This window comes from Euprymna scolopes, chromosome 14, assembly GCF_053919585.1.
Source record: "Euprymna scolopes isolate OS-2025 chromosome 14, ASM5391958v1, whole genome shotgun sequence".
Taxonomy (NCBI): Eukaryota; Metazoa; Mollusca; class Cephalopoda; order Sepiida; family Sepiolidae; genus Euprymna; species Euprymna scolopes.
In genome coordinates, this window is record NC_136495.1 from 47,300,655 (window position 1) to 47,372,743 (window position 72,089).

The window sequence follows — 72,089 nt, forward strand, 5'->3', positions numbered from 1 at the left end:
TCCTTTAGATTGTCTAGCCTTAATTTTAAAAAATGTCGCTTCCGGTTTGGCGGTGGTCGTAACAGCATAAACGTTAGGTTTTACCCCGTTCTTTTCCTCCTTTGCTGTACGGATTCGAGCCTGCCTTTCTACTACCACTTTTTTTTTTTTTGCTCAACATACACATCCAAACACCCGGGCAACGCCGGGCTGAAATGCTAGTATATATATATATATATATATATATATATATATATATAGTAAGGCATGAAAATATATTTATAACAATTAAGCTACACAGGCGTTTTCAGGTTAAAATGTATGAAATTTATGTTACCAGGTATTTTTATTTATATGTGGTGTTTAGTCTAGCTAAAATAACCAATTAGATTCATTGTTATTCCCTCCCACGGGTTAATGTTTCCATTAGCCGATGGCAAGCCTTCTTCCAAACAAAGGTTTGACTGACTTTTACTTTGTCTTCTTTTGTTTTGTTTTGTATTTCGCATTATAACCTTCTATATGAATGCATTAATAAAATCGAGTGAAATTGGAGATGATACGTTTAAAATAAAATAGGAAATGATACGTTTAAAAAATAGCGATATAGTGTATTAAAAAAAAAATTTTTTTAACGAAATATACTCTACTATATGTCTAAAATACCGATACGTATGATATCCCCTAGAGACTGACCACGTTCAAACCTAAGCTTGCAGAGAGAAGACTTCTTCAAGCAAACGTGAATAGTTTTCAAGATCTTCAGATGATAGGTCGAATGAGCATGACTCAAAATAGTGAATGAGTCAGTGCTAAAGTTCGTAGCACATGCCAGTCTTTAAGCAAATGTTCAGCTATATGGGAAGTTCTTAGAAAGAAACTTTGTTCATGTAAATTCTGTTTGATATTAGGCATATGGAGAAAGAAAGAAAAGCTTTTTTCAGTTATTTTTCTTGCACATACTTACTGTGAAAGTCAGAGACGCCATTCTTACCATGTTGAGGATTTGTTCTTCACAATCAGTCCGGTGGAGAGCGTGGGCCATAATAACAGACGATGGCCTTTCTACTGTCGAGCTGAGGTATAACTCTGGGTAGTCATCAGAAGCCCAACCCCGCGGGCTTTGCCTTCCCTCTTTGGGGAGGAGTTAGTTTATTGCTCAGTGCCTGAGGCTCTTTGACTAAGGAATACTGACGAGGTTGCACAGGTAATTTTTGTAGGGCCAGAATGCCCTATCTCTTGTACGCTAACCCAACAGATCCATTTTTCAACCTTTTGTCCCATCTTCCCGCAGTGGTAACAAGGTAAATACTCAACTATGTCAGTAAAACGAGTTCTTGCTGTGAATGTCTTGCAAGGAGGAATCAGAGATTTAAACTCAGTCAAATACCTTCTATGAAAATTTATTGGCATACATTCTGGGTTTGCTATATATTTATATATATACTAACAGGGAAGCAGGGAGACCCACATTGCCTGGGATTCCAATACTATTATTGTCAGTGGAATCGCCCATCTTACAATTAAATTGATTGATTGCCTGCTCTAGTTGGGGACCCACTACAGTGCAGTGGAAAGAAGCTTCACATACTTTCTCGCAGTGATTTAATCCACAATATATTGTAGTCTACATTGCACTGTAGTCTACATTGTAGAGAATCTAATGTTTATTGTATAAAATCATTTTTCTATAATGACTTCAATGAAAGTTTTAAATGCAAAAGTCAAGTATCATGGTTCAGTTGCGCTATAAACAGGAACATGTATTTCGAATGTGCCCCTGTTTTATCGAAGAAACTAATGTTGATTTTATATACTGGGCCCTTTTGCTTATGCAGTGATAAAACTTTTCAAATGCACTTGTGATGTTAGGCGGTATAACTTTGGTCAAAATCGGACTGTTTCTTTTTTAATCAGATTTTTCCGACTAGAAATTTTCGATATTTATTGGAGCCATTCCGATACAAAACCTACCTAAGAACACTCCCAGACACATGAAGTACATTTGTGTGAAATTTAAAAGAAAATAGACAGCTGTTTTGGAGTCCATAGGGAACGATCTCACAAACAGACAAACATACACGCAGAAGTGGCTTTTATAAGTGTGTGTGTGTGTGTGTGTGTGTGTGTGTGTGTGTGTGTGTGTGTGCGCGCGTATATATATATATATATATATATATATATATATATATATATATATATATATATATATATGATTAAATGATCTTTCTTATACTAGTGTTAACATAATTTTGACCCACTCTATATTACGTTTTAATCTAAACAAAAACACACTAATGTCAATGACACTGAGATGTATTGAAACTGGCCCCGAAGTAAATAGAGTTATCCCCCCTTGCAGAACTCATCCAACTTCCTTGACAACAGACGCGTTGTTGTCTGAACCACATTTGTTTTTGTTGTTCTTTATATATATCTATATATGTAAAGTACCTCTCAATTATTAGTGACAAATAAATGCGGATTTTTGCACAATATATGATTTTAGATAATTATTTTGTAAACTAAGTTTACCATGTCTATTCAAGACGATCTCGTGAAATCGGTGGCATCAAAAATGTAAGTAATTATTTAACTTTTAATTTTATTTATTTAAAAAAAGATATTTAAAAAAAAAATTTGTATATTGATTTTATTTGAATTTAAATTAACTTGATAAATTATCATTTTGAAGGATTTTTTTTTTTAATTTGTAAGATTTTAAACGTAATAATTCCAGCTTTTAAAGAATCTAAATTTAAAATTAGAAAAAAAAATGTCTATATAAGAAAATATATAAATGAAAAAGTTTGTTTGAGTAAGGGAGGGGTAATTTTTTTACCATTTGCCTCCATGTTGTGAACGAAAAAATAAAAAATGAGATTATTTATTGTCACGCTATTACATGTTAATATCTTGAAAATACCAAGGGAAAATACAGTTATTCCCTTTAGTTTGGCTAATGAAATAAATAACTCTCAAAATAATTCGGTATAATTAAAATCAAAGTAAAAAAAAAAAAAAAAATACAGGTTGAGTACAAAATTACTCCTTCATTTCTAACAGGTAATACGAGCAAGAACACCAGCCGTTGCCCAGGATGAAATAAGGAGCCTAGTGCCCTTTTGTGCCCAGTCCATAATATCATATTACCTTTTTTTTTTATTATTCCCATTTTGGTACTTATGCAGAATACGGGCCATGCTGAAATAATAACTTAGGGAAAACGTTTTACTATTCTGTACTTTCACCTAACAATTTAATAAATAAAAGTTACCGTAAAAATTGAATTTAACTTGAAAATACTATCTAAAATATAGCAAAGTTGGTATTTTTTTTTTTTTTTTTTTAACAATTTATAATATTTAATTTTGGGTGCTTATTTATATTGATCTACATGCAAAATATTACAGTTTCAAATAAAATAACAGCAAAACTTATAGAGATACTTACTTATGAGTGAAAAATATCAGTGTGCACCAAAAATTAAGGAAAATTATCGAGTAGAATTTTAATAAAATATAAAATGATTTTACTATTCAAAGTCAACAAAATTTAAGCAATAAGACCCCAAGTTCAGGGTTCAACCTAATTAAAAATTTCAGAAAATAGAATTAACTTACTATTCGAAGTCAACCAAGTCCGAATGACAAGACTGCGTGGAAGTTTATTAGAAGAAGGGAGATAATCTATGAGGCACTGGTAAGAAGTGAATGCTGTCCCAATGACTTTGTAAGCATTCTTTATTTAATACTTCCCTTTATTCGGGGGAGGGGGTCATGCGCATTTTTTAAATACGTTAATTAACATGCTTTTTAACATTTCTTTTTATTGTTTCAGGATTGCTTAAAATATTTCTTCATAAACATTTTTACTATTTACTTTCTGTTATGGGAGGGAGCAGATACACATTTTTTATATGTTGATTAACATGCTTTTTAACATTGCTTTTTATTGATGGGGACCTCAGTTGTTAACTTACCGACCACTTCATAGAACAAAATAAAACGAAATTAGCTCAGTCCACCATAATGTGGTAGATAATTAGTTTAATTTGTTTTTGAGGGGGTAGGGCTCTTTCAACGAATCTGTTCTGGCTTTGTTTCATCTTTCCACCTGGCAATGCCAATACACAAGTCATGCTAGTATGTATGTATATCTATATAAAATTATTTTTATGATTATGGGGGTAGGTCTATCTTCAAAACACTAGGAAGAGATCATAAACAGATAGGAACTAAAACTTTATATAGAGATTTATAAACTTGGAAAATATTAGATATTTTCGCTTTAACAATTTAAGCTATTGTCTACATGGGTATATTTCTCAAGTATGCGGTTGCTATTTTGTGTGATGGTTATCATGGGGAATTTTTATGAGCACATTAAGAAGAAAAAAGGCAATAAATAAGAAATAGTTTGAGTTATATATATATGTACATATTTTCTAACAGATATTTTGTCAAACAAACTTACAAGCTGTATACAAAACATAAAAGGCAGTATTCAACATGATATGCACAGGAAAGATTAAACTTAAGTACTATAGAGAGAATACATAATATTGCTAATACTATAGAAAGACATGCATGTTTTCAAGGTGGGATTGCATGTACAATGTATAAATAAATGTGACTTACATTTTGTTAATGGTGTCTTCTGAGAGCCTGAGCTTGCAACCAGAAGAGAGAATTACAGCGTTACCTATCCTTCTAAAAGAGGGGTTTCAGACCCAAATTATCTCCCCTTTTCATAATGAGAGGGCGCATGGATCCATGATAAAAAAAAGTGATACATGAAAAATTCAGTTTCTTTTTTATCCGGACTGGTTGCTGATAGCATCTCAACAGACTCTCTCTTTTTCCTTCAGTCTCACTGCTGTTGAAAACACTAACCAACATGTACATGCTCAGATACACACACTATATGGTATGTAAAACCTTCTTCTCAACTTACACACATCTACTTGCACACATCCTTCTCAGACCTTATTGTAGATATTCACATGGACACAATTTTGAAGTAAGCTCTATCAGGTTCATAAAGAATATATATATATATATATATATATATATATATATATATATATATATTAGTGTTGGGACGATTACCGGAATCGAGAATCAGAAAAATTGGAATATTTGAGGGTATCGGAATTGGTATTGGAATCGGTATTGGAATCGAAAAAATTTGTACCGATTTTCCGATCCCAAAATGATTCTTTTAATTATGTTTTTTTTATTTTATTTTGTTTAAAGCAAAATCTTTTATTACTGGTAATAATGATAAAATAATAAATATTTATTGATTTAAAATCACCAGTGAAACTAAAATTGATAGATTGCCCCCTACAACTATATTTTTACATTTAGGAAAATATTTACACATTTAACGTGTGTGTTTTTATGGTAATCAGAGAAAAAATACAACTGTATAGTTAAATATTTAGAGATTTATAAAGAATCTGTATCGGAATTGGTAATTGTAGTGGTATCGGGAATTTAGTATGGAATCGGTAATTGTATCGGAATTGGGAAAAATATTTGAATCGTCTCATCAATAATATATATATATATATATATATATATATATATATATATATATATATATATATATATATATATATATAATTATTACTATAATGGGTTTTATTTTTAATATCTACAGACTCTAATGTTTCATCCTTTCGGGAATCATCAGTACAGGGAGTCACAATTACCGCTGGTCAAAAAATGCAAACCCTGCCACAAAGCCATGTCTGACTCCATTGGCAAGGAACAACCCACTCAGCCAATGTTAACCATGGTGAAAAATGCAGTTGAAATTAACATTTATACAAATCGTAAATGTTATTCAAGAAGGCCAAGAGTGATCTTGTGATCTCAAGATCATGATCTGTGCACGTAGCTTAAGTAACCGACTTATTTTTTTTTCAACATGAAGTGTTCAACAATAACACCCAAGGTCTTAAACGGGCAGACATAATCATTACTATAATTATTTTTAATACCTACAGACCCTAGTGTTTCATCCTTTTGAGCATCATCAGTGCGGGGAGTCACGATTACTGCCGGTCAGGAGATTCGAATCCGGCCACAAAGCTGTCCCTGACCCCATTAGCAAGGAACAAACCACTCAACCAATGTTAACCGTGGTGAGAAATGTAGTTGAAATTAACATTTATATAAATCGTAAATGTCATTCAAGAAGGCTGAGAGCAATCTTTTAATTTTAACATCATGATCTGTGCATCTGCATATTAGTTGCATATTTCATTATTTCTGAGTTATTTTGTTTTCATTGGTAAATGCTGATATTTGAACATTATGTAAGGGAACTAGCACAGTTAAGTGTCAGACAAATTTTCTCAGAAGTTAAGATAGCTTCAACTAGAGATAGTGAAAGGCAAGTCAAGATGACAACCAATGGAACTGCATCCAATGTTTTTGAAAACTAAGCTGAAAAGATAGAGAACTGAAAGGAAAGAACACACAAAATGTCCTGTAGAGGCAAACACTCATGTGGGAAGAATTGGTTGTGTTCATTAAAGGAACTTAATTCTAAATTCCTTATGTAGGTAGAATTAGATTTGTTATTTTCAAAACAGGAAATAGCATCCTCTCATTGGCCAGTATAATTAATAAGGCTATGTAATTAATAGGGCTATGAAATTAATAGGGCTATGTAATTAATAGGGCTATGAAATTAATAGGGCTACGACTACAGCATATTTTTTTCCTTGTTTTGATTCTCAGGTCTATATCCATTGATATATTATATGGTTTTATGTAGCGTGATGTGATTCTTGGTTGATTAATTGTGTCTGTGTCGGATATATACTCGAGAGTCAAAACCATGAAAAGAATATGCTGTTGTCATATCCCTAGTAATTAAAAAGGATAACATGGATATACTCTAAGGGAGATAACTTTCATTTTGAAGTTAATAAATTCGGTAATGGTGAATAAAGGGAGACCCTAACTTTCAAACACACCGGAAGTTGGCATCCGCATCTCTCAATTGAAGTATGGAAGCACAGAATCGATACAATGTTCAATTATATTTTATGTTTATTTTTTTTCACGCCCTTCTAATAAAAATATATAAAATACGTAAACTTTTTTATCAATTTAAAAAATTTTTTTAACCGTATATCTTTTCAAATAACCATGTTTATTGAAGTTAATATGTTATATATTTCGTCAAACATTTAGATATTTTAAAAATATATTTATTTACAGAAACATGAAAAGAAAGCAATGAATGTGTCATATTTTTTACAGTTTTAACTATGTTTAATTAAGTTAATATGTTTATATATATATATATATATATATATATATATATATACATATATATACATATATATATATATATACATATATATATACATATATATATATATATGCAATTAAAAATAAAAAATAATTTATAAAAAAGTTTACATATTTTTATGTATTTTTATTATAATAGGGTGAAAAAAAATAAACATAAAATATATTTGAAAATTGTATCGATACTGTGTTTCGATACCTGAATTTAGAGACACGGGCGCCAACTTCCGGTGTGTTTGAAAGTTAGGGTCTCCCTTTATTCACCATAACCACAAATTCTTTTACAATGGTAACTACAGTTTACATTATGAAGGGATGTTTCTGCAATATATTTTTGAAATTGGATAAAAAATTGAATATGTTTTTTATCTGCTTATTAGAAATTTTTACATTGATGTGAAGCAAAGAGAAGATGGTTTCAATCTCAGTGGAAGTTCTTTAAGATATCGAAAGCCTTTGTACATTCCAGTAAGTAATTTTTTTTTTTTTATTAATCATTCACATTATTGAGTTTCTTTCATTCTATGACATAAAGGATTTCATGCAAAAATTAGAATTATAATAAAAATGAAGTAATACTCATATAATTACTTAATCATTCATTTTCATTGTTTAAATGACAGGTAAAGCATTCTTTTAGCCATATTTTTATGTCTACATTTTATTTGTGAATCAACTATGATCTATTATGTTTTTATTATTTATTTATCTATTTAGTATTATTAGATTGTTTATTATTATTTAACTATTATTAGAAAATATTTAATTATTATTGCGTTGGTTATTGTTTATTAATATAAAATATTGATTATTATTATAACATTGTATATTATTAGTTATTTATTATGGCATTTTATTTATTGTATTATGACGTTGTTTATTATTTATTTATTTATTATTACAGCATATTTATTATGGTATATTATTTTATTTTTTAATTTTTATTTATGCCTATATCATGACATTATTATCTATTTTATGAATTATTTTGGTATATCATTTAATTTTATTATTTATTTATTATAACATTGTTTATTATTATTATTTATTTATTTATCATAGCATTTTTTATTATTATTATTTATTTATTATGATGACATGTTATTAACTATGTTAACATTATTAGTATGGTATATTTATTTTATTTTTAAACTAAGACACTCTATTGCAGATTTAACTAAGATCATTGGAAACTATTATCATGTAATAATAAAAATGAAATATAAAAACTATTTGTTAGTGAAATGTGATGATAATTTAAGAGTTTGAGACTATTGAAGTATTCACTTCTAAAAATTGAACAATAAACAAAATAACGAAGCACTTTTTTCATGGGGATTGTATAAAAATGCAAGTGTTAAGTAGGCATATGAGTTATCATCAAGGTGACCCTATTTAATACTTTAATTCTTTAATTTATTTTAATGAATTAAAATTCATACCTCATACCTTCATTATGCATGTACAAGTGCTGTTTCCCTTCAAGAACTGAGAATAATTCCACGAGCTGGAAAAATAGTCATTGAGAACACATTTTTCTTTGATATAATTATTAAACAATTAATTTGAACCATGTTCTGAGAAGAATGAAGATTTGTTCAAACTTATAAGCATATGCTTTTCAGACTGATATGCAAATACGTATATCGCGCACACATACACACAAACATTCAGTGATAATGTAATGGTTATTTGCTCTTGTCATAATTTCCGATTTATCCGACAGGTGGCGTCTACTTCCTGTTTTGCATTCTTCTTCCCACTTCTGCTCTATCTATCTCGATCTCTTTCGCTCGAACCGCCAATGTAGTCAGATGTATATTCCTTTCGCCTTGGCAGGCAATATATTCGTTTTAATATAAAACGAAGGTACATCTTTTCCCAAAGTAAGACCACACACTTCTACAACAACATTAACGAACCTGTATGAACTCTCGATACACATGCAATGGTAATGAACTATTCAGTAACTTACCAGTTCGCCCGCATTTACATAAAATAAACTGAATCTTGATTTCCGCGTGGTATCATCGAAGAACTTATAAGAACTTACACACGTTTGTATGTCAATATATCGAGAATATATTGTCCGAATATTAATTTATTTGTTAAATAAATGTTTACTTTTATATCATATATCTCGGTTTTAACATCCTTCATTTTGATGTCTATCCTTTAAATGTATTTTCCTTAATGTTGTTGTTCCTTTTATCCGGAATCATATGAACATGTATGGTGTATACAAGATTGGTGACGAATATCTCTCTCCTTAACATGCTTACTGATCTTCCACAAACCGACTAACATCCTACGCTACAAACTTATGAGCGCCCAGTGACTCAAATGTCAAGGGGTAGGAAGAAAGAGAGAGACAGACAGAGTAACTTATATATTAAGCACATTGCTTTATAATTTTTTGTTTGTCGTATCTTTTTTAGTACATCTTATTTTTTTTTTATAAAGGAATCACCACTTATCAAGGCTCAGAGGCCACTCGAGGATAAGGGTTAAAGAGTGTACAGTGGTCAAAAGGACAATATCATAGTAATCGTTAGAAGTGTAAATTTTTGTCAATTGGATTACTTAAGGGGAACGGCTCATCAAGAACTTGTTTACATTGGACTTGAAAGCAGGTAAACGGAAGAGAGTTCCACAGGTGTGCAGTTCTAAGAAAGAAGCTTTGTTCATGGAATCTACCGTTTAAGTTTAGGCACAGATAAAAAGTGGGGGAAATTATTTATAGTGTTTACAGCCAAACGAGTGTTTCTCATGAATGTTTGGTGAGGGGGCACCATAGATTGGAGCTCAGACGAGCACTTGCCATAAAAATGATGATAAAACAGAGACAGGTTTGCAACGTCTCTTCTTTGGGAGAGAGGTTGCAGGGAAGAGAAAAGGGTATCCCCCACTAAGCTACAAAGTGTATTTTGAACTCTGTCCAGGCAGGATAAACTGCTCCTAGTAGCTCTTGCCCAGATGTGGCAACAGTACCCCATCATTGGCTGTACCTGACTTTTATATAGGTAGAGAATTGCATCAGCAGGTAGATATCTACTGGATTGATAGAAGGATCTCATCATTTTTCCAGCAACCTTGGCAACGGATTTGATGTATGTATTCCATTTTAGATCAGGACTAAAGGTTAAGCCCAGAAGCTTGTCAAAACATGGAGCCTCACCAAGATGAGAACCATTCATTTCAATTGATGGCAGATGGGCATCAGAATGTTGATGATTTAAAGATAGAAGCTTGGTTTTAGATGCATTAAAAGTAACCAGCCACTTTTTTCCCCATTGTACCACATGCTCAAGATCAGAGGAGAAAGAATCAGAGAGAACTTGGTCATTTACGGCCTTTTATGTGCCGCCATAGATGGTAGTGTCGTCAGAAAAAATGTCTACAAATGATCTAAGGATGTGATTTGGAGGATCATTAATATAGATCAGGAAGAGAGTTGGACCCAGAATGGACCCCTGAGAGACTCCAGCATTAATACTATGGGCTTCAAGACTAACAATCATTAAACCACTTCTCTCTCTCTCTCTCTCTCTCTCTCTCTCTCTCTCTCTCTCTCTCTCTCTCTCTCTCTCTCTCTAGATTATGTCAGACGTCACATCTGGATAAATGTTATTAACTTCCTTTTCTCACAATACAGCAGGGTCAGTCTTTTAAGCTCCTTTTTGTGACCCCTTGTCTGAAATGTTCCTTTTTTTCTTTTAACAGAACTGCTATTTCTCAACAAGAATAGGTACCAGTAAATGTAATGCCATCAATATTTAATGCCATTCTTTTTTGTTTAGAAACATTATAAATATATTCACGTTCACAAAATAATTTCCACTGTTAATAATTTTCTTGTAATTCAGGTTCCACCTCAAAGACCTCGACTTAATGGATCCAGTTCCATTAAAAGAAGTCGATTTTCAATATACAACACATTGCAAGAACCATCAAATATTTTAGGAAGAAGACGACAAAGGTCGGTCAATTTCAATCTTAATAAAAAATTAGTCAAAATACAAGGTGATCCCCTCCCCCTAAAAATCATTAATAAAATTCACAATCTTTTCTACAATCCAACGAATAAATAAACTTCACTCTCTTGTCCACCAAGTTTTAATAATGAATGTTCAACAGTCTTTATGTTATGTCCGTTCACTGATAAGCACACTTGAATCCGATGTGTAAAATTGTCAATAACTGTAACATGCTCTTCTCTTAACATGGCCCTTATTTGCACTGTGATGGCCCTATTAAGTTCAGGGTCAGTCTATGGATTGTTTTGATAGATATCATCTTTGAGATAATCCCACAGATAAAAATTTGGGGTGTTAAGGTCCAGTGAGTGTGAAGCCTACTCAGGATTATACCTTCTACTGATGAAATGATCAGCAATGTATCCCTGCTCTCATTCCAACAAGTCATTTGAATTGTGGGGAATTGTTCCATCCTTTTGAAACCATCATTCATCCCTTAAACTTAACAACCACAAAATAGTGCTCAATATTGATATGTATTAGCATATTAAAAAAACGATATACATTTAGAGCTTATTATTGAATGGTAATAAAACAAAGAGTTGGAAATTTATTATAGTTGGATTGCAATTTTATTAAGGATGGCATTATTATGAGTGGCATTTGGAAGAGAGGATTCATCCTATAATTGTTGCTGTGTTTAGATATATTTTTTAATGCAAATGACACTGGATTTCTGGAGCAGCTTTCTTCTATTTATTTAAAGTTACTTTTCCCATTGTTCAGATATTGCAAAAATTCACTCTGTAATTCATACAGTGCAGTGGGTCAGCTGTATCTAAATTCCACTCTGTACAGTCCTGACTGCTAAATTTCATATAGATCCATCTAATCACGGATTTGTAGTTGTGCTGCAGTCAGATCAGAAAGGGCTCGTTGAGGGCTTGACATTCACTACCATTTGATATGATGCTGTTAATACAGTTGCTATACAACTTAATCTGGATCTATTGATAAAAATTAATACTAAATATTATTTAATATATTCTCACACATATAATATCTTTAGGGGTTTATGTAAGATGCTAATCTTAGAGAGTAATGTACCTATTTACTATGCCTCCCCACGGGACAGAGTTAGACACCAGGGTCGTTTTTTAACGTGGAGAAAAGGTACAAAAATAAAAATTGTCTCAGTCGTGAAGGATTTCTCCTCCACCGAAAGAGAACAAGAAATGGAAGTGCAGCATCCGAAGAACAGATGGTGTTTATTTGCTCCCCCACTGAGCAAATTAGGCACAAGGCCGTTTTTAATGTGAGGTAAAAACCAGCTCCCCTAAAAGTAGGCAAAAAGGGGGCACTCTGGTTACCAAAAATAATAATTGTCCCAGTATAGAGGGTTTCCCCTCCATTGACTGGTACAAATTATCTTAAGTGCAGCATCTGCCGGAACAGATGGTATTTATTTGCTCCCCCACTGAGCAAATTAGGCACAAGGCCGTTTTTAATGTGAGGTAAAAACCAGCTCCCCTAAAAGTAGGCAAAAAGGGGGCACTCTGGTTACCAAAAATAATAATTGTCCCAGTATAGAGGGTTTCCCCTCCATTGGCTGGTACAAATTATCTTAAGTGCAGCATCTGTCGGAACAGATACTACACTTTGATCTTGACCAAAAGGCCAGAGAGTAAAGTAGCTAAAGATAAATATTAGATGTATCTATTTTCATATTTACCATGAAATGAAAATTGGATGTTTTTTTAAAAAAAATTGATATTAATCTTTTTTTTTTATATATAACTTTTGGAAATCTTAATCTATCTTGTATGAAAATATATTAATATGCCTACTAGGTAGTGTTCGGTATTGATTATAACCGATATTTAACATTGATTAAAAAAAATAACTATTTGACATTTATGACTGAAATTTGTTGGACAAGTTAGGCATAGATTAAATTACTAAAAATAGTTACTTTTGTACTGAACTTATTAATCATCCATGAAATCCGTATTTCTTTAAAACTTTAGAGTAAAGCAATTGAAATGGAAAATTTTACTGTAATCACGTGCCACTTTTTTACAATAGTTTTAAAGTTATTCTTTTGTAAAACCTCTTTATCAAGAGTAACTGTGAGTTCATCAGGCGAGAATAAAAACATGTCTACTTTCTTTGATAATGGACTGACAACTGTTTTATTTTTTTAAACCTTAAATATATGATCGCCACCAACGTGGATATATCAAAAGATTATGCAGCAAATGAAGGTTGCAAGCTAAAAAAAACGTAACTATAATCTATTTAGAGAAATGCTTATAAGGGCTATATCAGGCAACTACAAATACTATATAAATCCATGATTGGATTATTGTCAACAGTTAAAATGACAACTATAAAGATGAGGATAATAGTCCGCGAATAAATAAATAAAATATACAAATTACTCATCTCAAAAAAAAAAAAATTCCAATAATTAAAATGACGTTCTTCATGTCTCATTCCTGAGTTCCTCTTAGGCCACACTGCTGCTATTGTTTTATACATATATTTTTTTTTCATTTGCAATTTAATTTTATACAAATGGAGAATAAACTTATATTTTATTTGATTTTTGTATTTTTACCACCATTACTTCATATTATCTTCCACTGCTTCAAGAAAGACACAAACGATCAGCAAAATCAAGTTGAATGATGGTTCTAGAAAGTTCAAATCGGATGATACAAACCTTGCAGATGAAGAAGGAAGGGAGTGATGACAATTTCAATGACCAGATGTTTTTAGCAATTGTGGAATAAAACAAAAGCTTCACAACAAGAATGTATAGAGATGAGACAACGAAATGGAGTTTCATTCTATATTAATAAACAACTTTATTTGTCATTTTCGTTAGTAGCTTTGGTTGAAGAGAGAAACGGGTTAGTAGGTTGAAGTGTTCTTGTGTAAAGATAGAATTAATACATTGCCGGTTTGTTGAGAAGAGAACAGTTCAATTCTGTTTACATGTGTTTATAGCTAGTAGCCGGTCAGTACAAAGGAAACCAATTAAAGGAAAAAGAAAGGGAAAGGTATTCAGTGTGTTTGCGTGTTGTTGTGCGTGAGTGTGAGTTGTATGTTCTTTAGCATGACAAAGAATGTTCGTTTGGGTACAGCATGTCAAAATAAATGTGAGTTTCAAGAGTGCCATAGCTAGCTCGTAGTACTCATGTTCAGCATGGGGATTTTACCCCAGACTAATGTCTGCTGCCTGGCAGGGTCAGAATCAAAGAGGATTGAGAGTTTCAGATTTCACCTTGTCACGTGATTGAGAGCTGGCTTGTGATTGCACAAGCCAGGAGGAAATGGATTTCAAATCTCGAATTGTGAGAATTAGCTTCTGCCTGTTTGTAGCGAGTGTCGGTTGCTACAAATGTTATTCAGAGATTTCAATGTGAACTATTCAATCATTGTTCATCTGAAAAAGCTCAGAAAAGTATGGAAATTGACTGAGCAACTTACAAACTCTCCAATAGCAACAAAACCGTATATGTTAAAACTTTTACCAAATTTATGAAAATTTGGTGAAAAAATAACCAGCAGTAATAATGTACCATAATTTATTGAATAAGTTTCTGGTTGTGCAACTGCATTTAAAGTCAGCATTCCCCTCTTAACCATTGTTTCATAGAGAAAAATCCAAATCACACATGAGTACTACACAATTTCTTTTTTGAACTCATTACTCATAAAAAAAAATACTAAAAACCCGATTTTTATAAATAAAAACTTAAAGGAATTTAAACAAAAATTAAAATCTATCACCTTGCATACTGGTTGTACTTAGATAATAATGATAAACATAAAGTAGTCTGAGCTTGTGCATCTACCACTAGTCTCTCCCTTTTAGACAGGGTCCAAAAATGATCTTGAATCCAATAGGCCCTGTACTATCGACCAAGCTTCAACCTCTGTCACATCACTGCAGTGTTGTATCTCTTTGCTTGTTTTACAAGTATTTTAATAGAATGTTCTCTGGTAAACGCATATCACTTATACCTCTTTGACGTACATACTCCCAACTAACCCAACAAGCAACAAAATCCCACCTCTTCACTGTTGAGGTCCTTAGATGCTGGAAAGCCGTCCACTCTAACAGTTTCTTCACTTGTACTGCTAGACTTTGGAGTACCATCCCTATTTCCTGTTTCCTGCTTCCCTAACTGTACTAGCCTATAAAAGTTTAATTGTAATATGAACAGACATCTTGCTGCTCAACTCTATACAGTCCTGTTAGACACGATCCCAAATAGTAGCCCTTATGTCCTTGTTTGAGGTGAAAAAGAGTTTAAAAAAAAAAAAAGAAAAAAAGAAAAGCTTCCGTCATTGGTTTGTATAGTTATTTGTTTATAAACCATCTTTATCAAGGATAAATGTGAGTTTGTGAAATGAGAATAAAAACATGTTAACATACTTTAATAATAAGATAACAACTTTTGCATTTTATTTTTTTTTTAATGGCATCTGTGTGTGTGTGTGTGTGTGTGTGTGTGTGCGCGCGCGTGCGTGTGCATATTAAGTGTTTGTGTGCCAGCAACCAGAAATGTTTGAACTTTATTGATGATGCCATAGCAAAAAGTATAAAACTTAATCTTTATGAATAAAAGTTTAAGAATTTTTTTATTAAATTTCCAAATTACAGAAATCAAAACCTTTCGCCTTGCATTCCCGTTGTACTTGGGCATACAAAACGAGACAAAATCGTCCAAACTGCGAGTAAATTCCTGGTTTCTTTGGTAAGTTTTCAAACAAATGATATGCTATAATGTTTTTATCTGTTTTGTTTGATATCGGCTCTTTTCATTTAATTTTGAATCTAGTCATTTTGGCAAAAAGCTGTTAACATATTGAGTTTGCTTCAACTCTATGCTACAGACAGATTTTTCCATAAACAAAAATGGCTTTTAGAAGCAGATATTAATGTATGTTTACAAAAAGCATAGTTTGAGGTTACAAATAAATATGTAGATTTGTAATTTTATTCGTTAGCGTTGATAGTGGATTTTTTTTTTTTGTGTGATTTGTGTGATGTCTTTCGGCGATCAGAGCCCTCCAAGGTCACTGCGGCAAGCGGCCTCCAGTTGGGACGGTATAGGCGTCGTCGAATCAATAGACCGCTGCACCGTTTCGCTGTCCCTCTTTACACAGACAAGCATGTGGCGTAAGCTATTGGATTCACTGCGTCTCATAGCGGTATAACCGGGGATCTGAGGTTCGTCTGGTACAGACTTCAGCCAGGTATCCAGCGCCGACTTGAACGATTCTGTTTTGCAGTTCGTGATCTCTCTGATGTTACGTGGCAGGCAATTGAAGAGCGTAGGACCCCGGGAATTTAAACTCGATTCCCTGAGCCGTCGAATCCAGTTGTCCCTGGCACTGGTTAGGGGTGGTACCACACACCTTCTGCCACGTTTTGAGATATGGTGCTGTATACCAGCGTTGGGCACCTGGTTTTAATGTAAGGTAGAAATTGCTTACATGTTAGAATTAGGTGGTCTGTGTTCATATTCAGTATTAATTATAGAGACTTTTAGAGACTTTATTTAGTATTATGAAGATGCTTAGTCAACTTTTTTTTCATGACACTCCATACATAGTAGTCCAAAAGATTGAGACCTGGAGAGCTATGTCAAATGATTATGACAATATAAAGATTTGTTCAGGCGTCTACAAATTCAACTGACTAAATACTTAACATCTTCCTTACATTAAAGACCAATCTTGTGTCTAATGTGTCTTTATTTAAGTAAATAGGGACTCTTGGTAACAGATAGTAATGTCTTCTTTTTTTTTGATGAAAAAACATTTTTAATAATGATTTTTGTGTGAGGTATGAAACACCCACATGATAGGATCAGGTACTCCTTGTTCATCATTACTGTATGGAAATTTTTAAGGATTATTCAGTTTTATTAGAATGCTTATTAACATTTTTCTCAATTATGCTCAATACATTGAAGTTCAAATATTGAAATTTTGGGAGATAGGAGGTCTAATATTAAGGTTTATGTGATTGTGAATATATGTCATCCGTTTTTATGTTTATTAAGAGTTGTGTGATGTTTTTTTTTACATTTTCTGCAGTGCTTGCGTATTGTAATTGAATATTAAAATAAATGCATTTTAAGTAAAAATACTATACATAATTTTTTTTTTACAAGAAAGTCACCATTTATCAAGGCCTGAAAACTACTTGAGGATAATTATTGTTATGTCGAAATTAGTAATAATTCCAAAAATTATGAAATATGATTAAAGTAGAAAATCTGCTAAAACTTTATTTTGCAAAAAAAAAACATTGTTATTATTATTGTTGTTATTATTATTATTGTTATTATTATTGTTGTTATTATTATTATTGTTATTATTATTGTTGTTATTATTATTGTTGTTATTATTATTATTGTTATTATTATTGTTGTTATTATTATTATTGTTATTATTATTGTTATTATATTGTTATTCTCAATCAGTCATTTCCTAGTTTGAAATGATAGAAGTTAACTGAAAACAAGGGAAATAAGTCAGTTTGTCATACACATTTGGCTGCAGCATAGGCAAATGAAAATGATAAAACTGCATTATAAAGAAGAACTTTATTTAAGTTATATACTTAATATCTACAATTTCTAGATTTCATATCTACTGTAAATATGTCCATATTGCAATTTATATCTGATTGTTCATACTGAATTTTCTATAGCTTATACTTTACTTTCGATTATATTTGTACTGAAGTCTACTTTTATTTAAAGAAGAACTTTATTTAAATAATCTGAAACTTTCTTGGGAGAACAGAAATTCCCTTCTGAACCAAAGTATTGTAAGTTTGCAACAATAGATTCCACATACAAATTCATTACATCTAGCTTATTAGTCACTATCTTATGTAACTTTCAACCACCATTTTAGACACATTAATTCGTTATTTAATGCTACATTACATCCTAGGAGTGACACCATCACAATTGCAACATCGTTAGAGGAAGGAGTTCCTATTTTTCCCCTTTAAAGATTTAGTCCTCCCACCACCACCAGTCAACATCGGAAGGAGGTCTACACTTTCAACTTATTTTAAGCTTACACTGCAATTAATTGACTCACACAAACACAGATATAGCATTAACTTTCCTGTGTTAGAATAAAAAAAATAATAAAATCTCCCTGGGGAAATTCCGCTTCCTATGATTGGTTGACCGCTAATTCTATTATTCTGGAATCACCTAATCAACGACTTCTTCAAAACCATACAGTATAGCGTCAGTTTAATTAAAAACTTTTAATGGTTTCATTTCTTTATTTATATTCCCAACTTTTTCCCCCTCTTTTTTAGCGTTGCTTACCTACATAAACTTTATTAACTTTGTTTCTTTCTTGCCATTGGCAACTGTTTGTTTTTTCTTTTCTATTCCTGTTTGGATGTCGATTGCATTCACAAACTTTACTGGTTATATTTCTCCCTTTTATATTGGCAACTGTTTTCTTCTGGGTTTTTTTTTCTTACTAGGAACCTTTACTGGTTATCTTTGTTTATTTATATTTCCCAGTTTTTTTGTCTTGTTTGTTTTAGCGTAGATTACCTACTTAAACTCCATTGACTATATTTTTTTCCTGTTTATTTTTTTCTTTTCCTTTTCTGTTTTGACATCCATTACGTTCACAATCTTTACTGGTTATATTTCTCCCTTTTTATTGGCAGCTGTTTTCTTCTATGTTTTTTTTTTATAAAGGAACACTACAAAACCTTACATTATCTATTATATTCATAAACTTTACTGGTTTCTTTTCAGTGGCAACTGTTTTCTTCTTTTTCCTTCTGTTTTTTTCTGTGTTTTTTTTCTCTTTTTTTTAACAATGACATATACCTTTTTGTTTTTGTATGTTGTTCTTTTACTTCATACCACGGCATCACTTCATCATTACCACCAAATCCTAATCTTCTATTTTACCTGTTTTTCTCCTATAAATTCATACTTTTCCTCTTTGTACATTCATTACATTCTTTTCAAACTTAGGCATTTTCTGAAGCGCAATGAAATAATTATGTGATTATTTAGAAACCCATTACAATAGTGATGAAGGTTTATTGTTTTGCAACTATTGCATACTTTCACCTAATAAATTAATAACAGATTTTGTAAAAAAAAAAAAAAAAAAAAACTCACTGCTTTTTCCTTGCTCGGATGAAACAGTCTCAAAATGTAAATACATGCACTGGTTTAAGAATGTAAATATGCACAAAATACTGATACACCACTACCACCCACTGACTTATCGTGTTGACACTTTCTTTTTAGAACTGATTAAACACTTGCAAATAAGTCAGAACACAATAAATATTATGCAGCTAGGTTGCAATGTAAATTTGATTGTCTACAGAAACACTTACTGTGGAGTTACTAGAGCTACTTTTATAAAAAAAAAAAAAAATAGATTGCAGCATACCAAGAAGAAAAACACTGGCTGACTTGAAAGATTCTGTCATTCGTAGAACGCAGTTATCTACCTTTGTTTTCACCCAATCTAAAGAGTTATTCAATACTTTCTTTATAATCAACCAGTATCTGCAGGTTATCGCTCCAAACCAACAATAATCGCCAGTAACCAACACTGCTGACAATCACACAGAGTGGTTTCCCTTAGTTGACACTGGAAAAAATGCCCGACATTGGAAGCCAGATTATTACATTTGGGTCACAGCCACCATTGTCCATTAATTTCCAGTGACGGCAGTGGCCTCCTACAACAATCATAGTTTCACTAATTTTCGAGGGGGGGGAGGGCTGTAACAATTCTGTTCTGGATCTGTCATGCTTTTATGCCAGTTAACAGGGCCTGCTAGTATATATATATATATATATATATATATATATATATATATATATATATATATATATATATATATATATATATTGTGTACAAATCAGTTTCAAAAGGAAAAAACAAACTGATTTTTAACTCACAATTATGAACCGTTTTACTCAATATTAATATAGTGCTTGGATACCTGTACCTATTGAGCTTATATATTCACAGTACAATGGGCACTATTTTCTTTTAAAAGTATTAATACATTTACTAATACATTAAAATAAACTCTGCGTTTTAGACTCCAGGTCTAATTCTCTCTAAAAAAATACAAAAAATATATATTCTCAAAACCTTTGGCCTTGATGTAGGGGAGACATTGCTATGGTTTCAAATGATCTGAAATAACAGCAACAGGAGACTTAATACCAAATATTTCTCATATATTATATCTCCCCTCTTTTGGAAATAGTGTACGATTATGAATATCTCCAGTATCAAATAATCTTTATACACTGTGAAATTTACTTTATGTATGAAAACCAAAGAGGGGAAATATAACATATGATAAATATTTGAAATCAAGTCTCTCCTTGCAGTTATTTCAGATCATTTGAAACATAGGAGCAAGTTTTAGTCTCCCCTTCGTCAGGGTCAGAAGTTTTAGGGAAATATCAGATATTTTGTAATTCATATGCAAATCAAGGAAAACAAATGACTATGATTGAAACATTTTATGGCTGTAAAAATGTGCCAAAAATAGGCTCTGGATGATAGATGATACCCTTAAGGTGTGACCTTAAGGGCAAATGTCACATGGCTCACTGCGCAATTCAGATAATTAGCTTTCCAATGAGCCTTCATTTGTTAAATTCTGATTAATAGTCACTGAGATTTGGAACTTGCCCAAAAACGTAGTATATCTATATATGAATGTATCTATACTTGTAGCCAAATTAAATATTGAAATGCTCATAACTTTGGTTCTATGGGACGAAACTACATGAAAATTTGCAGGTTTTTTGAAGATTATAATACTATTCTATGGTAAAAATTTTATGACAATTAGTAAAAAAGAACCTATATTTTCAAACCAATAAAATATGCCCAAATTTGCCTACATTTGTATATAGTGTCCTACAGGCCAGCTTCAGTTTTGCTGCTTCAGTTGTCACTCCTGTGGCCTTGCCAGGCCACTAAATATATATATATATATAGATAGATAGATAGATATGTGCACACACATGCAACATCCTGCTAAAAGACTACCTACACCATAGCCAAATCTTTTAAGTGGGAGGTCCGATCGATCACAAATATCTTAGGAGGAATGCATGAAAACTTGATCTCCTCAAGACTTAATGATCAGTTTTTTTTTAAATTTTATTTTCTAGAAATCATTCAATTCCTAAGCATTGCAAACATGTTGTCTTTTGTACGAAAATCTTAATTTCTTCACATTTTAATCAATTTCTGTCGTTTTGCATTTTTCCTTTGACATATGTGTTCTAAAGAAAAAAAAGATCATGTTTTCTTTCTTTCTTTTTTTCTTTCTTCCATTTTTTTTTGTCTAAATGCCTACAATTAAATTCTGTCACTGCCAAAACAGAAAAAATCTTTGCTAGATTGAAAATAGAAAATTATTCTGACTCCAAGTCACAGCATATATGTTCTGCACTATTGACATAATCTTAACTTGTTTAAACCATCTAACCATACCTTAACGACATCTTTTGAATCTTAATATACATTAATACTGTATTTTAACTTTACTTTGAACCATTTCTTCTAATTCAAATTAAGACAAAAAAAAACGGGCCACTACTTATGTTTATACAAAAATACATTTCCGAATTTTAATGAAAGGAGGATTTATCTTTAAATGTTAGAAACCAGAAGAACTTTATTTAAGTAATATACTTAATATCTACAATATCTGTATGTTTGTATCTACTGTAAATGTGTCCATATTGCTATTTATATCTAACCAGCAGGACCCGTTAACCGGCGTTGCCCGATGATAGCAAGCATCCCACCCCCGCGTAAAAATTTCAAATATGGCTGTTATTTTTGTTGTTGGCCAAATATTAAATTACTAAGGTCTGTACTGCCAAAATAGCCTAATCAGTTGTGTCATTTTTTAATAAGTCTAATAATAATATGTACCTCCAATGTTTTGATGGCAGTATTGATGTCAATAACTCTTGTTTGTTGGCAGATCCAGATGTTTGTCTTTCTGTCTTATAGAGTGATACCTAACATTATGCTATCCGTCCTCCTTTGTGCTACTTTCAAGATTTCACATTGGCGAGTTGTCAGGGCCCATGCTTCACTACCATAGATCATCACAGGTAGTACTTATTCATCGAAGATCTTCCCTTTGATTGACATATTTGCTTTTTGGCTTCTCACGATATTCTCCACTTTCCCAAAAGCTGCTCATCCCAATGTTACCCTTCTCTTTATCTCAGAGAGAAGATCTCTGTCTTTCTTAATTTTCTTTCCCAAGCAGATACAGCTTTCAACTTCCTCAATGATCTTTCCACCAACAATTATTGGCGACTTGGCAGCATGCTTGTTTAACATCACCTTAGTCTTCCCAAGATGCATGTTGAGGCCAACCGGTTTGCTCTTAGAGTGGATGTCGTTTAGAATGTCATTTAATTCCTGAGGAGAGTGTGCCATCAGTACTATGTCATCAGTGAAAATAAGATGTGACAGGTGTTCGCCATTGATGTTTGCTCCCCTACCCTCCCACTTAATCTGAATGATTATCGCATCCTGGAGACAGGCTGTGAAGAGTTTTGGCAAGATGTTGTTTCCTTGTCTTGTTCCCCTCTCCAACTTGATTCAGTTGCTGTCATGATGTAGCTTTAAAGTAGAGGTAGCCCACTATACAGATCTTTAAGTAAGGTGATGTAGGTAGAGTCAACTCCTTGGTTCTCAAGGGCAGTGAACAGTAGATCAAATTCTATAGAGTCAAAAGCCTTTTCATAATCCACAAAGGCAAAGCACAGTTGGATCTTGTATTCATTGGCTTTCTCTTGCAGTTGACTGACAGCCTGGATATGGTCGATGGTTGAGTAACCTGTATATGGCTTAGCAAGACTTGAGAGAATACCTTGTATGTCACTAGCAGAAGGCCGATTAGCCAATAGTTCTTAATATCTGCAGTGTCTCCTTTCTTATGAATGATGACCACTGATGCATTCTTCCATTTATCTGGAACTTTTCCACTGGAGAGGCACTTATTAAACAGTCTTGTAAACATCTCAACAATGGGTTCACCACCACTCTGTAGCACTTCTGCAGTAACACCATCCTCTCCTGCAGCCTTGCTTGACTTCAGTCGCTTAATAGCTGCTCTCACTTTCGATGGGAGGATGGGTGGAGGATGTTCCTCAGATTTATATATATATATATATATATATATATATATATATATATATATATATATATATATATATATGGAACTTTTCCACTGGAGAGGCACTTATTAAACAGTCTTGTAAACATCTCAACAATGGGTTCACTACCGCTCTGTAGCACTTCTGCAGTAACACCATCCTCTCCTGCAGCCTTGCTTGACTTCAGTCGCTTAATAGCTGCTCTCACTTTCGATGGGAGGATGGGTGGAGGATGTTCCTCAGATTTATATATATATATATAAGTGTGTGTATGTGTGTGCGTGTGTATTGAAGAAAAAGAAGAACTCAAAGGAAATAACTTGGTATAATTGCACATGATAACTTCCTTTTAATTTGTTTCTGCAAGTAAGGAAAACCGTCTCCATTCTAGCAGTTTTATTAGCCAGATTAATTATTTTCAGAAAAAAATCAGCAGTGAAATAAAATTACAATAGAAAATGAAAAATAGGTAATTTTGAATCAAATAACGATATTTCAGATTGACAAGTGTGTCTGATTTTTTAAATCTGACAAGATAACTTTATATGTTAAAAGAAGAGTATCCCTATATCGTGTACTAAACTATTTATTTTTATTATTCTTGTTAAAGACTTTATATTTTGATTCCGTCTTTATTGATCACTTAAACTATTTACATTTGTTTCTTTGTTACACAGGGTTATTACAATACGAGTCCTTTGTGGCAACATGGAAAAAATCAAACAGAAAATAAGGTACTGCAAACTTGTCAAATTTCCACAGATATTTCTATTTATAGAATATTAGCGGGTAAGGACGCCTATGTCTACCCCCATACCTGAACACCATATCAATATTTTTATCCTCATTTTTTTTTATTTCAATAAGTTAACACATGCATTGCATAGTTGAGAATGATACGAGGGTTGTGTAACGTGAGTCTTAAAAACAGGCTTAGATCTGATGACCTCAGAGGAAGATTAAATCCAGACAATATAGGGAGATGTGTGCAGAACCAGAGACTTTAGTGGTATGAGCAGTGGTTGAAAGAATGGATGATAATTCTTTGGGTTAGTAGATTCAGAACATTTAAGGGAGCAGGTTCACTTCACAGGGGAAGGACAAGGAAAACATGGAAGGAAGTGATAAAAGTATACTTTAAAGAAAGAGAAATAAGACCTGGGCGGAGATAGGTTATCACCTTGATAGCTTTTGCTTCTAAGACTTGAATGTGTTATCAACGATATCGAATATCACACTAATCTTTGGGACAACCACTTAGGAGGTGTTGCAAAGATCCTTTCTTTGCACATAGTTTACAATTAGGGTTCTTGTTCAGTTTAGCATGACGTTATACATCGACTGAATGAGAGAATGAACCTTGCTGAAATCTGATCACTACCACTGATCCAAACTCTCTGTTAATCAAGACCGAGCAGTAATGATCTTCTTCTGTAGCCAAGTGTACTTAATTTTTGGATGAGATGGTATTTTTATTTTCTTTTGGCCTTATTAACTTGAGAATTATGGAATTAACAAGCCAACATAATGAAAAAAAGAACAAATAAGCAATTTTTGATTTACACACACACACACATATATATTTGTATATTTTGGCAACAAGTTATATATATACACACACACACACACACACACACATATATATATATATATATATATATATATATATATATATATATATATAAGATGAGAATAAAAGAACAACAATATAAAAATATATACTAATGCATATATATATATATATTCAGGAAAAATTTAAGAAATAATTTCAAGTTACATATTGTATATTACTGTAAGCTTAAAATCCATAAATATTAGTATCAATATTCATAAGGCAATCCCAACAAGATGAAAAAACTCAACATACGAGATAGAGCAATAGTATAAGTAATAATTTGGAATTACATTCTGTACATTAAAAATTTACAACAAATTTATTATTTGACAAGGAATACAAAAATTTAAAAACATTTTTTTTTTTAATTTCCATATTCCATGGAGTTTCGATGAATATGAGAAAAACACTTTAATGAATACAGAAAAAAATTTAAATCTTTGTATTCCTTATATATTATTATTTTTTTTTTATTATTGGAATTCTTTCGAGATGAGTAATTTGTGTATTTATTTATTATTTACAAACTGTTATCCTCATCTTCATAGTTGTTATTACTGGGGATATAATTACGAGACTTAGCATTCCTATCCTGTTGCGGTTAATCACTTGAAGAATGTCAGAGGATGAGTTGGCTGAAATGTGGTGAAACAACAACAATGAAGATGAGGATAGTCTGCAAACTAATAAATAAATACTTTATATTCCTTGTCAAATAATAAATTTGTAAATTTTTTAATTTACAGAATCTAATTCCAAATTAGATTCTGTAAATTGTGCTCGAGGGATGGTGGGGATCTTCTTCGAGGCCCTACCGACATTCTTTATAGATGGAGGGAGTATTTTGATGACCTCCTGAACAAGCCTTCTTATATTGATCAGGAGTTTGTTAGGTCGATTCCTAGCAATCCGGTCAAGGATATCTTGGCAGAGGTTCCCTCTCTCCAGGAGGTCGAAGCAGCTGTCCATAAGCTGACCTGAATCGGTTGCATGCAGAGATCTTTAAATGTTCTGGGCACAAGATGATGCAACGCTTGGCAGACTTGTTGCAGACTGCTTGGCGTGATAAGTGTGTTCCACAGGATTGGCGGGATGCATTGATGGTGGTGCTATACAAGGGGAAGGATTCCAGAGATGAATGTGGAAACTATCGGGGCATCTCTTTGCTGTCAGTAGTCGGTAAGGTGCTCTGTAGGATCATGCTAGACAGAATGCTGGAGCACATTGCTGACGATGTTTTGCCTGAATCGCAGTGTGGTTTCAGATGTAGTCGAGGGACAGTGGATATGATTTTTACAGCCAGGCAACTGCAGGAGAAATGGTCTGCATCAGGTGTTCATCGATTTAATCAAGGCTTTTGATACAGTAAATAGGGATACTTTATGGGAGATTCTGAAAAAGCTTGGCTGTCTTGACAAGTTTGTAACCATCTTAAAGCTCTTCCATGATGGTATGAAGGCTGTGATCAACGTTAGGGGAAAACTGGCTGATCCTATTTCAGTAGAAAATGGTGTTAAGCAGGGAGACATTCCAGCACCTATACTGTATTTCACTATGGTTTTTCGAATGGCATTCAAAGATTGCTCTGATGGTGTCTATATTCACTACCGAACTACTGGGGGTGGGGGTGGAGGGTTTCAACATTAGGCGCTTCAATGCAAGTACAAAAGTACTCACCAACACGATTCGTGACTTGCTCTATGCAGATGACTGTGATCTGGTGGCTTATATGGGGGCTGATATGCAGCCTTTGCAGTTGCCTACAGCGCATTGGAGCTGACTATCTGAAAAAACTTCAAGTATCAGCCTGCGCCAGGCATGCCATACTATGAACCATAAATTTATGTCTATAGGTTGAAGATAGCAGTTGTCACTAAGTTTTTATACTTGGGTAGCACACTAAGTATGTCTAGTGCCCTGGATGACGAGGTATCATTACGGATCAGCAAAGCAAGTGATGCTTTTGGAAAGTTGGACAAGCATTTGTGGAGCTGTCGTGGAATCTCGCTACCAACAAAGATCAACATTTATGCCGCATACGTTTTCTCTGCTCTTCTCTATGCCTGTGAGACACTGGACAACATACAGGAAGCATTTTAAACGTCTTGAGTGGTTTTACCAGATGTGCGAATCTTAGGTGTGTTCTGGCAAATGTATGTCAGTGATATTGAGGTTCTTGAATGGACCCAATGTCTAAGCATTGAAGCTCTTATAGACTGATATGGAGTGGTCATGTGGTAAGTATGTCAGGCAGTCGACTTCCCAAACAACTCATTCATTGCGACCTTGCCGAAGGAAGGCATCTGGCTCAAAAGCCTAAAATGAGGTTCAAGGATTGTTTGAGGTCCACCTTGAAAAAATGTGAGATGGATGAGAAAACCTGGAAGAGTCTTGCTTTGGATTGTGGAGAGTGGAGAAGGGTCTTGCAGAGAGGTGTGGGCAAGTTTGAGGCTGATTAAACCCAGTATGAACGACTGAAGCATGATATTTGGAAATGGAATATGCAGGAAGCAGTTGATGAGCTGGGGTGCCAAATTGGTTTGGAGTGATGTCTGAGCAGAGCTGGACTGATAAGCCACTAAACTGCTCATCAGTGCAATGGGCCACAAAACAGTCTTGTATTGCTAGATTTAACTTGTGTAAACTGGGGGTGAATGTGCAAAACAGCAGGTGGTTTGAAACAGCATTTGAATGTTCACAGAAGTGACCATCAAGCACATGCTGCTAGTGGTGCTCATGTCTGCAGCATGTGTGCCAAAGAATGCCAGGATTTGGCAGGGCTTAAAAGCTACCTTCGTGCGGCTCATCACTGATCTGTCTTCATGTTTCAATTTTTTTAATGCTATATCAAGTAATGGCAATATCCGAGAATGAATTTGCTGCCATTGCTGCTATCATATATGTGTGTGTGTGTATATATGTGTATATATATATGTGTGTGTGTGTGTGTGTGTGTGTGTGTGTGTGTGTGTGTGTGTGTGTGTGTATATATATTTTATTCAAATATAAGGTGTTATAAGAAGTATTTGATGATGAACAATGGTGTTTCTGTATGATTAATGTAAGCACATTATTAATGTATATGTTTTACAAATGTACAGAAATTTATTTCATAATTGTTATCTTTCAGATTCCTAATAAACTACCAAATATAAAAGAAAGGAAAAATTATCAGGAAAGTATTTTTTCTAACATATATAATACACCGATACATGAGAATTAGTCACACAATTTTAGTAATCAAACATATAAAGTTATCTTGTGAGATTTTAAAGGTTTGACCTAAATAGAATTAAAGTTGATGAATCAAACTTTGATTCTGACTAGCCAACTTTCATTTGTTTTTATTGTACTATGTTATTGGCAATGGGATCACATAATTTTCTAAATCTTCACCTTAAAAGAAAAATCAGTTAAGATGGATAACTGTTATTCTATTAGTAAGAGTTACTGTTCCTTACTTTTTTTTTATTTCAAGATCTACTAACAGTGATTTTCTTATTCTTTTTTTTACAGACAAAAGCAAAATTTAATTTGTGATTTAGAAATTGACTAGCGGGGGTACCCGGCGTTGCCCGGGTGTTTGGAGGTGTGTGTTTGGTGGTGGGGGAGGGGGGTAGATTAAAACAACCCTGTTAAAAAAAAAAACGTTGGCCAGTTGTTAGAAAAAAAATAGTTTCAGTATAAAGGTAGGCTTGAACCCGAACGTTTGACGTGGAGGTGGAAAGGAAATGGAAAAAAAAACCCTGCGACCTAACCATCTCGACCACGTGAACAGATGAATTGATAAGTGTGTTAAGTTGACGTTTATAAACCAAAATTAGCAGGTGCGACAACGTCAAGTTGCGGAAACCATTTTCTATTTTCCCCGCTATGCAGCGATCAAACATTAAAAAAAAACACAAAAAAAAAACTAACGTAAGGCAAACGAACGATGAAAACAGAAAAACGAACATGTGAAAAATGGCTTAAATAAGATAAGCCTGTTTCGATATTAAAATTTAAAAAATCGATGGGTACCCGGGTGTTTTTGGGTGTCGCTAACAATAAGTGAAGTAAAAAAAAAAAAAAAGCAGAAAAACGAACGTTACATGAAAAATGGCTTAAATAACACTGGTTCAATATTTAAATTTAAAAAATTGAAAAAAAACCAAACCATCTCACACCATGATTCGAACCCAAAACGTTTAGATAATAAACCAAGGCCTTAAGCAATTTAGCTAACACGACGTACATGAAATTTGTTCGGTTTTTCAACTATTTAAAGTAAATCAGGTCGACGTCATCTGACGCATGCGTAGAATCAGTCATTGTCACAAGAGGACCGTTTTTGTTAACCCCCCCCCCCCCCTGTCGAAAATTGTCGATTTCGGGGTGAAAAAGTTAACATTTTTGGCCAATTTATCAATATTTTTAGAGCAAAGGATGGAGCTTCGATGTGATACCGAGTTTGTGAATTTTCATCGTGTCTGTCAAAAGTTTTTAGCAGACATCCAAACATACACACATACATACATACATACATTTTCGCTTTTATATATATAGATGTATTATTGATTCCATTTTCTTACTTGTGTCCTACTTCAATTTTATTAAATCGAAACCAGGTTCATTTTTAACTTAGATACTTAACATAACCAAACGATGTGGTCATAGAAAATAAACATTAAGTCTTATAAACATAAAAAAGACATCTCTAATATAAATCTCACCTGTCTGTTTAAATGTATGTATGTATGTATGTATGTATGTATGACTAAAACTTTTGACAGAGGCGACGGATTTTCATGAGATCAGTATCATTTTGAAGCTCCACCCTTCGGATGACAAATATCGAAAAATTAGCCACCCTTAACTGGGCACTTTTCTACAGGGAGGGGTCTCTTTTTTGCCAATATTTTTGAAAGTCATCCCCTCTTTTCGATTGTCTAGCCTTAATTTAAACCTATGTCACTTTTGATTTGGCAATGGGTGCAACAGCAAAGAAGTCACATTTTTTTTTTCATGTTCTTTTCCTCCTTCGCGGTACGAGTTCAAGCCTTCCTGCTTACTACTACTTTTTGTTTTGTTCAACACAAACCTCCAAACACCCGGGCAATGCTGAGCACCCAGGCTAGTTCAAAAATAAAAGGGGTTTTATTTTATTTTTTTTTCTTCATCATTAATTCGCTGACCTTGTTTTGTTTTTATCTTACAGGATTTTATCTATGATGACATCGGTTCAGTGTGTAAAGAAGAAATCGATTTTGACTATGGGAAAAAGTAAGTAGGAAAATGATTTATGTCATTAAATAATTAAATAATGATAAAAAGTAAATTTCAAAGTCAGACCCAAATAGTAATCTGTTAAACATTTATTTTTTAATCCCATTAATCTTTTTTTATTATTAGTCCCTCCACCACCACTATGTTATTGGAACAAATACATTTGTCTGCAATTTAAAACTGTTAATGTTATGCATATTTTTTTTTACTTTTGTTGTCAGTTTTATGTTTATGAAAACAGTGACTATATTTCCATCGTTTTTTGTAGATTAATTGATTATTGATAATTTTGAACTTTCATATTTGTAGAAGAGACAGATGGACAAATAAGGAAATTTCAGACTTTTTTAATGTCAGTAGAAATCTGGTAGAAAAGTCTAGGAATTAATTGAAAGATTCTGGATTCGACTACAGAAAAACATAACGGGTGATCTGATGCCATCAGAATGTTAGAGTTCATCACTGAATTTCAAGAGAGCTTGACAATGAATCCAACAAGCTAGTATATGCCATTTCAAGGGATAAAGGCATAGATGAAAAACTTATTAGACTGCCATTGTATAAGGGAATTTACTACATTTCATACAAGATGAAGAAAGGAGAATTTTTAGTCAAAAGCAATGCAAGAAAAAGTCACTGAAGAATGCAAAGACGATGATCAACAAGTTGAAACACCCACTGAAGCCAGACATGATGTGCTTCGCGCCAATGAGAAAAATTGCAAAGACTAAAAGATTAAACTCCAGAATAACCATGATGCTAATCCTAACCCTAACTCTAACCCAAGAACAACAGGTGGCTTATTGTTTTAACTGAAAAATGTATTCAGAGTAATGCTGACAAGTTTCCAGTAATAATCATTGTCATCCGTGTCATTGTTTCACCCTACTCTTTCTTTATGAGTCTCAGGCTGAACATCAGTCAACGTTTTGAGAGAAAGATGGAGGAAACCCTGGATCATCCAGGTAACTGAAGGTATACCATATGTGTAGCAGTAAGGCTCAGCACCCTCTCAGGCCATATATGTCTGCATAAGATTGATAAAATAAAATTTGAACAAACCACAAAATATAAGAGACAAAAAAAAACATTATTTATTTTAATAACAGAAGCTGCATCAGAGTGAAATAGAAATGGCATTGTTGATACATTTTAATATGAAATGAATTATGAGGAGGAGAGAAAAGAAGAAGCAGTGATCCATATGAGGGAGCAAAGGATGAAGAGAAAAAGTTGCATTGGATGAAATATAGGGAGATAGTAGTTCCATAGCAAACACCAAAACTGTTAATTGAACTTTAGAAATTTTAGAAGACTACCACCATCGAAAGGTGGAAGTGGAAGATGAATAGAATGGCATGAAGTAATTGAAAGTAAGTGTGTGGGGACAGTATGACTCGTATCTGTATCATGGAGAGTAGAAAAGGGGAAAACTAACAATTTTTATACTTTTAGGTTAAACTGTGGAAGAGGAACAAAAAGGGAAATGTGTTTAAGGGCTGACTAGATTAATAGTGGCTAACACAATGTTGTTTTATCCAACTTTGAATTAATTTTGTATCAGACAAACAACTTCATAAACGATTAAACACCAAAAAACATTGTCATCATACTTACTACACAAGTTAGCATTTATGCCAATCTATGTTGGGAAAATTATTTAAAATAATAGGAACTCAGCCAAGTCAAATTATTGCACATATTTAAAGCAATCATACACATGCACACATATATACAGATACTCAAATAAAGTACAATTAAATCAACACTTAGCTTTGATCTTCTCTTTTCTTTTCTTTTAAAAGATAGTTGTTTTGAAGTAAGTTATTCATTTTCAAAAAATGTTAGTAATAGCGACACCTTTTTAAAGTACTGACTGAAAGAGGTTTTTTTTCGTCTTTTCTTGTTGAAAGAATTTTTTTTATATATATTGACTTTTTAAAGAAACGTCTGCTTATTTAATACAAGGGCAAAAGACAGTATGTTAATTTCAACCAATAAAAAATGTCCTTTTAATTATTCATAAAATTTAACATAATCAACAAATTGTTATGTTATTTTATTTATTTATTTATATTTTATTTTATTTTACTTTGCAAATTATATTGAAGGAATATATTTATTTCTAACAACGCTTGCAACAAAAATTACATTGGGAAAAATTAATATACAAACACAAGAGATCTACTAAACTTAATGGTGATAAAAAGCTCTACTTACTCATATACTTGATTTCAACTACAACTTTGAAGAGTTTTGATAATCAAAACCATTCATCTTACAACACATACATCACACTATCATCACTGTTGTGTTAAGAAAACAACTATAACCTATGGCTAGGCTTTAATGAACTAAATTACCTCCACACACACACCTATGGAATAGAAACAATAAACAAATGTTAGATGCATTGCAAAACCACCAATATTAAATAAACATGCAATTACATCACAAACTATATCAATAAATAGCAACAGTAATACTATTCATCACCTTGCAACAACATATCCAACACTATCATCATAAAACATCCTTAGGTTTAAACTAATCAGCTGACATAAACAAAAGAATCAGTGTTGCCAATATATGGAAACGGCACTAACCCTATGTGGGTTTAACCAACTTCCTCGAAAGGAGGAAGTTTCATGGGAGTATGAAATTCACAAGCAGTCTTCAGTCGCCTGTATATCCCTGTTAGGGGAGATGACGACGTAAGGTTTTTGCAAATCTTGCAGGGAGATGTCGATGTTCTTCAACATACAGCACCTGGAATTCCCAAATTGGTCACCCATCTGGTACTGACCAGGCTCAGCATTGCTTAACTTTGGTGATCTAATGAGAAACGGTGTGTCAACATGATTATTCTAAGAAATGGTCGCCAATATATAATACAATACAAATCGAATATAGTACATTTTACACTAGAATTTACATTACAGTCACTTATTCCAGTTACATGGTCAGATAACGAATGGGATTGTTTTAACTCACACCAATTTTAGCAAAAATAATCATCAGATAAAAAAATTGCATTAAACACTGACGTAACCATTTTTCCTACAAACTTTTAATGTTGATCCTTAAGATTTTCTTTTTTATCCCAATTACTGTTAAATTCAGTAGTTCTTGTGGTGTATCTGCGAACAAAATGAAGGGCTTATCTATGTTGCATCATGCGAAAGAAGACAGACAAAATGGCCGACTCATTTATGCACTGCATAAATTATGCATGATGGGAAAGGCATTTTTTTTTTTTTTAAGTAGAACATAAAAGGAGTGAGTAGGTTATTAAGGTAGATTGGAGAAAGGAGAGAGGTGTGCCTTTGCGTTAGGTGAGCACTTTTAATCAGCCTACTCTTTCGTAGAGCACAGTTCTGGTAAAAAGAGTTTGTGCAAAGAAAGTTTCATTTCCATGACTTAAACTTGGTGGGCAAGTCAGACATAGACTGAAATTTATTTGTGCCAAATATGGTTGAATTTCAGGAAGAATTGTTAATTTTAATAATGATTCCATATGTGGCATTTTTTGGAGATCACCCTATAATAAAGACACTATAAATTCTTTTAGAATTTACCAAAATATCAAGAGCACTTTTATATTTCAGGTCTCCTGATTTTCCTACTTCGATACCAGTAAATTCTAATCAACCTCACTCGGAATCCCTGAATTCTTCATCGACTCCAAGAGAACATGTCAAGCCTTCTTATTTAGTTTCCTATTCTGCTGATTCAGTGTCCGAATCTTATGGCGTCCTTATAAACTGTGCCACTCAAACTAATTCAGAGAATGATTTTATACCAAGGAACCCTTTAACAAACCATGATCAAGTAAGAGCATTAAAAATTAATATCTATATCTATAAAAGTGAGAATGTGTGTGTGGATGTGTGTGTGTTGTGTGTGTGTGTGTGTGAGAGAGAGAAAGGATGATTCTCAACCTATATACTCAACGAATTTTTAATCTACAAACTTGAAATTTGGTATATAGGATATTCAGAGGTGTGGAAAACCTTCATTCAATTTTCATCCAGAAAAAGGGCTGCTAAGGGGTCAAAATGGAAAATCGGTACGTGGGGGGGGTAATCAGATTTTTATCTGTTTGTCAACCGTTTCACGAATGTGCATGCGCAAATCACATGACAGATTCCCTATGTTAAGAATAAGTAGGTTAACACTTTTTAAAAATCGTGCTAAGCTGGTTTAACTTGAAAACACCTTTTAAAGATCATTTTATGCTGGTTTATTGGTTATCATACTTGACTCACTGTCTCTAAGTGTTGATTTCGATCTCAGCTTGAGTATTTTTTATTTTTTACTTACAAGAAGTGAACTGCATAGAAAAAATGTAATACTCACATGCACATGTCTCAATTTTTCTATGAATTAAGATATAATATTTATGCGTATTTTACAACCAGGCAATGCCAGGCGGCCTGCTAGTATATATATATATATATATATATATATATATATATATATATATATATATATATATATATAAACTAGAGAAATACCCACTCCAGGGAAGGTAAAATCAATTCCCTGAACAAAACAATTTTGCACCACTTTATGTTGTCTTCTGAAAATTCAAATCAACTGATTTAACTTTCATTTAATGTTATTTTCTACAAATTAATATGTATACTTGTGGGTCTACTCTATAATATTTAATTCATCTGTAGGAATTTGCTTGTTGTTATTGCTATTGTTGTCATGTCAAACAAATCAAACTTCTGCATAGAGCCCATGAAGATGATGCCTCAGGAATGTCTGCTAGGTTTTTATCCTGACATCAGAGCAGCAAGACCCAGCATTTGCATACAAAGCCGAGGAAGTACTGATAGTTACACATACACAGAAGCAACATTGTTTTCCTGTGACCCAACACTTTGCATGGGGGGGGGACATTAAAAGGCAAGAACGGTGCCCTTAAAGGGTGAAATTGGCGTCGGATTGAAGCTTTTGTGTGAAAGCTCTCCTGGATGACCTGACGAGAATTAATATATCAAATATGAAAACGAGTTAAATTTTAATAATGACACATAACTTGCTGATTGCAGGTGTAGGAAATTGCGGAAACAATACCCGTTATGTTTTGTCTTACTCCAAGGCCGCATATGGTCTGAGGTCAGGGGATTGACCTTAAAGGCATGTAGAAAAACATAATTCATACAATTCTTTATGGGAAGATCCCTAATTAATATGTAGGGATATTTTGGCTAATTAACCAACCAGATTTCTGCAAACTTCTGCTCCAAGCCCTGAGTCTCATATTACAGTTTCTGTTCTTATTTTTTGTTTTTATAATTTAAAGCTATCAATTAAATTAAATGAAACGTTGGCACAAAAGGAGTTTGTGAACAAACAAAAACTACAGATTTATACATATTTAACATATGAAATTATTTTCTCAGAATTGTAATCTGCCTAACTTATCGATACTTGTTTTGGACTAGCCTAATTTGTTTTTTTGTTTTTGTCTTCTTGCCATGTTATTGGCATGAATATATTTTATTTTACTTCATTTATTCTGAAAATACATATCCAGCTAATAGAGTGAAGACATTTTCTTTTACTCACTGAAACTAATAGAAGGGAAGTTCTCATGTGCAATTATACTGGGTTCTTTTTATCGATTTTTAAAAAACTTTTTTATTTTTAGAAATCACTTATCAAGGCCCTGTGGTCGAATGCAACTACATAGATATTACAAATACTGAAAGTAAACAAATCACCAATAAATTAAAAATTAGCGATAAAGTTGACAAATTGAAACCTAGAGAAGCATACATTTTGCCCAAAGACCACAAACATGATTTCAATAATAACTCTAAAACTTGCTTGATAAACCTAACTAAATCAGAAATAGGTAGAATTAGCAAAACAATTCTTTCTAGAGTAAACAAACAAATCAAACAAGACCTGGAATTAAACCAGTGGGCAAATACTGCCAAAGCAATCAATTGGTTAAAAATTATAATAAAACATGTCTATGCATATATGTGTATGTGTATGTGTCCCAGCCTCTATATTAATTACATATTATTTGTTATGTATTATTAATTGATTAACATTAAGTATCAAAACAAAATTTACAAAAGTTATTATTTCACAAAATAATTTGATTACAAAATTAAATCACGAAAATTAATATTCATAAAAAATTTAGTTATTCTTCTTTTACTCCCAGGCAATGCCAGGTAGATACAACTAGTAAAGATATTAGTGTTGAAATGATTAATCGGAATCAGTAATTGGAACAATTGGAACTTTTTGGGATATCAGAATCAGAAAAATTTGTGTCTATTTCTGATGCCAAAAACGATTCTTTTAATTGTTTTTATTTTTTGTATGTTGTTTTTAAAACAAATTTTTCCATTGCTGGTACTTATCGATAAAATGCTAAATATTTATTGATTTTAAACTAAAATCTATAGATCACCTCCCCCCACAAGTGTATTTTTACATTTGCAAAAATTTTTGTATATATTACACAGGTTTTTGTGGTAATCCAGAAATTAAACAAAAGAAAACATTATAGGTAAAAATTTTGAGATTTTCAAAGAATCAGAATTGGCAATTTTATCGGAATCATAAATTTAGGACAAAATCGGTAATTGTATTAAATTTGTGAAAAATATTGAAATCGTCCCATCACTAATGTTTTACTAGTCAATGAACTAATGATTTTATTCTGTTTAGGAGTACGCAGAGATCAAATCTGGAAAAGAAAGTACTTACATTGTGGTTGTAAAAACTGGAAATGTTCTTGGTGCAAGTACGAGAGCCCAGGTTAAAATAGTCTTGTGCGGATCCGAAGGGAAGACTGGGGCACTTACTTTACTCAAGTCAGAGACGAACAAGATACGCTTTCAAAAAGGAAAGGTAACATAAATTCATGATTTTCTTTCTTGTAAGATAGGAATATTTTATATTCTATTTTATGTTTTATAGCAACGCACAACCAGACAAGGAAATATTTTATTAATTATTTATGAGAATATGAATTTACTATAAATCCAATAGATACTTTTTGTTGTATTTTTTAAATGTGCAGACTACTTTTGCTACTTAGGAGATATGCTGAGTGTCAGAGGTAGCTGCAACTAACTTCAATGATCAGAGTCAAAATAACTTGGAGAAAGTTCAGATAGCTGCTCCCAATCTTAACATCTCAAGTCATCCCAATCATTACCAGTCTATGATAGCGATAGCTGCATAAGAAGCCTGGTATTGTATGGTAGTGAATGTTGAGCCCTCACCCAGGAATCACTTGCTTCCATCCATAGCCTTAACCCCTGGAGGGGCATAGACCATCTACAACTTTGTAGCAAGGAGTTCTTTTTACAGGGTGAGGGTGCTGGCCCCATGTCCAACCTTCCCAGAAGCGCCTAGCCTTCCCAAATGGTCACCCATCAGGTACTGGCCAGGCTCAACGTTGCTTAACTTCGGTAATCTGGCGAGAACCGGTGTGTCAATGAGATTGTGCCATACACTCACTTGCTTGACTCTGGAGAAATTACAGGGTAATGATTAGGTGGGTATGCAGATCCAGAATAACATTAGGTCAAACACTCTAGTTGAGAAATTGGCTATCCCAAAACTTGATATCCTAATAAGCCGGACACCTTAAAAAAACCATCAGGTAAGATCATCAATAGTAGCAAATGAGCAGTCAGTGCCAACAATCATGATCAGTGAAGACTCAAAATAAAGATAGACAGACATCTTCAAACCTCTTTTGAAGAGAATATAGACGATAAACCTGGATAGTGAGTGAGTCCAGAAATAGATCTTTTTTAAATTAAAAAATTTTGAAATTTTATTGAATTTCTTAGATATAAAGACAAAAAACAAATATGTTAGATTTATTTTATAGATTTCTGACATTCTAAGTTATTTTATTTTTTTTTTATCATTAATTCTATTTCAAAGGAGGATCATTTTATTTTGAAAACTTTTCATGTTGGCCACCTTGAGAAAATCCGAATTGGACACGATAGACCAGAATTACGTAAGTTGATTTAAACTGAACATACTTCTTATCTATATATATATATCTATATTTTTATAAAGTAATAGGGTTCGTGTGTTTCTGTCTGTGTGTACAGCTCTCCATCATCAACGAAATATAAAGGAGGTAAGAGGGTAGATCTCTCCTGGTAGAGAAACATTAGAACCCATTTTAGGATGTTTCTGTTATAGGAGACATAAGAATCTATGCCTAATTTCTTTATATACTAGTCTACAAACCACCCCCATATCGAATGACTTATGCTCATTTGCATATCACATTATATTAAATCTCTTTAACTAATTACCTCGACCTTATTACATATTGGAAATATTCTAATCATTTCAACTGTACTATTTACAAAATCTATTTAACATTTAATTATTTAATTTATTTTCATTTAATTTTATATTCGATTTATTTCACTTTACGTATATTATCAAAACAATTCATTGGCGAGGAAAGCTTTATGTTTTGGGATTGTATTGAAAATGTAATGGAAATTTCAATTTCGTTCCGTTTTAATCTTTTATATTTTACTTGCCAATATAATTGAAAGAATACAATTCAACTATCGTAATTTTATATAAATAAACAAAAACAAATATTTTAAAATAAAACTTTATTAAAAAAGAAATAATTTTATTTTTAAATGAAAAAAATCAATTTAGTAAAATAATTGTATTAAACACCCCCAGCCTTGTCAGCAAACCTGTAAACCTATAAAAGTTAACATTTCGAATGTAAACAGTGATTTTTCGATTTTGTTAGCGCTTGCCGCAATTAAAGACAATTAAAACGGAACTAACTTTATTTCCATTCTATTTTTTAAACAACCCCCAAAACATAACGCTCTCTTCCAGTTATAGCCAATTTTTTTTTAGTTAAATAAAACAGTTCAAAATAAACAGATAAGCGCATTTTCTTTTACATTTTTCTTACAACCATTGTCATTTAACCAACTGCAGGATACCGTTACTTTTGTGGGGTTGTTTTGAAAATGGCATGGAGATTATAATTTCGTTCCAATTTAATCTTTCTGGTCGAGCCTATTTCGAAAGCCTGTCTTATCATAGATTTGAACTACAAATAATTTATTACATTTTGATTATTACTATCTTAAGACTTAAAGCTTATATTTATTTCATTTTTCTATTTATATATTGAATTAGTTATTTCCAGTCTTATTTAAACTTAGTGCTTTCTTTAAACCGGATGAACCTTTTATAAAAATATGAGTTTAACGTAAAGAACACGAACAAGGTTTTATTCAACTGAATTTCTTCCAGTTTACTAACAAAATATATAAATTTAAAATAATAAAATAAAAAGGTTATGTAATTTAAAAGAAATACACGTACTCACAAAAGCAGAACTTTTTTTACACATTTTTTTCTTTAAAACCATAAAAATGAGACTAACAATTACCTAGATCTTAGTAATTATTTGTTTTAATAGAACTGTTTTAATTGTACTGTTTACTTAGTTAACCTAAGTTGGTATTACATTTATTTTACATTTACTTTTTTTTTTTTTTAATTATTACTTTTAGACTGTGACGTTTACACCCGGAAGTAATGAGTCACACGTAGGTCGCTTTTATTCATTCCTTTTGGTCAAGATCAAAGTGTAGTATCTGTTCTTCAGATGCTGCACTTCATTTTCTTGTTCTCTTTCGGTGGAGGAGAAATCCTTCACGACTGAGACAATTTTTATTTTTGTACCTTTTCTCCACGTTAAAAAACGACCCTGGTGTCTAACTCTGTCCCGTGGGGAGGCATAGTAAATAGGTACAATATAATTGTTTATAATTGTACTATTCAGAAATATTATTTATAGTTCGTCCATTTCAGTTAGTATACATTTCCTTTACGCTTAATTAATTTACAATCATTAATATCGTTAAACAATTCCGTTTAAAACCGAAATTATGCCACCCAAACGAAGTAGAAACGAAAGTGAGGAAGAAAGAATGGAAAGATTGGAAGCTAATAGACTAAGAGTTGCTGCAATTCGCTCCAATGAAAACAATTCAGATAGAGAAAGACGTCTAGAACTTAACAGGATACGTCAAAGAGAAAGGAGAGCAAGACTGTCAGATTTGGAAAGAGAAACCCAACGTGAAGCTGACAGAACTAGACATGCTGTAAGGCGGTTAAATTCATCACAAGATGAAATTCAAGAAAGGCAAAGATATGCACTGGAAAGAGAAGCAATATTACGATCGAATGAATTATATGAGGTAAGTAGACGTACACAAGGTCAGTTGAGAGTGGCTCAACGACATCAGAATGAATCGGAAACCCAACGAAGCTTTCGCCTATACCAAGGGCAACAACGAGAGGCTGCATGGAGAGAGAGTATGACTTTGCCCCAGCAATTGACAGAAAACGAGGCAGCTAGACAACGAATGACTGCTTTGAGACACCATGAAATAGAACACTGCAATAGAAAAGGATTGCTCTACAACAAAAATGACTCTCTCACTACAGCTGATATAGGAAAAATGGACAAAGTATGTCAACATTGCTCAGCTGTAAAATTTAAAGGAGAAACCCCTGGTTGTTGTTGTTCTTCTGGCAAAGTTGTGCTTGATAGCTTTCCACCACTGCCTCAGTTGCTTCAAGATTTGCTCTCCGGCAATGGTCCCATCTCTAAAGATTTTCTGCAAAATCTACGCAGTTATAACAATTGTTTTGCAATGACATCATTTGGTCACAAAATTGCGGCAGTACATGGGTGGAATCCTTCTTTTAGAATTCGAGGCCAGGTTTGCCACCAGATTGGGAGTCTTTTACCACCTGAAGATGAAACAGCAAAGTTTATTCAAGTCTACTTCTTGGATAGTCTGGAAGAGGAACTACATAATCGGGGACGTGACAGTAGACTCAATAGAGACATTCTCCAAAGTCTGACTGAATTTTTACATGAGAACAACAGCTTCATTTGTCAGCTGAAAACAACAAAGGAGAGGATTGAAGAAGAACACTTGGTAGAACATAAAGTTGTCATAAGGGAAGACCGAAGGCCGCAAGAAGAGCATCCACGGCGATTCAATGCTCCAACAACAACGTATGAGATTGGAATATTAATGGAGAATGAACCAACAGCTAACCGGGATATTGTCTTGCGTTTTAGAAATGATACATTAAAATGGATCTCCGAACTACATCCCCTCTACGATACTTTAATGTACCCGTTAATGTACCCCTATGGTTCTCCATCTTACAACATCTACATGAAGGCATCCAATGGGCGAAAAGTTACCCAACAGCAATTTTATTCGTACCATTTAATGACTCGGCCTGGAAACTATTTTCTCTGGTACCGAAGGCTATTTCAACAATGGCTGGTGGATGTGTACTGCAAGATTGAAACAGAACGTTTACAGTTCCTGAGGCGTGAGCAACAGACCCTGAGAGCTGACAATTATAGCAACTTGAGAGATTCAATTCTTAGGGAGGATGGGAATCCAGAACAGTTTGGTCAACGAGTTGTACTTCCGGCAACTTATACAGGAGGCCCTCGATACATGTTTGAGCGTCAAAGTGATGCCATGGCATATGTTCGGCGAATGGGCCGAGCCGACCTCTTCATCACGTTCACAACAAATCCAAAGTGGACAGAAATTACAGAAAATTGTCTTCAAGGGCAAGACCCTCAGGATCGTCCAGATATTGTTGCCAGGGTTTTCAGGCAGAAGCTAAAAAAGTTACTTGAATTTATTAAAAAGGGAGGATTTGGCAGGTTGAGGGCTTTCCTGTACAGTATTGAATATCAAAAAAGAGGACTGCCGCATGCACACATCCTCACCTGGCAGGCCCCAGAGGACAAACTTCTACCAGAAAAAAATGGATCTCTGCAGATATGCAGAGATCCCTGACAAAGAGGAAGATCCTGATCTTCATGCTAAAGTGATGGCACATATGGTGCATGGACCTTGTGGACCATTTAATCCAAATTGTCCATGTATGATTGACAACAAATGTTCCAAAAAATACCCAAAAGAATTTCTTCAGTGTACCGAGCAAGGCCAAGACTCTTATCCCAAGTACAGGCGAAGAAAACCAGAAGATGGAGGCCAGACTGGTACAATAAGGATGAAGAGAAATGGTCGGTATGTTAATCAAGAAATAACAAACCAGTGGATTGTTCCGTACAACAAGGTCCTCCTTCAGCAGTTCAACGCTCACATTAACGTAGAAATTTGCAGCTCGATCCAAAGCATCAAATATGTCCTCAAATACGTGAATAAAGGATGTGATCAAGCAGTGTTTGAACTACAAAGAACTGATGGAGCAGCTAACCAACAAGGCCAAGTACAAAGTCACATTGTGGATGAGATCCAGCAGTTCCAGAATGCAAGGTATGTCGGCAGTTCAGAGGCGGCCTGGAGGATATTGGAACATCCCATCCATGAACATTTCCCCCCAATTGTACAACTTTCTGTTCATCTTGAAAATGGGCAGCATGTCATGTTCTCAGCTGATACTGCTCTGGAACGAGCCCAAGGTCCACCGCCTGCCACAACTTTGACAGCATTTTTTCAACTCTGCCATGAGGATGACTTTGCAAGGGGTCTCAAATACGTAGAAGTCCCTGAGTTTTACACTTGGAACAAATCGACAAAGAAATGGATGAGAAGAATGCGTGGGGTACAAGTTGAAGGTACTGAAAATGATGATGTATGGAAGGCACCATGCATTGGGAGAATCTACACGATTAGTCCAAAAGCAGGGGAGTGTTATTTCTTACGCCTGTTGCTCAATGAGGTTGCTGGTCCAACTTCATTTCAAAATTTGCGAGCATACAATGGTCAGGTGTTTGAAACATACAGAGCAGCGTGCCTTGCTCAAGGCCTTCTAGAAAATGACCATCACTTGCATCAAGTAGTAGGAGAGGCAAGTGCCACTCAATCACCTTCAAATTTGCGAAGCCTATTTGTGATAATTTTAACAGCCTGTGAGCCAAGAAATCCTCTTGAGATCTGGATGGCTTTTCGTGATGTAATATCTGAAGACATTCTTCACAGATACAGGCAAGAAGTTAACAATCCAGAAGCAGATTTTAATGAGGACATCTACAATAAAACTCTTTGTCTAATTGAAGAAAAAGTCCTCCTTATGTGCGGTCAACCATTGGCAAGCTATGGATTACCTGCACCAACGCAAGGGAGAGATGAAAGACTCACGAGAGAGTATCAACGTGAAGTTACTTATAATCTTGAAGAACTTTCCCTACAAGCAGAAAATATGCAAGAAAAACTGACCGATTCTCAAAGAGAAGTTTACAATTCATTCATGGCAATGTTGGAAGCACAAGGTGAAATGAACAAAAACATGATGTTTCTTGATGCTCCAGGTGGTACGGGCAAGACTTTTGTAATCAATTTGATCCTTGCAAAGATTAGATCCATGAGAAAGATTGTGCTTGCAACAGCATCCAGTGGCATTGCTGCTACTCTACTACAAGGTGGCCGCACTCTTCACAGCACTTTTAAAGTACCCTTGGATACTCATCGAATGGATCAGCCAGTTTGCAAAATTACTGGTAACTCAGCCTTGGCAAATGTAATTAGAGACACCTCTGCAATCATTGTAGATGAAGCCCCAATGACGCACAAGAGTGCTTATGAAGCAATTGACCGAACACTGCAAGACATCACAGGAAACAAGAATCCCATGGGTGGCATTCCAACCTTATTTTGCGGTGATTTCCGTCAAATCCTCCCAGTGGTTAAAAATGGCACAAGGGCTAACATTGTCAATGCAAGTTTGAAACAATCCTATCTCTGGAGGCACGTTATAGTGAAGAGACTGACTACTAATATGAGAGCCTATATCTCTGATAACACAGCTGCAGCAGACTTCTCAAAATTGCTTCTCCAAATCAGTAATGGTCAGTTTCCTATCACTTCTTCACCCGACACAATTAAGATTCCAACTGCGCTTGGTAAATGTGTCGGTAATCAGAAGCAACTGAAAGACAAAGTGTACCCAGACCTGCAAAACAATGGAAAATCACCGGATTGGCTTGCTGAGAGGGCTATTATTTCGCCATTAAACAGCAATGTGAATCATTTGAACAATTCAATAATGGATGAATTTCCAGGAGACACAAAGCAATACAAGTCAGTTGATTCGGCTACTAATGAATATGAAGCTGTTCACTACCCTGTGGAGTTTTTAAACTCTTTGGAGATATCTGGAATGCCTCCACACATTTTAAATCTCAAAATTGGATCGCCAATCATGATTCTTCGATCCTTGGAACCGCCAAAAACAACAAACGGAACCAGATGTGTTATCACCAGATTGCACACCAATGTACTTGAGGCCACCATTTCCTGTGGTCCCTACAAAGGCGAAACCGTTCTACTGCCAAGGATCCCCTTAGTTCCATCGGACTCAGAACTTCCATTTAAATTCCGGAGACTCCAATTTTCTGTGAAGGTGTGTTTTGCAATGAGCATAAACAAAAGTCAAGGTCAAACATTTAACACCATTGGCGTAGACTTGACATCAGACTGCTTCAGTCACGGTATGTTCTACGTCTTCATCAGCCAGACAGGAAGTTCAGAAAAACTCTACATTCTGGCTCCAAATCAAAGCAGCAGAAATGTAGTTTACCCTGAGGCTCTTCAGTGAAAAGTTCGAGAAATGGATATGAGGAAAAACTGACATGATCTGATTGTGGTAAGTTTTTAGTATTGAATGTGCAAGATAAAATTTAAGCAAGAGTTGAAAATTACTTCAATGAAAAATTTACTATGTAACATCAAGTAACCTTCTTTTTTGATGAAAATGTTTTGTGAAGTTTCTGATTGAATTTCAGTCACTACAAGAGGTAGTTAAAATGTTAATCACCTTATGCAATCGTTGCTCTTACAACATCAACTTACTGGAAAGGTGCCCACAGATTTTGGTACCCGAGTGCGCAACAAAGCTCCGTGCGAAGCACGGGTATCTTTGCTAGTATATATATAAAGTAGTAGTGTTCATGTGTGTGTGTGTGTGTGTGTGTCTGTGTGTACAACTCTCCTACAGCCCACACCACTGGACCAATTATGACCAAACCTGACATGATCATGGTCTCTGAGCGAGGGATGGCGCATACCATCTTTCAAGGTCAAGGTCAAAGGTTATATTTGGTGCAACTCTTACAACATCCACTTGCTGCAAGGGTGCCTGCAAAGTGCGTACAGCAAAGTCTTGCGTATAACACGGGTATCTTTGCTAGTTACTATATAATAATATGCTAAGACATTGCATTTTTATATATAGGTTATCACCTCTTACACGCATTTAAAAACTTAAGCTCATCTAATCAGCTAAGATGTTGAACAGTGATTAATCGGATGTCACTAAAGTAAAAATTCTGACTTTACCTATTTTCAAATGAATTGTTCTAAAATTAAATTATGTTGTCACGTTACTTGAGTAAGCATTATAATTTTAACGCTGAACATTTTTTGTATAAGAATGTTTCAAATAAGAGTATTAGATATTCAGTTTTATAGAAACCACTTGTTAGAACAGTATCTCCAAGTAGGAGGCCACCGTATTAAATATTAATTGGTCTCACCCACTCTTTATCTCTTTACAATTTAATTTCTACTCACTACTTGAAATCATTGAAACAAAACTAATCTATAAAGAAAAAGAAGATAAGACTAATTAATACATTGATTGGTTTATAAAGAAGTAGACCATGTTGAAAATGTATATCTTTGGTGTAATATTCCAAAATACATGTCCGACACTGATTTTTCACTACGTCTTTTAATCCATACAAAATCATGAAAGGAATCCTGCTGCCATCAGAGTAATTTACTTGGCAGTCGACAGGTGGTTCTGCATGTAGCACTCTATCAATTTGCTTACTCTGCACCTACTGGAGGTAGGCTTCCTTTATTTTGAGATTATATCTTACTAGCAAAAGTACCCGTCATTGACTGGGTTCAAAAACAGCCTACAGAAAATGGACTCTGATTTATGAAAGTATGATAGGTTATGAAAAGGAAGGGTTGAATTTGGGAGTATCAAAACTAAAGCAAAATATGATGAAAGTAAAAATAAAATAGATAAACCCCATAATTTATTATACCATACCTGTTCACACTGAAACACTTATCACAATATTCTGTGGATCTATATTAAAAAACCTTGTTAAACTTTGTTACATATTTCCATTCTATAGAGGTCAGGTGCGAACGAACACCCCATAATTTTATCATACCATATTTCTTCAAACAGAAACATAATTATCAAAGTATACTTACACAGATAGATATGAAAAGTCTTTATTAAAGTTTGTGCCTATTTCCATTCTATGGAGGTCAGGCGCAAACGCAGACCCCACAATTTTATTATACCATCCCTGTTTAAGTTAAAACATACTTATCAAAGTATTCTTATGTACATCTATATCAGAAAAACTTGTAAACATTTTTTTTTTAATTTTTAAATTTTTTATTTCCATACTTTGTGGACCAAGTGCGAACACAGACCCCACAATTTTAATGAACTACTGTTTTGCCAGATCAAACATACCTATTCCTGTGTTTCGATACATCTTCTATCATTATATGTAATCAGTTTTTTTAAAATAGTCAACCATATAGGAGCCTATTCGTGACCAGACACACACACACACACACACACACACACACATTCAGCTTTATATCATAAGATTTTATTTAAATTTAACTCTAGTAATGGCTTCCTAGGTAAATTTACATGGCAGCCATAGTGTTAAAAGTAAACACTGGTCTATTTCCATCAAAGAAAAAGTTAAATTGCTTATTTAAGCTTCTAGTCATCTGTGGTAATTATGGACATGGGAAGTGCCTAATTAGTGGATTATGAGTATTTAATGAATTATTATTAATGTGAAATTGAATACTTTTAGCAGAACACATCATCAACAAAATATAAGTCACATTTTAACATTGTTTATGCATCTCTCTACCTATTCTATGACAATACATATTTTTATTGATTATGTTGGGACATTAACATGTTCTTTCAGTTAGTAGGAGGCCTCAAGTTTTGACAAGCTTCTGGGCTTGACCATTACTCCTGATCTTAAATGGAACACGTATATCAAATCTGTTGCCAAGGCCGCTGGAAAAATGGTGGGATCTTTCTATCGATCCAGTAGATATCTCACTGCTGATGCTATTCTCTACCTATATAAGAGCCAGGTACGTCCAAGGATGGAATACTGTTGCCACATCTGGGCAGGAGCTGCTAGAAAGGACTTGTCCTGCCTTGATAGAGTTCAAAATAGACTTCGTAGCCTCGTAGGAGATGTCCTTTTCTCCTCCTTGCAACCTCTATCTCACAGAAGAGATGTTGCGAGTTTGTCTCTGATGTATCGTTATTTTCATGGAAAGTGTTCAACTGAGCTTCAATCTATGGTCCCCCCTCGCCAAACTTTCACAAGAAACACTCGTCTAGCTGTAAACACTATCAATAATTTCCCCCGCTCTTTATCTGTGCCTAAACCTAAACGTAGATTCCATGAACAAAGCTTCTTTCCTAGAACTGCACGCCTGTGGAATTGTCTTCCGTTTTCCTGCTTTCCGGCTGACTACAATATGGTTGTGTTCAAGTCTAAAGTAAATAAGTTCTTGATGAGCCGTTCCATATAAGTTATTAAATTTACCAAATTTTCATTACTAATGATTACTATATTGACCAATTTCTACTGTACACTCTTTAACCCTTATCCTTGAGTGGCCTCTTGGCCTTGATAATGAGGTGATGCCTTTGTAAAAAAAAAAAAAAAAAAAAAATCTCTCTGGCTTTCAGCTTTTTATCTATTGTGTTTCTTTATTCCTTTTATGTTTGTCTGGTATCTGTAGTAATAAAAACATATCTGTTAATGTGTTGCTTATTGCTCTTAGCTTCAATTTTTTACTTGTATAAAATTTTATATTGAAAACTGTTACGTTAAAGAGTGGAGCCATACACAGGAGAATATCTGAACAAGCAGAATTAACAAATGGTTGCAGAATGTAGTTCTGATCTACAGATCCACAAGTTATGTGTGCCTCTGACAAAATAGATCAGTGTTAATGCTTTGTTATTGTCATCAGTAAAGCCTGAAACATTGGGCGCAAGAATAAGCTGCTGATCTTGAATTTATCGTTTATTTTAAAGTTCTTGTAATATCTCAAATCAGTCCCAGGATTGTCTAAAAGAGAACTTTTAGAGGCTGTGATATCAGTTTCAAGACTGATTTTCAGTGAGGACTACACAACTCAGTTTATAAGATTTCTTGCAGTTTCAGTTTATTTGGGAATTCGTGTGATGATCCTTCAATTTTTTTTCTTTTACTTTTGTTGCAGTTTCTGTGTGGCTGGTTAGTGTTTGTAGTTAATGTGAGCTGGCTTATGCATTCAAAATTATTATTCACTGAGAGTGTTCTGTGGTTTCCAGCTTAAAATGAGTTGTGACGGTTATAGTCAGCTAACATACTTCCTAACTTCCAGCGTAGTGGTACTAGAAGCAGTGACAAGGCAAATCAGCTCCTTCACTTTTATTGTATTTCTATTGTGAAGCGATTTATTGAAAAAAAAATATAACAAAAGGGCATTATCGAAAAGTGTACAATAACAAGTAATAAAATTATACAGATAACACAATTAGTCTTTATTTGCACTTTTAATAAAAAAATTTTTTTTAAATAAAAGTTTTTATTTTATTTGAAATTTTATAAGTTTTAATAAATTTTTTTTTTCATTTTAAAAATGAAAGTGTTTTTATTTGAATTTATATTATAAATATATGTTTATGAAAGTATAAAAATAATATTGAAATCAAAATAACAAAATCTCAAACATAAAAAAAACATCCAATACATATTTCCAAAAGTTTTAAAAGTTTTTATTTTATTTGAAATTTTATAAGTTTTTATAAAAAAAATTTTCATTTTAAAAATGAAAGTGTTTTTATTTGAATTTATATTATAAATATGTTTATGAAAGTATAAAAATAATATCATTGAAATCAAAATAACAAAATCTCAAACATCATTAAAAAAAACATATCCAATACATATTTCCAAAATAGTTTTAAAAGATTTTTAAAAATGTTTAAAATAAGTCTTCTTTTTTTTTTTTAAAGCGCAAAAAATGTTTTCAGTGATGTTACAAAAAAAAAAATTAAACTAATTTCAATAATTCTTAATTAAAATAAGATTGAAAAAACTTTTCAACAATGATTATTAAATAAAAATAAAACAATTGGAAAAATGTAATAAAAAATGAGTACATGCACAGGGGAGATATAGATGTGAGAGAAAAAAAGCAAAGGAACTGATTTGCCTCGTCACCACCTCTGGTAGCACTATGTTGGAAGTTAGGAAGTATGCTTACTGACTATAACCTTTGTGACTTTCACTACAATCATGCATAGTTGGAGATTAATAAGTATTAGTATTTAATGCAAAAATGAGCACAAATTTAACCATATTCAATCATCAATTTAGCATAAAGTACTCATTCTGAGTCAACGAGCTATAACATTTGCATATTTTTAACAGGCTTAAAACTCTAGTCAAGGTTATAATTTTGCTATTTTTCCATGGTTTTATTTTTAAATTGTTAATCATCAGCAAGAAATTATTTTTATCATACTTATATTTAAAAAAAACAAAGCATTCTGGTCCTAATTTATCCAATTTGTTTTACAGCTTATGCCTGGTTCCTTGAAAGTGTCAGCATATTTGATCAAACAGAGAAATGGATTTACGTCTTTCCATCTGGTCAGTGGTTCTCTGGAGAAGATGGAGACAAACAAACTTATCGGGAACTTTTATTGCAGAGAAATATGCCAATGGTTGGAGGTTGGTAGATCATTAATGCAATCAGTTTTCATAAATTGTATTATAATAGTCAAAAGTTTTACAATATATTATTATGCATACTCTTTTCCTGTGCATATGTCACATAACCAAAACAGCCCAAGTCATGGTAAGTATTGTGATTGATGTGTTGACACAGTGTGCAGTACTTATCAAGCATAAAATATTCTTATATGAAAGGCATGTCTCCATCTTGTATTTTTTTAAACTTCTATCCACTCCAGATAAGCTATATTCCCATTGGGGTGTAAGGGACTATTGTGATTAGGGGTCATATTCACAGAGATTATCCTAGGTGGAGAGTTCTATAGCAGGAGTTTGATATTCGTTTATAATGTAAAAGCACCTTCTATTTCAATTGCATTTCACACATTAAAAATCCATGATTGCAATCAGGCAAGTTAAGTGGCTAAAGTTTAAGTGAAGTCATAGAAGTCCTCAAACAGCCACTTGTGGATTTTCCCGGAGATGTGAAATAGAATTGTCCAGCTATCATATGTATGGCTTTCCTGAAGCCATCCTCTCCACCAAGTGCTTAACAACAGCAGACAATAACTCAATAAACCCGTTTGAATTGAGTCTGAATTTATTTTTAAAAATAAGGAAAGAGGTACGATGTGACCTTTGCTGAAAAAACATGCACACACAGTTTGAGGGAACTTGGTCTTGATTTTGTGCAAACTGTTTTCCCTGGGGTATAATGCAGAATTTAGTGCTACTGTTACATTTTTGGCCTTCCCTTAGCTACCTTCTTCATTCAATGCTTGACGACAGTGGACAGAAACTTAATATAGCTGTCCGAGTCCCTTTTCAAAGAGGTGGTGTGGTATAATGTGATTCACAGTTAAAGGGAATTTTGTTTTCATGATCTGAAAGATTTTGCGTGCAGACTTTAGGTTGCATGTTGTGCAACTGATGCCGAGACAAACCAGAGCATTTCTTACTCAATTGGGTGTTTAACCTTGTTGAGGAGTTTCTTAGCTTTCATAGGGTGGGTCTCTTAGGCCTTGGTGATGAAGAGTTTGCTTTTGCAACTCTTGTATAAAGGGTAATGAACATCCTCATTAAGAGCTTTCTTCATCGTCGCCAATCTGACATCCATCTCTCTCACCATTGACTTGTCTGAACCTTCATGTACCTTTGTTTTTGCAGATATTTCAGGAGCACTTGCCTCCCAGCTAAGATTTCCAAACTTTTTAATCTTGTTTTAATTATTATTATAATACAGATCACTTTCTTCCATAAGAATATAAAAAAATATCAAATTTATCTAAAACACAATGTATAAAATAAGTGTACACATACACAAACATATATGCATGCATGTATAGGCATGTATACCTGACAGTCTGTGATATACAAATAAACTACAAAATATTGCAAAACATTTGACTCGACTCACCCAAATAAAAAGGTGTGATTGTTGCATCGTTTCTGTTTCTTTCAATCATTGCCATCTATAACTGTCCACCATTTTTAAAATGTATCATCTGCATTCCAGCATTGATTGTAAACATTACACAACATAATTCCATGGTTCAACTCTATTATTTTTCCTGCCATTCAAAACATTTTATGAACCATTGTTTTAATTGCCATTTCTTGGGTGGGTGGAGGTATTCCTTACAAATTTTCCAAAATGTCTGCTTAATCTTTCGCAATTTTTTAGATAAGGACCAATAATTTAGATTATTTTGATTGTTTAAGCTACTATTCTCACCTTAGTTGTTATTTTTATGTTTCAGTTAATGTCCTACCTTCTTCACGTGCATCTTTTAGAACTTGACACTCTTTATGTTGAACTCGGGAACCCATACAGGATTTCAAAACTAAACTCTCTATTTAATCCAGTAGTAGATTGTTCTCATTCCATCAGCCATGACCAGATAGAATCGTTATTTTTAATTATTATCGCTTGTATTAAGTAAGGATTGAACTTTCAACTTTCTGAAGACTATTACTTAGAACTGATTGTTAATCAATACCTTTATCCATTGCAGCACATATCTAGTATTAATTTAAGGAGCTCTAAACCTAGTCCTGTTATAGATGAGCAACATTAATACTTATTACTGTGTATATAGATGTTCTTGAAGAAAATTAGAAGTTACCTCTGCCAAAATGTTGTGAAAATAATAACCAAGATGAGAATAGAAGTCCAAATGATCTAAAAAAAATTTTTTTTATGGAAATCATTCAGGACAAGGCATGAAACTACTTAATGTAAGGAGCTAAAAGAAATACCAAAACTAGCCAACAATAAGTGTTAGGTGGATATATTCCGACCTAGAAAACAGCAATTCTTCTCCCTTTGTCAGAAACATTGCTCATGGAATGTGAGGAATAAAGGACAAAATAAGAGAAGCGAAAGTTATGAGGCTGCCAGCAGTAAAGCCATGGTCCACATTTTACTCTACTTAAATTAATTTGTAAATCTCTACTTATACATAAAAGGCACTTTGTGTTTGTGTATGAGTTTGTTCCGCATGGACTCCGAAATGGATGGGCTGACTTTTTTAAAATTTCACACAGATATACTTTATGCATCTGGGAGTGTTCTTGGATAGGTTTTGTATCAAAATGCCTCTGATAAGTATCGAAAATTAATATCTGAAAAAATCTAATTAAAGAAGGAAAAGTGTGATTTTCACCAAAGTTAACACCTTTATACAGCCCAACATCACAAGTACATTTGAGAAGTTTTATCATCCCACAAGTAGAAACGCCTAAATTCTCAAAAGAGAGTAGTAGGCTCTTTTGTAAGACAAGGGTGCATTTGAAATAAATGTTTCTGTTTAGAGCACACTTAAACAAAGATACTTGACGTTTGCATTTTAAACTTTAATTCAAGCCATTATATAAAAATAATTTTATAAAATCAACAGTAGGTTATATACAGTGCAATGTAGACTAAGTCACTGTGGAAAAGCATGTGAAGTTTTCTCCTGGCGTATCATGGTGAGTTTCCGACTAGAGCAGACAATCAATCAGTTTGATTGAAAATGGGTGATTTCACCAATTTTTATGGCAATAAAAGTATTGGAAGTGTGGAATATTTATTGATCCTCATTCAATCCCGAGAAACATCTAATATATTTATAGACAGAATTTATAAACTGAAAATAATCAATATATATATATATAGATATAGATATAGATATATATAGATATATCTAATATATATATATATAGATATATATATCTAATATATATAGATTTAGATATATATATCTAATATATATAGATATAGATATATATAGATATAGATATATATAGATATAGATATATATATCTAATATAGATATATATATCTAATATATATATATATATAGATATATATATCTAATATATATAGATATAGATATATATATCTAATATATATAGATATAGATATATATAGATATAGATATATATATCTAATATATATATATAGATATATATATCTAATATATATAGATATAGATATATATATCTAATATATATAGATATAGATATATATATCTAATATATATAGATATAGATATATATATCTAATATATATAGATATATATATCTATATCTATGTATATATATATATATATATATATATATATATGTAGTTACGCCTCATAGATCATCTAAAAAACACTATATATATATATAGATATATATATCTAATATATATAGATATAGATATATATATCTAATATATATAGATATATATATCTAATATATATAGATATATATATCTATATCTATGTATATATATATATATATATATATATATATATATGTGTGTAGTTACGCCTCATAGATCATCTAAAAAACACTTTGTAGCTGGAGCTGGCTCAATCCTAATGAGCAAAAATGTATACTCGTATCTGAGTTCTGCTAACAATGATGACAACGACAATGTATATATTAAATTAACATTTAATATTGAGAAGCCATCGAATTTAAATATTATAAAACTGAAATTTTGAAAAAGATACATTTAATTCTTAAATGCAATATTAATCTGATATGCATAGAATTTCCATTTGTAATCTTTGCTTTTCTATAAAGTTTTTTTTTATTAAATACTAGCCTGGGTGCCCGGCGTTGCCCAGGTGTTTGGAGGTTTGTGTTGAGCAAAAAAAGTGGTGGCAGGCAGGTTCAAATCCGTACCGCGAAGGAGGAAAAGAACATGAAAAAAATGTGACGTCTTTGCTGTTGCACTGTCAATTGAAAAGAGGGGATGACTTTCAAAAATATCGGCAAAAAAAGCGACTCCTCCTTGTAGAAAAGTGCGCAGTTGAAGATGAAGCAATCAATGTTTTTAGCCAATTTTTAGATATTTGTTGTCTGAAGGGCTGAGCTTCAAAATGATACCGATCTTGTGATAATCCGTCACCTCTGTCAAAAGTTTTAGGCAGATATACAAACATACATACTTACATTTAAACAGACAGGTGAGATTTATATTATCGAAGATTATACTAAGCCACTATTTCTATTGCATTTCTAGTAAATGACCAAGTGAAATGTCAGTATGAAATTTTTTAATGACCTGCATGCTAAAATTGTGATTTAATAATACATAATGTTTGCTTTGTCTATAATCTAGGGCCTGCAAGAGTTTTTCCCTTTTGGCTTGTGATATGTCACAGCAATACAAGACAACTCTCCCCCTTTCCACTCCTAAGTATGCATCAAGATCACTACAAATGCACAATTTCGGTTATTTTTTCCTTCATAACAAACCTCTTTATTTCCAATTTCAGATATAGAAGACGTAAATGAAGAAGATCTTTTATTGTGGTTGGCAAAAACAAACAACCATGAGAACGGAAAAGACACAGACGTTCACAAGGAAATGACAGCAGACAACATTAAAAATGAAATACATTTGAACGAAGATGATGAAACGCTTGGTAAAATATAAATCATTAATTGTCCATTTTTATCTTTAAATCTTAATGTCCTATACCGTCTGAAACTGTATTGGGTAACCGTTAAATGTTGCAGTCAGAGAACATGAGAAAAATTCTGTATAAGTATTAAAAATTATTTTATGTTCCTGTTTCTGTTAGATATTACAAAATGTGGAATCATTTCCATTAAAATTCATTTGGTATTATGCATGTAAAATTGAGAAAAGTATGTTTGAAATGTGTCACCATCATGTGTATAAGTTAAATCAAAACAAAATGGCCATTGAATTTGACCTGATGTCGTGTTTTAGCTAAAAACGAAACTTGAATTTTAACTCAAAATGATTCCTTATTTAATAATATTTATTAATAATAATAATAATATAAATTAATAATGTTTAACAAAAACAACAGCATAAAACCATTTTTAATGCTTATACAGAATTTTTTTCTTGCATTCTTCTTTGACTGTGACCTTTAACATGTACCCTGAGTTGATGTTTGCATTCCCATAACGAATGGCAATACTTGTGGTCCTGTAAGCGTCTGAAAGAAAGACACAACTTGGTAATTAGTAGAAAGAAAATTTAATAAACAGAAAAACAAATACAAAATATGAAGAGTGTTGGGATACGTAGTCCGATTGCTACTAGTGCAAAACTCGAGCATAACCGCCAAGAGACATATTACCTCAATTTTTATAATGAGTGGAACAGTTCGTTATTATCTGTAAGGTGGGCACGGTAACAATACTGGATATTCTTATTCTATACAGATAAACTCATTTTCGATAACAATAATAATTTTAGAGCAAATAACATATTACATTAAATAACATTGTCTTTTCAATCATAAAGTTAAATTTCATAACAATCCGTCGAAAAGTAAAGGAATTGTAAACAATTACAAAATAAATGTTGCATAACAAGTATATCTCTTCTAATGTATGTATAACAGACATATTTAGTGCAATAGGTGTATAGCTGTGTTTTCAATGAAAAATGACAAATTCTTTTGTCTAAAATTCGATTGTACTTTATTTGACAACCTATGTATCTTGTATGACATAGAGAGAGATGGGGAAGTGGCGTCGGGTGACAAGATCGAATCCTACAATCATCTCTTGATTTATATCTCTTTCTCTGAACTCTCGTCACTCGACTCCATATGTTTATATTAACCAAATACCTCTGCATCAATTGTTCCTTTGTTTAACATTGACGTTTTCATCTTGCGTCAGAGGTCAGAATATGGGTCGTTTTTTTCTTACTTGCTCTCTTTTGGATCATCTAGCATCACTTGAGAGTTTTGTTACTTCAATTCTCATTCTTGTTTATTCCGGCCTTGCTTAGTGTCATTATTTAACACAAAAACACTTTTCAGCATTTTTTTTTTTTTAAATTCCTTACAAAGCCAAGAATCTAGACTTACAAAACCAGTACCTGTAGATAGATAAGAAAATAATTTCCTTTTAAATCGTGTTTCCCAACTAAAGCACGCAGATGTTATAACAATTGTTGTTCTGTTTTGTTCTATTTTACAGATACATCTATATCTGATGCGTCATCGTTATCTAGTGATGGCAGCAGCAATAGTTTAGTAAATAGATTCCATCAAGGAACCGTAATCTCCGTACAGAATCAAGTGACAACAGGAACCCAGACAAACACAATCCCGGGTAAACCTTACAATCTAGCCCGAGATTTTCACCAATCAGGAAATGACGGCTGCACATCTGAAGTGACACAATCTGTTTTTGACGAATCTGGAGACAAAAGTGTCTCATTAAAGAAAGAAGGTGTAAAATCAAAGGATCAACAAAAAGAGGAAGCGGAGGAAAATGTGTTAAATCGTACGTTTAGTGAAAAGAAGAAAGAAAACACAGATCAAAGTTCTTCAGATGGAGAGGGCTTTTATTGAAATAAAAATGTGGCTAAAGTATGCTACAACCACCCCCTCTAAAATACAGATTTTTTAGTGTTTTTTTTAATTTTGATTACAAAAGATTAAGCCTTGAACTACAAGATTGTCTATCTAAAGGAAAAGCATAACTCTTTCTGTGTGTGTGTGTGTGTGTGTGTGTGCGCGCACGCACAGCTAAAAGTCAAAAACTACATAAAATAGACCTACAAATCATCCATTCTCAGATTCAGTGTGACCCCGATCCTTGACTATGGTCTAAAATTAATACTGTAATATGCTTGTTGTCAGCAAGGGCCAAATTAGTGTATGGCAATAGTAGTAAAATAAAATTAATTTTTTTCATCCTTACTAGTGATTGTTTCAAAAACAACAATGAAACTAGATCAAACAATCAGTTAATAAAAACTTCCTTTTTCTTTCTTGCTTTTTTTCTTTTTTCTTATTTTCTATTATATTGAACCAGTTGCCAGAGAACAAGAGAAAGAGAGGGAGGGGTAAAAAATAATATTACACATTTTTTAACTCTTCCATTTGTTATGCATGTATCCAGGCAATTCTGGTTAGCCTTACTTGTAAAATATATTTTAGAAATTTTTCTTTCTGATTATTTCCTGGGTATTCTGTTCACCATGTAAAATTGAATCTAATTATATATACTTCCATATAGTCACACAAAAGTTATAATCTAAAGTCAATGGTAGGTGGTTTTTCTTTAGGTCATCAGAAATGATAATGATAATTTATATATGAAAAAAAAATTTTTTCTTTTTTATATAGACGTCACCACTTATCAAGGCGGAGAGGTCACTCAAGGATAAGGGTTAAAGAGTGTACAGTAGTCAAAAGGACAATATAGTAATCGATAGTAATGGAAGTTCGGTAAATTTGTTAACTTAAGTGGAACGGCTCATCAGAAACTTGTTCCCGTTGGACTTGAAGACAACCATATTGTAGTCAGCTGGAAAGCAGGAAAACGGAAGACAATTCCACAGGCGCGCAGTTCTAAGAAAAAAGCTTTGATCATGGAATCTATGTTTAGGTTTAGGCACAGATAAAGAGTTGGGGGAATTATTGATAGTGTTTTCAGCTAGACGAGTGTTTCTTGTGAAAGTTTGGCGAGAGGGGACCATAGATTGAAGCTCAGTCGAACACTTTCCATTAAAATGACAATAAAGCAGAGACAAACTCACAACATCTCTTCTGTGAGAAACAGGTTGCAGCGAAGAGAAAAAGACATCTCCTACGAGGCCACAAAGTCTATTTTGAACCCTATCAAGGCAGGACAAGTCCTTTCTAGCAGCTCCTGCCCAGATGTGGCAACAGTATTCCATCCTTGGACATACCTGGCTCTTATAAAGATAGAGAATTGCATCAGCAGTGAGATATCTACTGGATCGATAGAAGGATCCAACCATTTTTCCAGCGGTCTTGGCAACAGATTTGATGTACATATTCCATTTAAGATCAGGGGTAAAGGTCAAGCCCAGAAGCTTGTCAAAACATGAGGCCTCCCCAAGACGAGAGCCATTCATTTTAATTGATGCCAGATGGGGATCAGAACGTTGATGATGTAAAGATAGAAGCTTGGTTTTAGATGCATTAAAAGTAACCAGCCACTCCTTTCCCGATTGTACAACATGATCAAGATCAGAGGAGAGAGAATCGGAGAGAACTTGGTCATTTACTGTCTTAGATGTGCTACCATAGATAGTAGTGTCATCTGCAAAAATGTCTACAAATGATGTAAGGATGGGATTTGGAAGATCATTAATGTAGATCAGGAAAAGAGTTGGGACCAGGATGGACCCCTGAGGGACTCCAGTATTAATACTGTGAGCTTCTGATTTTTGCCCATCAACTACTACTCTTATGAACCTATCAGAGAGAAATGATTTAATAATTGAGAAGACATTTCCAGCTATACCATAGCTGGAGATCTTGTGAAGTAAACCTTTATGCCATACCCTATCAAAGGCCTTTGATATGTCAAGAGCAATTGCCCTAGAAAGGTTGCCTATTGAGAGATTCGCTAATCCTATGAGATATAACTATAAGCACATCTGCTGTAGATCTAGCAGAACGGAAACCATATTGTGTGTCACTAAAAAGGTTATTTTTGCTGAGATGATTGATTACTTCTCTATTTAACACAGATTCCAGCAACTTACTCATGATGCACAGGAGACTTACAGGCCTGTACTGAGAGGGGGATGAGCGATCACCTGAATTCTTAAATACAGGGTATACTGATGAGATTTTCCAGGTTGATGGGAAACAATTCTCCTTAAGACAACGTTTAAACAGTTTTGTAAGTATGGGCGCTAGTTCAGGTTGAAGTTTTTTGAGTACTATAATTGGAATACCGTCAGGGCCGGTTGCTTTACTAGAGTCATGGTTTTTGATTAGCTTGGCAACATCACGTACAGATATTTGTATATCACATAGCGTGTTTTCTGATACAGGAGGAAATATTGGAGGTTGGCGACCTTGGTCGCAAAGGGTAGAATTAGCTGCAAAGTTCTTGGCAAAGAGTTTGGCTTTGTCTGATGCTGACGAGATTACTTCAGGTCCATTGATGTTAGTTGGGATAGAGCACATGCTTCTGTTCAGGATTCTGTTTGCTATTTGCCAAAACTAGTGGGAACCAAGCCGCTGCTCAGCTACTTTGGACTTAACAGATTGAGCATATAACTCTCTTGCGTTCTTTATTACTTTCTTACAATGGTTGCTGGCAGTCCTGAAAGCGGCTTTAGTTTCCATACATCTATTACGTTGGAAGCAGTGGAAAAAGTGATTTCTGTGCGCAATAGCAGCAGCACATTCTGGAAGAAAACCATGGCTGGCTGTTAGGTTTTTGCTGGAACTTTTTCGAGAGTATGAAACGGTCTATACCTACAATTAACCATTCCGTCAGGTTTGATACTATAGAGGATACATCCTTTTTAAACATGGAACGCAGGGGTAGCAGTGTAGATCCTAGCTTGAATAAAGCATAGACGATTGCTGCGTCTTAGAAAATGTGCTGTGACACACACTGATTATTAATATGGGAACTGAATAATGGATAAAGGATCAAACATATTTCCTGAACACAATTTATTTATATATGTGAAAATTGATTGAAACTTTTTTATGTCATTAAAATGTTCAGTTCTCACATTGTAGAAAGTTTGGAGTGAGAAAAGTTATGAGTGTAAGAAGTGAATGCATTATAACTCATGATATGTTTCCTCTCTCGGTTTGTATAAAGATTATTATTATTATTGGTTCACAAGGAGCTTTCACACAGATCATTAAAGATCTCATTGAATACAGCTTGTGGTGTTCCCTGGAAGCTGAGTGACAACAATTCCCCAGATCTTCCAGCACTCTCCACCTCTTTCAATAACATTTTGCAAATAAATTTACCTTTTTGCAACAGCCGCCTGCCATTGATTGCTCGTTGGCAGCAGCCATTGAATCTGAGTGGCAATAAGCCTCCCCAAGGTTCCAGTTCTCTTTTCATTTATACAGTGGAGGTCAGGTCAGTACTCACTCCTCGGTCTTTCCCTTGACTACTTGGCTATTCGGTCTCACTCATTTGGGGGGGGGTAATAGGGTGATGGGTGGTGTTACAGAACTTATAGGTTCGCAGCTTCGATGTTCTTGTTTCCATGTAGCGCTTCATGTTTTGTCTCTGTAGCAATTTGTCTAGTCTACTCTAGTGGTTCATGTGTGTTAGTCTCCTCATTCAAGGGTTTTCCTTAATATTTCAGCTGTTTTCATTATTGCTGTTTGTTGTATTTTTTCAGTCATTCCTATGATTCCAATTTCTCCCATTTTTTTTTCAAATTTTTTCCGGATTGTTCCTAGTGCTCCTACTATTATAGATATTATTTTGATTTTCTATTATTATTATTATTATCTATGTATTAATACCATAGTGCCTTTAACATACATATGTACGTGTGTCATGGTTTCCAAATTATAAATTATTTGATCGGGAGATTCTATTTATTAAAATGAGAATAGAAGGTGATAATATATTACAAACATTCAATTAATTTATAGATGCGCTAATTTAATGTTCATAGCATGTTATCATCTTTTATCCTCCTTTTTAATAAATAGGATCTCCCGATCACCAAAGACGCAATGTAAAAGAAATTAATAATAAATTTTTAAAAAATGATGTCGTTTTTGGGCCATAAGTGAAACTAAAATACACCTTCTTGGTCTTCTGGCTAGGATCTAAGCTTAGTATCTGTTCTGTCTAAAGATGGTAAAATGATATTGTGGGATTTCCGTTCACAGATTCCTATAAGGATATTGGAGATAAACCGTAATAACCAGATCTATTCTGACACTACATTTACCAGATTAATTAAATACTTTTACAGTTTTTATGAAAGGGTTACCATAATATTGTGGGGTTTCTATCCACGATGAACGTTCACAATGTCTAGTAGCAATATATTACATATGAAAGCTGCCTCTGTGGAATTTCCACATATCCCGCTAGTTTTATTATTATTATTATTATTATTAAATACTAGCTGTGTAAGTAGCATGTACCATAGCTTGGATAGAAAATAGATGATTGTTGAATCTTAAAAAGCATGGGCATCCACGCTAGCAAATGTTATAAATGTTGAAACATGGATAAAATCAGGCATGTAAAAGAAAATTTGCACAAATTTACAAATTGATTGAAAGTTATTTTATGTGAGTAATTGTTCATTTGAAAAGTTGAGTTCTCATATTGTAGAAAGTTTGGACTGGGAAAAGTTATAAGTATTAGAAGTTGTTTGTTTCCTGTTTTTCTTTTTTTTCCTAATCATTATTTTACTTTGGTTAGTTTTAAGAGATTAAAGGGCTCCATCCTGGAATTAACACTTGAATTCATTACGATTTGAATTTTTATCCAAGGGCTCTTTCGAAAATAGACGTTGTTCACTTTGTGGTTGCTATCTCTATTTCATTACGGCTTGATCTTCCAGGGATCGTTTCCAAGTATTTCTAAAGATTTTTCATAACACATTTCATAACTGCTTTTACATTTTTCTTTAACAAATTGGTCATGTGAAAATAGATGTGCACATATGCAAATCCAATTGTTTCTTCTTTATTGTAAATTTTATGTACGCTATCCATGATAACACAAGTAAAATGGGGTACAAAATGGTGGCCTTATGTTCAAGAAAGGTGAAAGAACTTATGGTTCATAAAAACGTAAAATCTAAGATAGAAAATATTTATTAGAGATAATTGGCTCTGACACCAGGGAGCGTTTTGATCATGTAATCAATCCTTGTAGTGTCATTACATTGTTGAAAATCAAAAGAAAACTTTGACCTCTTTCAGCTTTTGACTTTGATCAAAAAGGATGTACTTCAGCAGTATCTATTCATTCATCATAAAAAAATCTCTTCTATTATATAAAAGGAACTGTGTGTGTGTGTGTTTTAGTTCGTTCCCTATGGACTCAAAAACAGCTGGGCCGATTTTATGAAATTTCACACAAAGGTACTTCATGTGCCTGGCAATGTTCTTAGATAGGTTTTGTATCGGAATGTCTTTGATAAGTATTGATAATCAAAATAATCCGATGAAAGAAAAAAAACAGGCGATTTTGACTAAAGTTAACACCTTACACAGCCTAACATCACAAGTGCATTTGAGAAGTTTTATTACCACACAAGCCGAAAGGCCCAACATATAAAATCAACAGTAGGTTCTTTAATATAATAGGGGTGCGTCTGAAATTAATGTTTCTGTTTAAAGCACAATTGCACCATAATACTTGGCTTTTGCATTTTAAACTTAAATTCAAGCTATTATCACTGCACAAGCAGTAAAGCCAGGCATATAAAATCAACAGTATGGCCTTTGAAATGACAGTTGCGTTTGAAATGAATGTTTCTGTTTAGAGCACCATTGAAGCATGATACTTGACTTTTGCATTTTAAACTTTAATTCAAGACATTATATATAAAAATAATTTTCTAAAATCAACAGTAGGTTCTCTACAGTGCAGTGTAGACTACAATGTATTGTGGACTCAGTCATTGTGGGGAGGCATATGTAGCTTCCTCCATGTGCATTGTGATGGGTCCCTAACTACTGAGTCAGACCACCCAAGAGATATTCTCTTTGTTTGAAGTAAATAACACCCTGATTGAGTGGGAAAAGTTACACTTTGTGAGAAAATATCCAGGGTCATCTACGGGTGAGTTTAGAAATGGAGACTGGCTAGATGTTATCATCATTGAATGTCTTGAATGGCCAACCTCCAAAATTGTAAGACAGGTTTGGTTCGGCCAACATGTATCAAAGAAAAGGAATTGAATCTAGATCCATGTGAGAATAAATGTGTTGGGATGATTAATTGGAATTGGAATTGGAAAAATTGGAACTTTTGGGGGTGTTGGAATCAGTATCAGAATTGGAAAAAATTGTGCCTATTTTCCGATGCCAAAAACGATTCCTTTAATTATCTTTTTTTTATTTAATTTTATTTAAAACAAAATCTTTCACTGCTGGTAGTAATAATAAAATAATAAAGATTTATTGATTTAAACTCCCACTAAAACTAAATAGTTAAATATTTAGAAATTTATAAATAATCGGAATTGAAATTGGTAATTGTATCAGAATCAGGAAAAATATTGGAATCATCCCATCACTAGTATGTATGCAAATCCAGTTGTTTCTTATTTATTGTCAATTTTATCTAAGCTATCCATGATAACACAACACAAACAAAAAAGCAGCCTTGTGTTTGAAAAAGAGATACCCAAATATGTGGCAAAAATGTAAAAGCTAAAATATAAAATATTTATTAGCCTTATACCACTGTTTCCCTGGGAGATAATTTTCTCTGACACCAGGAGGCGTTTTGATCACATAATTGGTCCTTTGTAATGTCACCACATTGTTTAAAAAAAAGAAAAGTTTTAACCTCTTCCAGTTTTTGACTTTGATCAAGAATGACATACTTCTATCCGTGCTCCATATGAAAGATCTCCATGTAAGAAAATGTAAGTTTTCATATCGTGCAGCACTGCAGAGCACACGTTTTCATTTTGTCTTTGAATTACACAATACGTGAATAATAGCAAAATTATCTGAATGATCTCCCTTGGATTATTGTCAAGTTATCTCCCCCTGAATTATTCTTCTCACCGTTAGAGAGAATGTGCACTCCTCTCTGGAAGTAAAACATGAGTAATGAGAAGCAAGCCAAGAAATATACGTCTCTTTACATTGATCCTTCAACTAAAACTGATTATATTATTAAGCTAGACAGAAACAGGAATTTAGGGAGTTGAGTTAATGCTTTTCGGGCACTCCCTAATAAAATAAATATTTCAACACAAGCTACTGAATAAACGAACAAACGACTTCATAAAACTTACAAGGAAAAGGTTTATTGAAGCAAGAGCAAGATGCCAAAAAGATATAGCTAGGATAGAACTCGTCTGCCTTTGCCCGGTAGTTAATCCCAAGTGGGAATTGTAGATACCAGTGTAGGCAGAGAGAGAATGTGAGGAAACAGGTCCGCTCTCTTTGCTGGAAAAGGGTAGAGTTTTTCTCGTCCGGGACGGAAGCAGTTATAGTTCCTTAAGGGGTAAGGAAAATCCCTGCGCTATGCCTCTGATTGGTCAGTATGTGCCATATTGCAGTCAGGGAAGGCACTGACGCACAAGAAAAGAGTTCTATTTGTTTCTGCTACAGGAAATAGCGGTCATGCGCATTGTGTTCTAAATGCTAACAGCATCGCTATGCAAGTCTGGGCATGCACAATGCTACTCTGATCGCCCGTGTATCGGTATGCAAGTTTGGGCATGCCTGTGGGTGTGAACCGAAGCATATACTAATCTCTATGCCAGAGATTGTGTATGAATACAAAAGAAAGTAATCTCAATCATAAAACTGCTACAGATCCCTTGAGGGACATGAGATATTTCCAAGGGTCACAAGGTCAAATTTAAAAAGCGAAATGCCTCAGGGACACAAAAAATACAGGACACACAAGATACAAATGTGGCGTACTTTCTAATAATTTCTTATTCAAAACTAGCAGGGCTACCTGACATCACCCAAGAGTCCTAATTTCCATATTAACTAACTGTATTTGTTCCTTTCAACAAAAATATCTCTGACCCACCTCATTAACTACAAAATCCCATTTCTTCAGTATAGAAATCGAAAAAATTTTATACTCTAACAGCTTCTTTTCTCAGACTGCTTGCCTTTGGAACTCCATTTTTATTCCCTGCTTCTTCGAACTTACTGATATATAGAAATTGTTGCTCAATTCCCACGTAGCTGGGCTCTTATCTAAGTAGCCCCTTACGTCTCAGTGGTAATACTGTTGAATAATGATAGCGGGCAATGCTGAAGCAGGTAAGACTGAGAATTCAAGTAATAAAACTCCCGAGCAGCACCAGATTACCCAAGAGAGCAAGTGAATAACAAAAGACAACAAGAATTTTAGAAGTAAAATATTTATAATAAGAGTTTGAATTTACTTCAGCAAAATGAACAAAGTACATTGGAATGTAAATTAAACAAAATAAAATTGTCACAAATAATTTGAAAGCTGGAATATTTCGGTTCATATTACTGTACACATAGATTCGAAAAAGTTCTCAAAAAACAAATATATAACAAATAAATGTTATCAAAGGCAAGATAAGTTACTTTTCTACCAAACTGGATATATTTTTCGTGTTTTTATTCAATGTAACATGTTTATTCAGCTCGAAAACCATACAGTGTTTACCGATGTATTGGAACATTCAAGATGGTGTCTGATTCTCTCTTTAACACGTTAAGTTTGGGAAAAGGTGTTATAAATAAAAAACCGGATAAAATACTGTTCAAAACTCGCTCAATATATGTTACCGTGACATAGGTTGACATATATTCGGCGGGATTTTAATAGTATTTTGTATAGTTTTTTTATTTATAACACCTTTTCCCAAACTTACCGTGTTAAAGAGGGTGTGAGACGCCATCTTGAATTTTCCAATACATCGGTAAACATTGTATGTTTTTCGAGCTGAATAAATATGTTACATTGAATAAAAACACAAAAAATATATCCAGTTTGACAGAAAAGTAACTTATCTTGCCTTTGATAACATTTATTTATTATATATTTGTTTTTTGAATCTATGTGTACAGTAATACAAACCCGAATATTTATTTACAGTTAACAATAGCGAGGACGACTTTTGACGTAAGACTTACGTAATATAGAACAGAGAAACGAGGTTATGATACGTACAAGTAAACAGACAAATCAGTAAGTCAGTCAGTTGAGTTTGAGCCACTGAAGAGATTAGCTTAAAAGAGAGTTTGTATCCTGCGGTCCATGGAAGCATCTAATGGATGCAACTAGAAGATGTACAAACTAAGAAATGTTGACAAATATTGAAAGAAGTAAGAAAATAAAGTTAGATGTAAAATATAACCTGTGCCATGGTGTTTTATTCAGATGGAGATATATTCGTTACAAAACCTCAAGCAGGTAACAACCACCAGAAGTCGGAAGAACTATATGATAAGACATGTGCGTTGTCTCTGCACCACGAAGACAAGATGTTAAATGGGTTACAAGCACACACGCACACACATACACACACACATGAACTGACAGCATTATACACACATTTCAAGAGACATGCTTGGTGCCTGCATATACACCCATTATACATACATTTACTTGACTGTCCATTTGAATGTGTTAAACCACACATGCATGCACACATTCACAAATGACACCAAAACGTATACACACAATATACGATAGAGCCAGTGAGAACGATACAAACATAAACTGTTCTATGTAAGATACACGTTAGTCAAATGAACACTGTCTACAAAGTAGATGATATGGCTTGGTAATAATTAGGGCTATGACAACAGAATATTCTTTTCATTGTTTTGACTCTCGAGTATATATCCGACAGTTAATCAACCGAGAACCACATCACTCTATATAAAAGCATATAAGGTATCAATGGATATACACTCAAGAGTCAAAACTATGAAAAAAAAGTTCTAGCCCTAGTAATAATACAATTAAGAGAACTATACCTATACATTTAAAGAGACATTGAGCATATATATATATATATATATATATATATATATATATATATATATATATATATATATATATATATATATATATATATATATATACCTGTTTAGAGACACAGTTATAAAGACCGCTATACAACAATATGCCTCGTTTAGAATGAATAAACCCATTAAATCTCAGGGTATCTAAATTTTTTTACTATTAAACTGAAACTTTGTGCATTTTATTTTCATTGTTATATTTATATTTCAGATTATGTAATCTCCAACTTTTTTCAGTTGGACTCAGGAATCTTTATGTTGAACTCAGGAAACCTATAGAGAATTTCGAACTGAATCCATTATTTAATCCAGATTGTTATCATTTCATCAACCATTTTCTCTTGTGCATATCTTTGAAACATATGGTCACTTTTTTCTTTTAACGCAGTCCTTTTTATTATTGTTGTACTCTGCAAGATCTTTCAAGCTGCAGTGTTTAGGGTAATAGAGGGCAAATCACAAGACAGTGTTACATCGTTTGGTCCTCCTCTCCATATTTACAATACAAAGCCAGGAGGAAAGTTTCAAAAGGGAGATTCCCATATCAGTAAACTGGGGAAATTTTATATAATGATATAGTTAGGTCGCCTTTAGTATTTGTTCAATTTCTGCAGCGAAATCAAGTTATACAAATTTTAAGCTTGCAAAATGCAGATTTAGTAGCGTGCTAAGGATTCAAACACATTGGACGCCATATATTAATTTTCTTTGCATGTCTTTGGAGCATGTGAACATACGGAGGGGGGCAGTAAAGGGCAAACAATGCAGTGTTTCATTGTATGGTCCATCTCTCCACATTCACAGATGGTTGGGTCGATTTTGTAGCCTCATCTACTCATATCAACTAATGAGCCATCAACCATAACCGGGTAGTGTTAATTCTTGCTATTCTTAAATATTATCACTTGTAGTAAGGATTATCACCTATAATCGATTGTTAATTAATGCTCTTAACCTCTATGCTATTTGTTCATGTGGACCTTAAGCCTAATCTTAGATGTGTATCATTACTATGGAATTAAAACCCATTTTGTTGTCATCTATTCAAAATTTTTGGGGGGCTTTAACCCATTAAGCTCCAGGCTATTTAAATAATCCACTCTTCAGTTGAAACTTTGTGTAGTGACTAGGGCTATGACAACAGCATATTCTTTTCCTTGTTTGGATTCTCAGGTATATATCCATTGATATCTTATATGTTTTTATGTAGAGTGATGTGGTTCTCGGTTGAGGCTGTTAGCATTTAGAACACAATGCATATGCCTGCTATTTCCCGTCTCTGCCTCGGCTGATTAATTGTATCAGATATAAACTTGAAAATCAAAACAATGAAAAGAATATGCTGTTGTCATAGCCCTAGCAATAACTAAAAAATGGATTAGAATAGACAAATTAAAAAGGAAAAATTATTTTATTTTGAAATTGACTCTCCTATAAATAAGACACTCGGTAGAGGTGATTTATTTTAATAATCAAGAGATTATACATTCAAAATAAAATTTACGCATTATGATAAGGAGCAAAGCAGTTCACACAAATAGTTAAATTGCACTTTTAACAATAAATATATGGCTTACTATTGCAAGGTTCATTTGTATAAGTTCATACACCATTGAACAAATAGAATTTCACAAGAATTTTTAAGGTTTTAACAACTCTTGGAGAGAATTTAATGAATACAGATGAATTTCATCATTTCTTCAAGATAATTATTCAGCCAGCAGTATTATCATATATTATCTTATTAATTTTAAAGAGAGATTATTTGGTGTCCTATTTATAGGACAGTGGAACCTAATCGTTTTGTGGCATATTCCCTGGCTTGGTATGGCCATTTTGGATGAAAATAGTGTGTTTGGGTTTGTCAAGAACTACACGAACATTTAATATAGATTAGGATGTTATAGCATAGGAAGAAAATGAAGGATATATATATATATATATATATGTGTGTGCATATAAAAATGGAAATAAAAAAAACATTGATAAAATAGATGGGTCACCAGTTAGCAAGTACTAACTAAAATATAAACAGTTTTGTAAATGAAAAATTGATAAAAATGAAATAACAAAACATTTTTATACAAGAGTTAGGAATATAAAAATTATTTTTAATCATGAAAATGTGCATATCACCACTTGGACATAAGGGGCTACTATTTGGGACCATGCCTAGGAAAGATTAACAAGATGTTGGTTTATGTTACATTTAAACTTCTGCATATCAGTAGTCAGGGAAGCGGGTAGCAGGAAGGGAATTCCAAAGTCTATTTGTTCGAGGGAAGAAACTATTAGAATAGAAAGCCTTCTAGCATTTAGGGACCTCAATAGTGAAGGGGTGAAATTTTGTTGCTAAGTGGGTTTGTCAGGGATATGTATGTCGAGGAGGCACAAGTGTAACTAGTTCATCAGAGCACAAGAAAAGTACAATTATTTCAGGTAGGAATCATTAAATATTTATCCTATTTTTCTACTTCGTCTTTTAAGTATGTTTGCAACCAATACAGGTTTTTTTTTAGGTTTTTATCGGCTAAAAGCCTAAGCAGGGGATAATGTAGCAGTTAAATAATGAAAGATATATTTTCACTTGTATGTACATGCAATACTTTGCATAATAATAAGTTATAATTCGGCTAGTGAAATCAGTAACTTTCGAACTTGCATATTGATACACATGTGAATAATGCTTCTGTGCACGCATACAACTTTCAATAATATTTGTTTCCACTCAGCCTTAGCTTGGTGCTAAAATATGAATCAGTTCAAATGCAGAAAGACGCTTGTGATGAGAGGCGGGAATAGACTCATGATCAATTTGGACTCAATTACATTTTTACTATGATGCCTGCTGACCAAACCGATTTGCATTACATGTTTACATTCTTGTATCTCTATGTTGATTTATATTATTGTAGAGAAGGCGTTGATTATTTTCTTCAAACTCTGGTGACTTTTTTCTAACTTAGGTCAAATACATACAGACCCAGCCGTAAAATGAGTCTCAATACTCTCAAACAATCAACACTCCATGCTGCAAACTATAAAAAATAGATTCAAAAACTTCCCTCCAAAAAAAAATTTTTTTATTATGAAAAGTTTTTTCACGTGTATTAATAATTAAAACAAATGGCGAAAACAAATTATTATCCCCACCACCGTCCAAAAAAACAAAACAAAAACAAACAAAACAAACAAAAAAAAACAACCGACCTAAAATATAATAAAAAATAGTTTTTTGGTGCTTCTACAGAATTGGGACGAGATTTTGTAGTCGATAAATGTAGTTTTCAGATAAAAAACAATGGTGTCAACTGATTTTTTTGTCGATTCTACTAAGTTACAATAGTAGCCTCAAAATTATGCAGTCGAAATTACCCGAATATTACTGAATTATTAAACAAAATAACTTTAATCGTGTTAACAGGTAATAATTTTCTGCCATCTTGTTTAAACCAAAACGGAAAATTACCTCCCTTTTGAACTCTCCTGTGTTTTACGATCATTTTCATCAAATTCTGTTTTTTATTTTCTTTAATAAATAATTTTCTACCTTATAATATGTCGTCAGTTTTTGACATAATCATCTTAAAAATATGAGGAATACATAGATACCATTGTTTTCATATGAAATTCAATATTACGATCTCCGAAATTTCGTCCCAATAGTATAGAAGTGCCGTTTTTTTTTTAAATAAATACCACTTATATATTTACAATGTCTTTTTTTTTTTAATTACATTTTCACCCCAAACAACGCACATTGCCACTTTGATGTAGGCGGCTACTATCAGGGACGTAAGTTGTAGGGGTACTATGTAGAGAATTTAGCAGCAAGATGTTTGTTCACATTACACTTGAACTTCTGCATGTCAGTACAGTTGGGGAAGCAGGAAACCGGAAGAGAATTCCAAAGTCCTCCAGTTACATTTAGGGATCTCGACTGTGTAAGGGTGGGACTTCGCTGCTTGTCGAGTTTGTCAGGGATATTTTTGTTGAGGGGGTACAAGGGCTTGTAGTTCGTCAGAGTATCCACCATTGAAATACTTGTAAAAAAGGCAGAGGGATGCAACATTTCGTCAATGAGACAGGGGCTGAAGCTTAGATGACAGTTCGGAACCTATTAGGTTGGCGACTCTATTTTGAACCCTGTCCAGGAGTGAGAGACTAGTAGCAGATGCACCAGTCCAAATGTGACAGCAATACTCCATACATGGGCGAATGGTGGCTTTGTAGAGGTACAGGATACTTTCAGGTGTAAGTAACTTTCTAGCACGATAGAGAGAGCCCAACTTCTTTGTAGCAGCCTTAGCAATGATCTTGATGTATCTATTCCAACTCATGTTTCCTGTGAAGGAGCTTGAACAAAGTGTTTTCAGGTAAAGTATCTCTAGCCATAGCTATTGGTGGTTGGTAATGTTTCATGTAATTATTAAAGGAAACAAGCTTTGTCTTGGCAGCGTTGAATGTGACCATTCATTTTTGACCCCATTCAACTACAGACTGAAGGTCTTCCTCTAGGATTTCAGCCATTACCGTAGATATGTGCTCATTAGTTTTTCCCATGTGCCTGCTATAGAGCATGTGTCGTTGGCAAATATACCCATCTCAGAGACAATTTTATCAGGTAAGTCATTTATGAATATCAGAAATAATAAAAGTCCAAGGATCGATCCCTGAGGTACACCCACATTTATATCAAATTTTTTGGACATATGCCCATCGAGGACAACCTGGATTCTTCTCTCATTTAAGAAGGATCTAAGTATGCTAAGCATTCGTCCAGTAATACCATAGGATTTTATTCTAATGAGAAGACCATCGGGCCATACCCTGT

General features: G+C 33.5%; 1 protein-coding gene across 1 annotated transcript; it reads left to right on the top strand.

The window, feature by feature from the left end:
- The first annotated feature begins 2,392 nt into the window (after positions 1-2,392).
- LOC145292976 (uncharacterized) lies at positions 2,393-57,548 on the top strand. The gene is made up of 13 exons (XM_080139216.1): positions 2,393-2,559; positions 7,694-7,781; positions 11,180-11,292; positions 15,966-16,059; positions 24,216-24,272; positions 28,284-28,325; positions 30,348-30,415; positions 34,027-34,249; positions 37,124-37,306; positions 38,357-38,435; positions 50,136-50,288; positions 55,049-55,198; positions 56,742-57,548. Exons 1-13 carry the CDS (start codon positions 2,516-2,518, stop codon positions 57,116-57,118), a joined length of 1,671 nt encoding a protein of 556 aa, XP_079995342.1. The 5' UTR covers positions 2,393-2,515; the 3' UTR covers positions 57,119-57,548.
- The last annotated feature ends 14,541 nt before the right edge of the window (positions 57,549-72,089 follow it).

Excerpts from the sequence above, each read along its gene's own strand:
- LOC145292976 (XM_080139216.1), top strand. The coding sequence starts at position 2,516 with ATGTCTATTCAAGACGATCTCGTGAAATCGGTGGCATCAAAAAT. Across the intron at positions 2,560-7,693 it reads AAATCGGTGGCATCAAAAAT|AAATTTTTACATTGATGTGA; the intron begins GTAAGTAATTAT and ends TCTGCTTATTAG. Across the intron at positions 11,293-15,965 it reads TTAGGAAGAAGACGACAAAG|AAATCAAAACCTTTCGCCTT; the intron begins GTCGGTCAATTT and ends TCCAAATTACAG.